The sequence below is a fragment of the Macrobrachium nipponense genome, chromosome 32, assembly GCF_015104395.2.
Source record: "Macrobrachium nipponense isolate FS-2020 chromosome 32, ASM1510439v2, whole genome shotgun sequence".
NCBI lineage: Eukaryota > Metazoa > Arthropoda > Malacostraca > Decapoda > Palaemonidae > Macrobrachium > Macrobrachium nipponense.
The window spans coordinates 16064391-16136479 of record NC_061094.1 but is presented as its reverse complement, the minus strand read 5'-3'; the positions used below and the strand labels follow the sequence as shown (position 1 = coordinate 16136479).

Genomic DNA, 72089 nt, shown 5'->3' with positions numbered 1-72089 from the left:
TGTATAGACTTTTTGACAATTTCCTGTTGCGCGCAATTACCAGGTTGCATGACGATGACTTCGTCTTTCGTTCGGGCAATCGAGTTCGAATGGGAAGTCTTGTGTCCTTTTGCTCAATGTGCTGGGGAAAAGGAACTTTTAAAAACAATCATGAACCATGAACTTGGACAATAGGCAAATGAAACCGAGACTTCATTCTGCTTGGAAAGTAAAACAGATGTTGGAATGTTATACAACAGAGACTACTGGCACCCACATGGTATTTGGTGATGATTACAGCATTAAGAAAATAACATAAAAAGTAAAAAAAAGAAAAGAGAATCTGTTGCAAAAAGCATACAATAAAAATAACACGTAATTGATGAACTGCTATGATAGCGGCATTGAGCAATCGCTGAGAAGTTACCAGATTCGTCCGGATGTAACCCAGTTCAAGGTCCCGACACTGACCTGACCCTTTCAATCAAATAGATCATTAATAGTCGAATGAATAAATGGATGGGGGATGGGGAGGGGGCGGGGGGAAGCTAGAGAAACTGCCTATCTGGCATCTGATTTTCGGTGGGTTTCTCAAGGGAATGGATGACGCCAAATCCGGTTTTTCAACCAAAATTCTTTTGTCGTGCTTGACACAATTTGTGCCTTTCTTCCAGGTTTATCACTGATACTCAACAAAACCCAGATTTCATTTTGTTGCGAAGCCAGGTAACGAGGGAGTACTACCCTATTCTAACGTTTCTAAACGCACACTAACTTCAGACAAACACTTCGGAAGAGTGAGGCTTTGCTAGACTGAAAACAGAGCGATTCCGAAAATAGCCAGCGGTTCAGGTCGAGCCCCCCCCCCCCTTTTTTTTTTTCTTTTCTTTGGCGGTATTTCAGTTTTTCTCATTATTTATAGTTCTGTTATGTCCTACCTGAGTCGAGCCAGTAACGGCGATCAGAAAACAGCTGTCGGGGAAGGAGAGCAAAAATGGAAATGTGGGTCAAAAGGAAGCGGCCTTGGAGAGACCCACAAAGTTCACGAAGGTTCAGAGAATAATAGTCCGTACTCTGCCTGTCTGTCTGTCCGTCTGACTGTTAGCCGTTGCTTAAAGTAGCAGAGAACAAAACCTCCTAGCCAATATGAGGGTAAGGATGCAATAGTAGGGATACGATATGATTAGAAGTTTCTTATCTTTGAGCAGAACTGTATTTTGCCGCGAATAGAATTCATAACGACTGGAAAATGCCTGCGTCGCTTTGATTAACTGCACTGAATCTTAAGTAATAATACATGCTATTCTTAGTCAGCTACCTGGAGAACTGTTGGGTATATTAAAAAACGTTATTTTAAAGTAAAACACTACAGTATATTTAGAAAAGTACTGTTTTCTATCTGTTCCGTCTCTTTGTTTTAGTTTTAGTTTGTGATCCTCCTTCGATTTTGGTTTTAGATTGGACGGACGATTGTTATTTATGCCTTTTTTCTACTGAATTAGTTGTGGTTTAAGTTAGGTTCAGAGTAGTACTCTCTTCAAAATAAGAAAAACCCCCAACTGTCCTTTTACAATTACAGAGTCCATTCAACGGTGAATAAGAGTTTTTGAATAATTAAAAGCGCCCATTCTTTATATGGCCGAATATCTCGGTTTTCCAACTCCATCACCTTACCTTCACTGGAGTTGTATTGCTTCTGTTTACTTTTGTTTCGAGCCGATTGGACAGAGCACCTTTTCCCTTCCTTCTCTAGTCCTCCCTGACGAGGGGGAAAAAGGAAAAGGGGACAGGAAAAGATTACAAGAAATCGTAAATATGAAAACCTAGAGAATTTCACATTCTGGCAGCAAAGGGCAAGACGGACTTCTCTTCCGACGAGCCACTAAGTTCACACAGTGCAAATTTGGGAATCCTTACAGTTAAGAAAACTAACTGCTTGCTCGCTCCAAGGAGCCACAATACGACCCGATAGGCGGGACTATAAGACAAACAAACAACACGAATGGGTCAACAAAAATCCAATAAATACTGGAGGATAGGACCAGTCGTTCCCTAAGTTCAATTATGCTAAAACAGCGTCCCGATCACAGCGTAATTGAGTTACCTTCTCTCTACGCATTTGGTCGTCAGTCTTGTTCTCTTTATTCATTTCTGGAGGCCTTTCTTTCTTGCCTGTCTTTCTTTGTGTTATCTTCTATGTATAAATATTCCTTTCCCTGCCTGTTATTTCTTACTTGTTTTCAATATTTTCTTTAATTTCTTTTCCTGTGGATGACATCATGACTCGTCTCGTATCTCAGTGATTCAGTTGTGTCTCTTTTCCCTTCTCTGCTCAATAGTTTTCACAATCATGTTCTTAACTTTCTTTGTATTTTCCATTTATTTAATCTTATTTACAGTCTTTTGCAACTAATAGCATTGCAGTAGAGTGACCAAAGCCGTTACCTTCTGCAGATGTTATGAGACAGGAAGATTTAAAGTGGAAAAAACTTTCCAACAAAAGAAATGACCTAAGTATCACCACAGTATCGCAGTCAGAGTCAGCCATATGGCGAACGTGCATCATAATAAATTTAATCGCGTTCTCATGAGCACGTCTAACAGAGTTCATCGCGCATAAGAAAAGAAAGCGAATGATTAAATACGAACGCTCAAGCGAGTTCAGGCACACAGAAAAAGTTGACGGAGAGCGTGATTGCATCTACTCTTATTTCCTACTGATAGTTTCACGGGAGGGAAGGGGGGGGGGGGGGGAGAGAGTCCAGTCCGCTGGTGTTGAGCCATTTGCATTTGCTTACTCACGCACGGACTCTTTCACACCCCTCCCGAGGGGTTCTGCCTTCAGGTAATTGTGGGCCAATTACCCAGAGACACTTGGTATTAAGTGTTCAGACTTTTAAGATACATGGAACGGCTTCCGGATGCTCTCGTCCTGTAACGCAAGGGAAAAAAATGGTTTATTACTGTATTTCGACCCCACTAAAAATATTTTTGAATTTATCTGCTATATGTATATTATATATATATATATATATATATATATATATATATAAGTATATATATATATATATATATATAATGTGTTGTGTGTGTATACGTAAGTATGTGTATATATATATATATATATATGGTGTGTGTGTGTGTGTGTGTGTGTGTGTGTGTGTGTGTGTATACGTATGTGTATATATATATATATATAATATATATATATATATATATATATATATATATATATATATTGAGAAGAAGTGCCAAGTATCTGGTTACTACACTTACCCTTCATTAATTGTTAACTCACAACGGCCAGACACCTGAACCTTCATCACAGGTACTAAACGACTGAATACTCTAAAGGCAACAGTGATCCCTTAAACAACTTACCAGTATTGCAGAAAATCAGACTAAGTTCATTAAAACAGGTGTGAGGTAATCTTGTAAGTAATTAAACTAATCAAAGGGCATCACTCCATCAACAACTTTAAAAGTCTAAGTATCTTCCTGATTTCAGAAGTCTAAGTACTTCCCTGGTTCTAACTCACTTCAAGTAAATTGAAGGAAAACAGCTCAATTACCACTCTATATTTCTACCTAAGCAAATCATATAAATATGCTGGTGTAAAAGAAAACACTTATAAAAATTTTAAATACAAAAATTTATTATCAAAGCCAAAATTATAAGTGAAATTCACAATATCAGGGAAAATTACTGTTACTTGAAAACAAGGGAAAGTTTAATTAATTCTTGAATTAATTAAGTAAAATTAAATCAAAATTAATTTATCACAAATCTCAAGAAAATTAATTCAATCAAAATTCAAAAGTATTAGGCAATAATCAAAATTTGGAAATTAATTCACAAGTGCTAAACAACAATAAAACTTGAAAAGAATTCTAAGTAAATGCAAATTAAATCACAAGTGTTAAATTCAATTAAATGTGCAACGATTAATTAATGAAAACAACTAAGTTAATTAAATTGTAAATGCGAATGAAAGCACAGAAAAATGTGGAAAATACCAAAATTGTAAAAAGCACTAATCGTACAGAATATAAAATAAAAAGACACACTTCAATAAGAAAATGGATAATGCACACACAAAATAAACACTTCAATAAGAAATAATGAAACAAACACAAAACACAAAAATTTGCAATGTGTAAAAATTTAAATCGTTTCACTCAAACCATTGTAACTATTAGTTGCAACTAATAAAAATATAACACATTACCTTAGTACCACTTTTCTTTCTGCTGCAGCTTGTTTCACAATTTCACCAATTCACAATATTTCGCAAAAGATAAGGGGCCGTTACACACTTGTACAATGTTTGTTCAGATTCCACAAAAAGCACTAAATAATACTAAATAACTCTAAGAAATCCAAAATCTAAAATTCATGAGTGACCAATGTCTAAGTATAAATCTTTACGTTACTTTAAGATCAAGTATGGCGTGGAGAGAGAGAGAGAGAGAGAGAGAGAGAGAGAGAGAGAGAGAGAGATCTGAACGCTATGAGGATTTAAGTCTGAATGAATCTTCTTACGGAAGCTGTACAGTGGATATCACACAAAACGTTTTGGGCATGTGAAAGATGATGCAATCCTTACTAGAAGCTTCTAATATGACAAAACTTTACAGAAAAATTGTGAAATTTGCACGTGGTGGTTATTGACAAAGACGTACAAGTATGAAACCAGTCATGAACGTATTAGCTCAACAAGGACAAATATTGGATCGAGACAGAAGTCGAGCGAGTAAGTTTGATTAAGATTGACATGTATCCAAAACACAACGGAGATCTCGAGATCTCTAATCAAATGTGTTGACAGGTTTGGAAAACAAAGCAAGGACTTCGTGGTCTCTTAAACTCGAGGCGATGACATATTACGAAAACAATGCTATCTTGGAACGGACAAAGTTAATCTCTGTCTTTCTTTACATTCTACATTATATACTTTTAAATTATGTTATATGACATCTGAACATACATTTTAAGACATCCAATAACTCTAAGCTAGCTAAGGAATCTGAGAAATGTTGCAAAACTCTGTGTATAACACATTTTATTCAGTCAAAGAGAAGATATATACATTAAAAAAGTAGCAGCATATATATAATATATATATATAATATATAATATATATAATATATATATATATATATATATATATATATATATATATCATAGGGAATATGCAAAATGCCCAATTCGATTAGAAACATTTGAACCTCGAGGGCTAGTACTAAACATGGTGAAACAACGAACAACGATTCATCTACACTGTTTCGCCCCATTTAGTATTAAACACGGCGAAAAAAAACAAGTGTAGATGAATCACTGTCACCGTGTTTTAGTACTAGTGGGTATTTCACATATACCTTAGGGATTTCTGGGAAATCCCTGGATTTCACATATTCCTTGTAATATATAATATATATATATCATATATATATATATGATATATAATATATATCTATATATATCTATATATATATATCTCTATATATATCTATATCTATATATATTATATATCTATATATATATATCTATATATATATCATCTATATATATATCTATCTATATATATATCATCTATATATATATATATCTATCTATATATCTATCTATCTATCTATCTATCTATCTATCTATCTATCTATCTATCTATCTATATATATATATATATATATATATATATATATATATATATATATATATATATATATATATATATAGATATATGCCACAGTCGTCTAACTACTGACATCAACAGAGGCACAATGGAATTTTACAGAAAGTTCCTAGTGCATTTTGACTCACTCTTGCATCAAACCTTAGACCGAGAGATTTGAGTCCTAAATACTTTAGCAGTGTTTTGTTAATTTGTGAAATATGGACCAGAGATGGTTCACACTCGCCAAAGTCATGAACGTGACAAACGAGATTGACAAACCAAAAAATGTCAAAGGAGTGACGAGGAACAAGAAATCCCACAAGGAAGAATAAACAGTCAAGGTCTAGGCTTGGTATAAGTGTCAAAGAGATGTGCTCATTATTTGAGAACGCCACTAGGACTCCTCAACAAGACATCAAGCTAAGCGGAATATGTGTATGCAGGTGTTCTGCAGTATTTCCCAATATTGCATTCCCATCAAGTGATCTGATCTAAGTCCAAATAAGGATTCCTCTAAAAATTAATATGTGCTCACTTGGTGCTAAAATGTGTATAGTAGTTAGCGAATTCAGTAGCGAGATCATGGATTTATAGAGGAGATTTTCCCTCCATTTTGCACATGTTGATGTTACTCCTTCAACGATATCAAATACTCTGTTGTCCAAGTCTTTTGAAAATATTGAATGATTTTGCTTATGTAAACACAGATATGGCAAAGAACACATTCTTGGTAGTCAGATAAATCTTTAGTGTGTTCTTGGGGCAGGGGGAAGATCATTGGATCAGATGAGCAACAATGGTTGCAATGGATCTTTCTGGATTATTTCCCAGATATATGTTGTAGATAATCATTCAGAGGTGTTTTCTGGTTGAGCCACGACCACGATGATCTCAAGGAGGCAGTATTGTTTCTTAAAAAAAGAAAGAAAAAAATCAAACAACATAGGGGATCAAGACATAATGTTCAATTCAGTTAAGACATCATCTATGACAAAGATGTTCCATTGTCAGAGATAAAAATAATCAATCTGTCTTAGGAAATATAGGAATTTTTGAGTGCCATTGTGCTATGAATAGTGCCTAGTTCGGTGCCATTTGGGAATCACTTTGGGGGCTGCACTTGGCTTTATCTATCTTTACTGATCACTGAAAGCAGGTAGGTTGCTGGTTGCTCACTGGTTTCGATAAGCAGGATGGTGCGTCAGAAGTGAACTCATTGATATGTGCAGTTTGCTAATGAGGGACTTGCTCTCTCTTTTTATAACTGTCTATATACACAAGAGTTGTAGACTTATGAGGAGATATTAACAAACACATTTGCGTGACACGTATAGATTTAAGAGTCTATGGAATTCCTTTGGAGCTTCATGGTTTCAAGGTCTGTTCCAAGTCATGTGATGTTATAATGACAAAGAAACAGAACAACGACTCATCTTGTAGGGAATGAGGAGACAGGAGTCCCAGAGGTTACAAAATTGTCAGTGGGAGTTTTTTTTTTTTTACTTTTAGGTTTGCAATGCTCCATTTGTTTCACAAATCTAAATTAAAATGCAATCTGTTTACAAGTGCAGCAGGTCTTCATTATTAACTTGACTAACACAATCGCCGCTGCAGCTGTGAGTAACTCTTTGTGACTTCAACAAGGACTGTATCTAATTTTTTTGGCAAAGCAGCAAGATACCAATAGTTATTGGACCAAAGGTAATGGAACAGATAGAACTTTATATATGATAGATTTTTGTACCAGTACGCAAATGAGTTTCAACATTCAGCAATAACGAATACTTAATACAATCAGGTGTATTTGACTAAGTACTTTTCTGCCAATAAGACTCCATTTCTCCATAGTTCCTAGTAAAAATCATGTAAGCTGGGAGTGTGGATTGGCTTCTTCATGCAATTTCCTGCCAAAGAATGTACTATAAGATTTGTTTATCTCTAAGTAGAGTAGATTTTCGTACTATGACACCAGAACGGGATTTATTTTCCTGTGCTCAGGTGACCAACAAACATGTGTATCTCAATAATCTGTTCCTTTTTCCCAACAGGAAGGTTGCAGAAAGCAGAGCATGGCTGCTGCTGATTTGATTGACTAGAGTGCTATTATCTGGTACTGGTCCTACAGAATTATTGGAGAACGTCTCAAGTTTAGTTCTAGCTTGCAAGTGGTGTGTATAGTGCTGAGAAAATGTTCATACTGGTGGCAAAATAATTTGTTTCAGGAATTCACAATTGTGGCGCTGAAAATACTTGGCGCTCTGAAGAAAGATTTTGTTTACTGAGGTATCTGAAACAGATTAGGCTCAAGCACAATTTGTATGTGCCATATTTGGCTCACTTTACCGATATGGTTTCGCGGGCAAAGGCAACAATGACCGCCATCTTATACTGAGGTCCATGAGTCATAAATGGCATGCGATTGTCAGGATCACATGATAAGTTCCAGGATGAATTTAAGAGTCAAATGTTCACTGGGTGTGCGTGATGCATAGGAGGCATACTATTGGCCTTCCTGAGTGCTGTTGAATGACTAGTTGAAACTGAAGTGGGCTGCCAACTGTTTGTGACATTACGTTCGGGAATTCAACATAGATATCCATGCTCTTCCTTAATGGGATCTATACTGCGGGATTGCACAGACTATACATTTAATACAGAATCATAAAAAAATTTGCAATAAGCAACCGAAAGTGATTTCCCGTTCTGCAGTGGTGTGCAATAATGTACTTGCATATTTCTTAAATTGATTATTTAAACACTTCCGATTGAAACAGAAAGCATCCAAGTCTTGAAAAATTTGTTAACGATCAGGCAGATTCCGTCGCGGCATTGCAAGTACTATTACCAGTAACCAATGTCTGAGAAATGTTTCCTTGGCAAGTTGATAGCAATGATGCAAATCTCTTCTGCAATATCAAGACCCATTATCATCTTAAGGGTTGAGCTTTTCAAGCACCAGAACAATTGTGTGTATCTGAATGCATCTGAGATGAGTCGATTGGGAATCATGTTATGAAGGCGAACCAAAAGGCAGTCCACTCAGTGATCTTCCTGTCAATAGCATGAATTGCTAAGACAGGTTGTTTCAATGATAGTAGCCATATTGGAGGTTTATTGTTCACTAGTTCTCTCTAGGCAAGTTCCTGCTCTCAAAAGCAAAATGTCTATGGTACTATCAGCAATGGTGAATTTTTATTTATTCATTTATTTATTTATTTATTTTTTTTTTGCTTTAAAAGGTGATTGGTAACTTTGGCCTATTTATTTTTAGGTTGCACCCAGACCGCAGTAAAACTGTTATAATCACACGTTGGCAACTTACAGACACACCTCACAAACAAGTTAAATACCAGTTAGCGACTCACCGGGCGTTGTCACCAGTGCTTCATACAAACAAGCATTTGCCAAGTGCTCGTTCTACACTGAAGTTTGTTGACCTCTTTTCAACCTGTTTGAAATATATATGAAATAAGTTTCCCATGTGTTTATGACATATATTACTTTGGTGTGGCGCACCCTTTGGAGTCCTAAGTGTGCTGTAGAGACTAGAAATGCAGATGGTGCATCTGCTCTGATATTTTAGACAGACGGAGTAAATGAGAAAGAAGGGGAAGAATGCGTCTATTCTCGAAACGTAGTGATAGACTGATCGATATAGACAGATAGAAAGATCACGAGAGAGAGAGAGAGAGAGAGAGAGAGAGAGAGAGAGAGATGCCGGGGTAAACTGTCTGGAACTTGAGTTGGTGTAAAAAGGCGTATTAATTTATATGAGAAATGATCATCGAGGGTTGTCGAGGTGAAGAGTTTAAAAGAATCATAATAAAATTGAACCAAAGTGGAAAGAAGGCTACAGAAACGTCCGATTACAACCGCATAGCCTAAATTGAGCATTTAGCTGAATTGCATTCAGCGCGGAAAAGACTTGAATAGCAAGAAAGCATCATCTCATGGTTAACTGTACTAAACATGTGAGGGGGAGGGGAGGGGTGGAGCGATGAACAACGGCAAAATGCACCCGCAGTTACTGGCACAGGCAAGTTTCTCGTCGAAAGCAAGTAACAGACTAGAAGGGTAGGCTTTCGTTGGCTCGTTTCTGGTTCAACCAGCCTTGTGCTGGCACGAGCTCTAGCTCATGGGCAGCCCGTAAGGAAAACTTCGTGAACGTAAATTGACAAATTTATTGAGTCCATGCACACAAAGATTTCTAAAGAATCCAAATAAAATTGTGCATACATCCGGACCAGTTGCGACGCCAAGGAACAATAGTGCGGGGCAACAATATTTCTAGGAGAAACTCCAGTAATCAAATGATAAACTGTTCAGTTGATCGCAAATCAAGAATGTAGACAAGACTTTCCTATCATTGACCTGATTTCTATATTTGTATGCCTTGATGTTTTAACACAGAAGTTCGTAATTGTTTTAGTAATAAATTTCCTGAGAAATTTATTACTAAACCGCCCATGACATCAACGCACTACGATCCCGAAAGCACCTCCTGATCTGTCAGTGGCTGGGACTGTTTCAATTACGACTTAGCCCAAGTCAAAGGAAACGCAGAGATTCAGTAGACCTATGATCCAAGTAAAATGGAGGGAAAACCATAAAGGTACCCCAATTCAAGGTAACATTGCTTGATCTGTTGTCTGGGATATTTGATACGATTATATATGTATATGTATATATATATATATATATATATATATATATATATATATATATATATATAAGAGAGAGAGAGAGAGAGAGAGAATGTATATACATATATATATGTGTATATATATATATTATGTGTAATATATATATATATATATATATATATATAATATATAGCGTGACATTTATTTGGCTTGCGAAAGGGGGACAAAAGTATATAGTAAGCCCAAGTGCACTTGCACTTATGTTGAGTCGTTGTAAATTCATCGACTTGCTTATTAAGGCGGATGCATTAGCAAGCTTATGTCTATCGGTCTTCATGTGACGTTCAATATCATATATTTTCAACTATTCGGTATCGAAAAAGATGATATATACACTTTATACATTTGACATCACTTTCACTTTTTCTTTTCTTTATGAAAGGATATTCTTGTTCTAATTCTTTGTTGAAAGTAGCTTTCCTTTTGGTTGGCATGATTACCGTAATATACGTACTACATCGTTTGTCAAGGGCTGGTTACGTATTAGCCAGGGCAATACATTATCAACACAGACTGGACAATTGTAGGATCAGTTGTTCACTGTATCATGCGTCTACAGAACGCACATTAGTTCCCTTCTTCCATTTGTTTGAAGAAAACGAAGCATCATGCGGTGTATGGGTCAGTGTGGGAAACCATGCAAATTTGTTAAAAGAAAACAAAAATCAGCAATTTATATAAACTAAATACATATGCAATGGCAGGGGAGGACAAATGTGGGAGATAAGGCTGAAAGGGGGACATTAGGGCGTCCCCCCAAGAACGCAACTTTTTGGGGGATAAAGAGTCAAAAGGAGGGACTGTCCCCCTCAAAGGGGGACGTATGGTCACCCTAATATATATATATATATATATATATATATATATATATATATATATATATATATATATATATATATATATATAATCATTCAACAAATTACATGTTAATGATTATAATTGTATAATATATATATATATCATATATAATATATATATATATATATATATATATATATAGTATATATATATATATATATATATATATATATATATATATTATATACGAGTATACGATTAGAATGTCATACAGCAAAGTTAGAGCCTAAAAAATTTTCAGTAAGGAGCCCCATAAAGGTTTTTATTTAGCAACTATATCAAATTTCTTTACAAATAAATTTTCAAACTCATGTATACCAAGAATTACGTAGGTTTTGTATGTGTATACACACACACACAAACACGTATATATACACATATATATATAATATATATATATATATATATATATATATATATATATATATATATATATATATACACATATATATATATATATATATATATATATATATATATATATATATATATATATATATATATATATATATATATATATAATGCCATTTCACCCAAACCTTTCGTGACCGCCTGAAAATCGAGCAACTTTTTTTTTTTTTTCTCGAATAGAATTCGTGGTATAATTCAGGCCTTTCAGAGAGTTTTATGCTCGTTTATTTATGAGAACATTAAGGTCATCTGACAACGCGATTTATGGTAAATGAGAAAAGGCCTCGTTTTGTCTTCTGAATGGGAGGAGACCTGCTGTATCCTCAGCGCACGAAACTTATCGCTGTCGTTTCATTGTTGTTATTGTCGCATTTTCGCGAGCATTGTTACTGTAATTCTCTTTGTTGCAAAAATTGTCATTGCATCTCATTACTGCAATATTTTTTATGTAATCCTTATTCTAATCACAAGTGACATTTTTATAAGCCTAGTCATTTAACTCGTCCCGTTTTCTTTTTCGGAAAGTTTCTGTTATGTTGATGATTGCAAGTTGAGAGACTGCGATGGGTGGCATTTACTTTGTAGAATGATTGCTGAATCAAGCTGATAATAAACTGCACGTATACTGGAGACAGTAATAACCAAACAACCAGGTCTTAGCAAGAGCCCACACAGGCAGGGAAAGAGAGTACCGCGGACGCTAAAACGTTACATTTCCACCATGGAGTTGTACTCTGGACGTACCCACATACCACTTGGCTTTGTACCGCCTCGCCTTGTAACTGTTTTCAAGTGATTAACCAAGTGTCCCCGAAGATGCTGCACTTTCTATTCCGAGTTTATTGCCCTTCATCGTCTACGGGATCTATTGATTGCCGGGGAATACGAATTCTTCCAACCGAATAGTCTTTCCTCTGACCCTCACATTTTCAAAGTCGGATCCCAGACAAACAGGAACCTGAAGCCATTACAGCCGTGGGACTTTCTCAGACAGGAAACGATATCAGTATTAAGAGACATGATAGAGATTGGTTTTATGACTGGAAAAACGTCTTGCTTGCAAAAAAAATCGATTACGAGAAATAGAAAGCAGTAGTCGCTCTCACTTACAACACAAACACGCATGGAGAGAGAGGAGAGAGAGAGAGAGAGAGAGAGAGAGAGAGAGAGAGAGAGATACTAACGGTTGCAAAACCCTAAATGAAATTGATTTTCTACCGGAACTTGGCGACGACTGGTCGTCGACAGCGCCACATGAACAGGACGTTTCGGGTCGATATGACGTCAAACAACCCAGTTCCTTGAAGTAGCCCAATTCGAGGACACAACTGAATGGAGGGAGGCGAGAGAGACACAAATGGAGAAAACCTAATGATTTCCAATGTCCTCCTCGCCTCGGATGAGATGGAGATGGTGATGTGCCTCTCTCTACTGGTGCAGAGAGAGAGAGAGAGAGAGAGAAGAGAGAGAGAGAGAGAGAGAGAGAGAATTACTCCGTTAAGTGAGCTTAATGTTTCCCATGAAAACCCTTCTAGAAATGTTTTCGTATTTTTCATTTATATTTTACGTCTTGCTGTTGGAGGGCACAGATGACAATATCGAGAGAGAAATCCACTGTATTCTCTTTAGTATCCCGTCGTACTAAAAACATCCCAAAATTCTGATAACCCGAAGGCGCCAAATTTCTAGCAAAAACAGTTAAATATGCGAATTATACTACAATTTCCTATTGACAAGAAAAGAGAAGCATGGAAGCAAAACCCGTAGTTACCATGGGTCTACAGAAAAACAATTAATAATATATGGTCGAATTAATGTATTGACGTTACTTTAGAAATGAATTATATATTTCAGATATCACGATCAAAGCACTGACCTTGTCGTGAATTTATCTTCCAATAACCAGATTTTCAATCAAAAACAACTCCAAAGATACAGGCAAGTAATTCAATTAGGGCAAACTTAAGACGAAACAGGTGCGTATCTCATGCCCAAGGAAGAGCTGTGAACAAAATATTACCTGCAGAAGAGGAAAAGATCGATCGTTTATAGTTGAGTAATAACAATATTATGGTAATTATATATTATAATATTGAGCCAAGACTGCAAGAATGAAACTGATTTCCTGTTGACGCGCAAAACTTTTGCTATAGAAAAGAGAAAGAGTTACAGTTGAGATAAAATATTATGAAAAAAGTGATAAAAGAACAAAAGAACAACTTTATTATGACAGAAACAGTAGTCCAATACGAAACAAGGACCAATTTACAGGGAGGGGACAAGGTCAGACGTAAGGCCAAAAGTGCTGACAGTGGACCCTGTCGAAAATGATGGGGACTGAGTGACAGCATCAGATGCTGGAGTTCGTAGGAATGGAAAGTCAGGAGAGAGTCAGATAGAAGCAAAGGGCAAATTTTGCTTCACAAAGAAATCCGCACCCGTGGTAGATCGTAAGAGTCCTTTAGTGTCCTCATGAGAAAACAGATTAAAAATATAACGAGGTTTTAAGCCTATACAGATAAGTACCACAAGAATCGGTAAACAATCATAGATCTTTATTTTTTATGATAAAACTGATTAACAATTTTACTGATTCTGCAATAATAGTCTTACCCAATGAATCATCATAACTTGTTGCGCCAGTACTGGATCCATTATTTGGCAGTTTCATTGATGTTCAAGAGGTCTTGATCTGTGTAGGTGGGTCCCAGTTCACATTCACGAAGGATGTGTTGCAATGAATGGTGTTGGGGAAATTCATCCTTGTTTCCTCAATATTTTTCTTATTAAGTTTAGAACAGTAATATTTAGAAGGCTATTCATTCTGTGGCTTTTGCCAGCCAGGAGTTAAATTATTATTATTATTATGAATAGTTATATTTTTTGATTTTCTGATCCTGCAAAGGTGGTGAGGGACTGCAGAGACGCAGACGGAACTTTGGACCTTATGTTCACCAATAACGGCCCCATTTTGCTGCCGAATCTGAGGTTGTCCAAGTACTCAATTTCATAATCGAAGTCCCGAGCGAAACGACGCGACACGATTCTTGGCGATATAATTCCACAAAGAATTTGTGTACTTCCCTCGGCGGCATTGTTGCCAATTGGTGTGTGTTTATCCGGCAAAACTCGAGACAAAACTTTAACGAAACCTTGGAAATAAGTGATTTTCGCGTTCTATTTGCAATATACATAAATATTAGAGCAACTGCATCATTATTGCATTACTATGACAGCTAAAATTCATGGAAACGGTTCGTAGTAAAGCTATCGGCCTGTGTGGAGGGCTCTGCTAAATTGGCAACTATGCTCGGCGGTGCCCCGTAGAATTCATTGCCGATGGCAAGCAACCCAGGGACAACTATCGTAATGACTTGCTCAATGGCGGGAAGTTAGTGGGTGCATTTTGACGCACCCCGATAGCTAATTAGTGAAATGGTTTTGACACTTGCGCTGCTTCCTTTCATGACAGTTGGCTGTTGAAGGAGACGCGTGGTTTGTGTATCTCTTCATCTTCTCATTTGTGGAATAGTTGCTCTGTCCGTCTAGTACAACATAGCGTATCTGGTATGCGCGCCTTCTCTCTCTCTCTCTCTCTCTCAGTCCAAGAAAATTGCGGAATTGGGGTGTGCAGCAAGAGCAATTCCGATACTAGATGCTGATAACAGAAATATAATAATGACAATGATGATGAAGACAATGATGAATAAACGGGAAAAGGGTCGAAGATGTTGAGAATCAACAGAGTTGTATAGGTGAGAGATGTATGGAAATGACCGTACAGTAAAAGTCTTGTACTGTGAGCAGATGAGTGTTGTTCATGCGAAAGAAAATGAGAGATAAAATGAAGAGGGGAAAGAGTGAATGATTCGAAGGTGAGGATAAAGAGGAGACTAGTACAGCTAAAGGGCTGAGTTGGCAGGGGGGGGGGGTATATATATGCTAAAACGAAAAGGGTTTGAAAATCCAGAAAACAGGACATTAACTGCAATATCGGGGCGAAGGTCCCAGTCTATGCAAAGAAAGCTGACATGGTGCTGATGACGTAATACCTCGGCAGGCCTCTGAAACGAAATGTCGGAATCAAGAGGTTCTTAGACATCTTCTTCTTCTTGATTCAACGGCCACGCCTAGTTACTCTCAAGTCGTACCCGCCTTTTATTACGGGTGGTTGCTTCTTTGCCAAATAAGCATCTATTCCAAGTCATTTTCCCCAAAAGTTAATCAGCACGAGAAGGTTACTTAATGAATCATCAAATCCATCTGGTTGTGAAAAATCATGTTAACACAAAACCGAGCGCCTCAGTGGCCTGATCGGTATGGTCTTGGTCTGCCACCTCAATGGCCGCGAGTTCGATTTTCGGGCATTCCATTGAGGTGCGAGAGATGTGTATTTCTGACGATAGAAGTTCACTCTCGACGTGGTTCGGAAGTCACGTAAAGCCGTTGGTCCCGTTGCTGAATAACCACTGGTTCCATGCAACGTAAAAACACCATACAAGCTAACACAAAACCGCAGACACCAAGAACAATAATACCTCTAATCTTTGATCGAAATTATAATAATCATAAACAATTTTGGGGTCAAGTCCACTTATACATGACAGAGTTATTAGACTGTTCGGAGACTGCAAACCTCTGAGGGACGGTAATGGCAAGGATATATCCTAACTATTCTATTCTGAAGCACCGAGTAATATCTGATACCCAGGTGGTGTCGATGAAGGCCTAGGCCATTGACGACTTCCAACGCACCTCTTAGACTAGCTACGAAGAAATTCTGTAAAGCTTGTGCTTTACTTTCTGCGCAGTCCTGGTCATAGATATGAAGGCGAGCGGACAAATTGAACCGCCAACATAACTTTCGTCATTTCATTGGTTTTGGTAACCAGGAGAGCAATCAAAGATCGCAGATTTTTCCAAAATAACTCTTTCATTGGAACTTAGAGACAAAATACGTCCATCTGTTGCAGCTTATCTGAACAATAGAAATTCAGACAAAAAATCCTAAACCGGACCTCTGTAATGAATGCATTGAAGTGCAGAAGCAAAGCAATGTTACACTGTTATTGTTGCATCACGTTTTGCTTACTCTGAATGCTGTGCGAGAGCCGAAGAGCCTGGAGACTCCCAGGATCTTCTCTGGATCCTGGAGACTCCATACAAAAACACAGCCTCATAACCAATTACGCGAGGGAGCGACAAAAAGTGCAAATGATTCACGCCATATTAAGACGAAACGAACTGCTGGCGTTGCCAAGTCAGCTCATGGGTAATCATGAATAACAACACCACTCTTAGACTTTTCCCATGCAGTAATCAATCCCCAATTCTGAAGAGGGAGAAAGAGAGTATCGCTTGATTGTCTCTCACGAATGGTTTCACCCTGATGAGGTGATGATTGGCCTGGAGAGGCCCTTTTAAATATAGTATGCATCTTGAAGAAGCTATCAACTCTCACGTCTGCTTTCTTTTCCTCTCTCTCGATTTCTCTCTTCTCTCTCTCTCTCTCTCTCAACCCTAGATAAAACTAACCATAAACTGGTTACCTAATTCATAGGTAAGATCAACAAGGGCGTGTTGAATTTTGGGAATGATCCCATATCGTCTCTACTCGTCGAACGCTGGTCCAGATGTGAACACACACACACACATGTATATATATATATATATATATATATATATATATATATATATATATATATATATATATATGATATATATATAATATATATATATATATATATATATATATATATATATATATATATATGTTTGTATGTTTGTAGGAAGCGCTTCATGCGAATATTTGTACAATAGTGAATCTATTATTTACATTCTTCCAAATCTCAGTCTATTTGTAAGTGGGATAGTTAATGTCTGTATTTGATTTAAAACTATTATTTTCTATAAGGGACTATATATATATATATATATATATATATATATATAATATATATATATATATATATATTATATATATATATACATATATATAATTTTGAAATATTTACAAATTCATTATACATACGTATATCCGTGAAATATTGTTTCAATGCATCTCCTAATTGTAAATGTCAAGTAATCTGGATCTCTGCATCATTTCCGGAATCATTGTCCTCAAGCTTAAGTCATGTAATACTTTCCCATTATTATAACCTTGCCACTGTCCAGTAATGAGGTCACTTATTAATATTATTGCAGCGGCTCTGTCCTTTCTAGAAATTGGCTGGAAATCAAACTTTATCAGGTTAACAACAAAAAAAATAATCCTACAAACTTGCAATAGTATTTGCTGCAACCAAGCTAACAAGTTGTTCCCTAAAGGACAAAAATAAAATACATGCATCGTATTTTCAGTGTTTCACATCAAGCACATTGTTGATCTCTTGATATGTTTCCATAGCATGCAATCTTTATTTTGTAGAAAGCGCTTCATGCAAATATTTGTACAATAGTGAATCTATTATTTACATTCTTCCAAATCTCAGTTTGATTTCGAGCTAATTTCTAGAAAGGACAGAGCCGCTGCAATAATATTAATAAGTGACCTCATTACTGGACAGTGGCATGGTTATAATAATTAGGAGATGCCTTGAAACAATATTTCACGGATATACGTATGTATAATGAATTTGTAAATATTTCAAAATTATTGTAAATATCTTTCCCCATAAATGTAAATATTTGTAAACATAAAATGTAATTTTTTTTTGGAAAATAAAGTTAAAAAAAAATGTACAAACTGAAAGTGCTTACTACTGTGTTATGACAGAGAGAGAGAGAGAGAGAGAGAGAGAGAGACGAGGGAGAGGAGCGATGAGGAGAGAGAGAGAGAGAGAGAGAGATTGTCTGCTTAATGTCGTGACGACGCATATCATAACAACTTACAATTTGCAAGACGAACAAACTTAACTACATACTTGGTCATAGTCTTGCCGCCTCGGAGCCAAAATCTGACGATCGACCTGACATCGTAATTATTGTAATTATCAACTAAGAGCTGAAGCGAAGATTCAGCGTGTTCCTTTAAGTGATGGTAACTGAAAACAGTCGTTAGTTTATTTGTAAAAATGATGAATAAAAGCCAATGACCTTCCATTTGTGAAGTTAATAAAAGAAAACTGTTCTGTTTGGTATGAATAATAAAGAAATAAAATAAGTTGCTGATACGAGATATTAATGTTTATTGAATTCACTAATGAAATACACTTAATTAAGAAGCAATATTCTGCTTATTCATTATACAGAGTCAACCCCGTTAGTAACTACAGCTTATTTCTGGAGTGAAGAGAGGCCCCCCACCCCACCCTTCAGGCACTCGAGGCTATCGGGAAACCCTCACCGGCTAACTAACTAACTAACTAACTGACTGTGCCTCAGTTTCTACGTCTTGACTTTCTAGTTTAACCAAATACTGTTATTTTAGAATCATGGTTAACAAAGGGAGGGAAGCGGAAGCGGAAGGGTGTAAGGGAGGGAGGGAAGGAGGGACTGGAAAGACACTCGACATCTCTGCTTTGGTGACGTTCAAAATTCCTACGTTTTATCTCTCAGAACTAATTACAGGGACGATGAACACAAGGTTCGTCCCGCTGTGAAAAGCTCCACTTTCATATCAGTTTGCTTTCATTCTTCACCTGTTCTTGGAACAGGGTCGAGTTTTCTTTCTTCCAGAATATTTACGGCAATTTAAGTGTCCCCTTCTCATGACGACTTTCTAAATAACTTCTCGTCATTCACTAAAAAAAAAGTTCACCGAAGCTTCTTGAACTGTTCAAGAAGGACGGACGGGTTGCTATTGTAAAGCTGGTACTTGGATTTGGAGAGAGAATGTTTCTAATTATTAAAGGGTCATCGTTGTTCACCTTTCGTAAAACAATAAACAGTCCCAGGCATTTTTTAAGATGAAGCTTCGATACTCCTTGTTCATGGGTTAGATGAACCTCGTGTCCCTAGGAAGTACTGTCTTTTGGGCATTCACTGAAGAAGGTCTGGCTGAGTTAGGTTCTCATACACAAGGGTTTAGCTTTGAGAGAGAGAGAGAGAGAGAGAGAGAGAGAGAGAGAGAGAGAGAGAGAGAGAGGCTCCGCTCATGGAAACAAGAAAGGTCACCTACAAATTCTTCGAATTAAATTTCTCTTCTGCTCCAGGTAGGCTTAGTCACGCCGTATCTTGGAATCTAATTTTTTCAACCAGATCTCCACATCCTGGTTAATCAGTGATCCATCCTTACGCTATTTTACATTTGGGGGAATTATAGCTAATAGACTTGGTTAGCTTTCATTTCACTAACAATGTGTTTGTTCGATCTTTAGTATCTAGTATTGCCGCGCTTCTCGTGCAACCAAGAACAACTCAATCCAAAATTGATATTTTCTGAACAGCTTTACAGAATGCAGCAACACCACATGATGCAGAGATGCAGTGTAAGCCGTACTCAATCTGTATATATATATATATATATATATATATATATATATATATATATATATATATATATATATATATATATATATATAACCAAAATCTACGATATGAAAGATAAATAGAAACTGTGGTTATTATTATCTTGCAAAATCTAAGTTATTTTAAAGTTATTTTAAAGATGAACGTTAACGTCAAAGTATGTAGTATGTCATTTAGAGTCACATCAACCAACGTCCTATATTCAGTTTATAGTTTTTGCACTCGTTTTTTGACGTTCGTCTTTCGTCCGGCGTTTTAGTTTCCATTGAATGAAAAGCAGTCGCTGAAAAAGTGAAGGTCGCAAGACACGGCGATGACCCCTGACTGTCACGATACGACAATCGGTACACTGACGCCTGGAATAAAGTGCTGAATCTGAGTACGACAGACATTCCTCTCAAAATGGACTGTTCTCCCCGGCCCGTGAGCCTACGACCGATCACATAATGTTGAAACATCTGGGGAAAAAAGGCAGTAAAAAATGGAAGATAACCAGTAGCACTAGTACACTGATCTCGTTATGACGTATCACATAAATTCTTCTCGAATACCTGCGCCAGTTTCTCGCAGACTATGAAGACCCGTTACTTCACTCACTTTTTTTTTTTTTCTTTTTCTTTTACATCCTGGATCGTATAACCAGAGTTATTCTGTTTATCTTTTATATCTTGGCTGTTTACTATATATATATATATATATATATTATATATATATATATATATATATATATATATATATATATACATATAATATATATATATATATATATATATATATATATATATATATATATATAAATGAATGAATAATTACCACAATCAAGCGTTATTCATATAAATTATTCGAGCTATAAATGTCCTTTGATATATAAATCGCTCTGTCTCGGAATTAATATATTTTCATATATGTAAACCGGAACGGAATTTTTTTTTAGTTGATAATAATTTTGTCCTCTCGTGAGCTGTGGTTCGAACCCACCAGAAGAGGAAATTATTATCAACTAAATAAATTCCTCTTCGGTTTACATATATGGAAATATAGTAATTCCAAGGTAGAGCGATGTAGATATTAAAGGACATTTGTAGCTCGAATAATATATATATATAATATATATATAGTATATATATATATATATATTATATATATATACATGTATATATATAAAATAAATAACATATATATAAAATAATATAATATATATATTATATATATATTAGATATAAATATAAATAACATATATTATAGATATCTATATATATATATATATATATCACAGATTCAGTATGGCTTACATTACATCTCTGCAATATGTAGCGTCGCTGCATTCTGTAGAACTGTTTAAAATATATCAATTTAAACCAATCACCTTTTTAAAGGAATATTTTCGTTTACTGGCAATGTCAAAGGAAAACAAACAATAATGAAAAATAGCTAAAACGCCAGAAAAAAAAGAAAGTCTGAACGCCGTAACCGAACCTTCTCGTGACCTGGTTAGACAAATGTATGGTATCCTACCCAGGACCCACTGAGATCCTACCCTTATGGTCAGGACGGGAGGTAGCCGAGAGAAAAGGCGGAATTCCTATGGTAACTGAAGTCTAGCTGTAAGTCGTGGGCTTCCTGTACACTACGTGGTCACGGCGAGATGTTTCAGTAATGACGTAAAAACTATACAAAGGTAAAAACATTCAGAACTGGAGTTCTTAACGAGTCGAATGCGCTGGCATATTCAACCACGTCAACGACTTGTTTGGGAAATTGAATATTGCTAGATGTATTCTGTACAATTCATCATGTTAATATAATGTAAAATCGTTATTGTATTATGTTGATATTAGTTAGAAAACTGTACCTTTACCCAAATATAATTGTGGATAAACCACACTTTACGTTATTCTTACTAATAATACTTAACTTTCTAAACTATTCCCTACCATGGTTAGCTAGCTAATTGCCCTCACTCTTTTTTTCGCCCATCTTACCTATCAGCTAAAAAAAAAAAACATTGCTAGAGTATTCAGATTTATGTTTCTTTATTAATGAAGGTCACCGCTAAACAGGATTCCACGTAGGACGAAAATATGGGTGCTTCCAACCACTCAAGAGTATGACTCTATGGTTCACAGAGGAACAAATAACACCCAAAGGTAGTAGGAGAGAGAGAGAGAGAGAGAGAGAGAGAGAGAGAGAGAGAGAGAGAATCTTTACGAAGAGGCCTATTGAAAGTATTGGGTCGAGAAAAGTCCTAAGAGGAGGAGTGACAGGAGACAGGCACACGAACGAAGGAAAGGAGAGACATATGATGCTTAAAGGCAGTGAATAAAAGTGGAATTACCCAACGGCAAGCCTCAGGCACAACATGACTGTAGGTGTTGTAGCCCCGTAGCTGTAGGAACAGCAAATATCAAGGAATGATGATGTCCTCCAGTTGAACAGATGGAAACAGACGAACGCTGATTCATCAGACGTCTGATGAGGGGATAAAAAAAGATTACTCACCCGACTTTCTCTCTTTTTTTTTTTCCATTCAATATGGGAGTCCTGTATTTCAACACTAAATGCTTCTTACAGTCTTTAAACCACTAAAATATTGAGAACCAAAATATCTAAGAAACTGCTAAAGTTTCTTTAGACCTGAAATGAATATTGTGATCAGGCGTGCAAGTGAAGCATAGTATAGGCTATTTGAACCTAGAAAAAATTAAGTAAGGCGAGAGAGCATTTGAACATTGCGCACCAATACTATACAACAAAATACCGCTTGAAGTGAAGATCATAAAAGAAGAAAGCAGATTTAAAAAGGAACTACAGACTCTCCTATTATGCAAGTGCTACGATATTGACGAGAAAACACTAAACGACAATTACAAAATATAAGAAGCAACTTATTTAGAAAACGTACTACAAGGGCCCGCCAGAGAGGGAATCATCCCGGTGGAGGGCTGTACATAAAACCAAACGAATGAACAAGCACACATACACCTACTGTGTGTGTGTGTGTGTGTGTGTGTGTGTGTGTGTGTGGGCACTTGCGTATCTGCTAGCAAATTTATTTTGAAAAATTTCCGTTTCCCCTAAGTTTGATGGTCTGTGTCACTGCATATGCAACTTTAACTTGCAGTAACTATAACGTTTTTGGCAACGCTCCGAGACCCACAAAGCATTAGAGAGGACGCATACAGTTTTTATATATTAGGAGTTTAATTGATTAGAACTGCTACGTAAGTGCGTGCGCAGAAAAGTTGCAGGTTGCGAATTAATAATAGAAAAGTTTTGAGAATTCTAAAAAAACGGACCATTTTGAACTAACTCATTACCACTTCATAATTCATCATCTCGACAAAGCATAAGCATAACGGTATACAATAAAATAAATAATTATAACATTACTTCTGCATACATATAACATGTATAGATATTTATAATATGCATATGGATAAATCTATATGGATATATAATATATATATATATATAGTATTATGCATATATATGATGCAATACAGTGGTGAAACTGTGACTGAGTGACCAAGGTTTGTAAGGTATTCTGGAAAGAAAGTTCAGAGGGAACGGGCGGAGGGAATTATTGTTCATTTTTAGGAAGGAATATGGTACAGGAGGAAACTGGAAGAATGATAGGGGCAAAAATTGTACTTTTATACCAGAGAAGCGCATGGCACAATTTTCATGGATGTACTCAGATAGAAGACAGAGATATGAACACAGAAAAAGAAAGAATTTTGGAAGTGTAGCTAAATGGCTGTTCGTAGCACACATGCTAGAAATATATCTGAGAGAAGGGTCCGTCATTTCTGCAAGCTGTTTAACGTTTTTGTGAATGGAGAGCTTTGAGAAGTCGGTGAAAAGAACAGTCTCTGTAGGCGCACAGTTGCAGGAAAAAAGTCCGGAATAAAGTATGGAACAGTCGATGTGTGCATACGATTTAGAAATGATAAGTGAATGAAAACTGCAGAAACTAGAGATAAAGAGCATCGAAGTATTTTCAAGATTCGAGAATTGAATGCAAATGCGAGCATGCCTAAGGTTATGGGGCTCAAACGAAACTAAGAAGAACCTATGAACATCAACACAGATGGCGGAAGCTGCTGATTCGTAGAGGTATTTCAGAGTTACTATAAAGGATAAAAGCAGCCCCCTGTGGTAGGGGTGTAAGATTACTACCACCGTAGGTCCTGCATGACGTAAAAGGTGACTAAAAGGACCGCTGTTGCCTTGCAGTCTTACTTTTTAGTAAAAGGCGAGGCCCACCGCCAATAACTGTGGTTGATGACAGCAAGGGTCTGCGGTCTTAAAAGCCCCTTTGCCAAACTACACACCATGTCTGATGTTGTAAGGAAAGGCACATCAGGCAACTGACCCCTTAATGTAGGGATAACGGTGGGAAAGAAGAAGGTAAAGGATGAAAGCAATATGAACAAGATGAGGTGAGCTACTGAAGAAGCGAAGTAAGGAAGGCGGCAGTGTCCGTGGAGGCCAAGGTCGAATGCATGAAAGGATATGGAGCCGACCGCAAGACGAGGTAAATGTTGTCATGATAGCGGATTTGACAACCTGCTGATGAGCCTTCAGAGCAGGCGTGCGAAGTGAGTGACGTGATTCAGCAGTTGAAGTACGAATGCGGAAGTGGCTGTTATGCTGGATTTTCTCCAGAGTCGCTTCTCGCTAGGGGAAACGGCTTCAAGTTAAAAGATAACATCAAAGGTGTTGAGAGAAGCCTAGCACATTAAACTTCCCATTAAGATACATTCTATATTGCAATGATATCTACGATCACTTTAAAAATCTACCTTTACCACAAGAATAAAAGAATTTAAGCATATATCTAATCTGAAATCTATAAATCAGCCTTTAAAAGAAACTATGATTTTTGTCTTCCACCTATCAATTCAGACATCTTCGACGCAACAAGTCCACCCGATGTGATCTGAAGGAGATTCCTTGGAATGGCAGAGGGGCATCGGCTGCTTCAGGACGAAAGCAGCAGCTTTTCAGAGTCCGCAGTGTTCCGTGGGCATTCTTAAAAGAGTGTATAAACAAATGACATACGAACGGAAAATAAACTGAACACATGATACCGTCCTGAAAACTGCTAACAAAACTACGACCTCTAATAACGATAACGATAATATCTTGCTAATTTTAAGATTTAACTTTAAAACATTCATATGAATGTCATTAAGTAGATCACGTGTTTCTTACTCGAAATTACAAACAATAAGCCCTACACGACGAAAGGCGAGAGCATTTAGAAGATGACGCAAGAATTCATTCTCAACATGTCCGGAGAGAGGAGAGAGAGAGAGAGAGAGAGAGAGAGAGAGAGAGAGAGTCACTGACCCTTGCGGGACCTCCCCCTTTTCTTTGATGGGGAATCTCTCTTTCCTTTCTTCTTACCTTCAGATGGACTTGAGCGGAAAGGAGAGGGCGTTGGAGGAGATTATCTGCATGTGCGTCTCTTCCTCTTCATACTCCTATCACCACACCTTCCCCACCCCTCCTTCTCCTCCTCCTTCTCCACCTCCCATTCCAACATTCCCTATACCTATGGCACATATCCAGGAACAGTTAACCCGCATCCAGGTATCAAAAGTCGTCTTCGAGACGAGATCTTCTCGAGATGAAGAAGATGAAGAAGAACCGGCTCCTTCCCTTCTGTCCAAGTTTCAAGTTATGATGCTCAAACTCGGGCAGGTGTCTGGTCCCACGCATTCTTTTCTAACTAGGCAGAATAATCACATGTCTAATAATGGTGCCTTATGCTGTTCATGTAGAACGAATCCATGTAAGTTCTTGAGGTTTGTGCTTGTGGGTGAATAGGACCTCAGTGAATGTAGAGCTGGAGTCATCTGGTGCATTCTGTGGTTCATGTTGGTAATGATCTCTCCTCTATTGGATCCTCGTGTAAGCTGTTGGATAGAAATATTTCAGACAGACATCTTCTCAAAGGTAACTAACGAAAGAGCCATTTGCCCAGTAAAGTGGTGGTCTTTAATAAGTCCCCCAACAGGGAATGTGAGGCGGGTGGCGACATTTGTGAGCATCTTAGGGTCTACTTGGTTGTGCATTTACGTATGGTGTTGCATATATAAAATTCATGTGCATTCGCTCGCGCCTGGCATGCACTTAAGTGCAATGTACGTTTGGATAAATTAGTAGACATTCACACATGAATGGTGCCGATTAGCCTGGCTTCACTTAGAAGCCTTAATCACATAAACTTAATTCATATCAGCATAGCTGACTCGGTTTCTTTGACATCTTCAGTTGAAGAGACTTCTGCCTATTTATATCTCTTGATTTTTTCTTTCACTTTCTCGCAGTTTCTTTCCTATCCGATGCTTAGCTTCTGATCTCTTCTTTACGTTCATTTCGGTGACTGGGTTTTTACTTCTTTTTTTTTTATTTCCTCTCGTTTTCAGTCAGGCTTCTTTTCTTTCCTGAATTCACAAACTTGACCTTTTCATCACTCTTGCATTTATCTTTTAATTTTGTTTATCTTCTATATTTTTCATTTCGATATTCATGTTCACTCAGCAATTTGTTGACCTTTCACTTAATATTATCCCCCTTTCGTTATTTTCAATTCCTTTCTATATACTATTTGTTTACTTTTATATTTTATTCTTATGTGTTGATTTACATCTGATTTCTTGTGTATACTTTCATTACCTATTTTCTTCTTGAAGGGCGTCGATGCGGTCAAATTCAGCCGCGAAAATGGTGGGAACTGACAGTAAAAAGGTTTGAAAGGGCTAAACAGGAGGAAAACCTCAAAGCAGTTGCCCACTATGAATCTTTAAGTAAATAGCGAGGAAGGGGTGGAAAAGTCAGATAAAGAAAAAGAATACGAAAGGAGGCACAGTAAAAGGAACAAAAACGGTTGCAGCTAGGGGCCGAAGGCACGCTGCAAAGAACCTTCAGTAATGCCTACAGTGCACCGCATGAGGTCCACTGACGGCTTTCCAGTCACACTTCTTTCGAATATTTCTCTTTTCCTGCCTTCCTTCTATCCGTCTTTCTTTCGCGCTTTCCTTTATTCTACTCCTTTCTCATTCCAGCCTTTTTTTTCTTTAATTCTTTTCTCATCCAACGATTCTTTTCAAGTTTATTCTAATCTTTCTCCTTCGCTATAGCCATCCCTAACCACTGTCTCTTTTTCTGTCCCTTAACTACACTCTTCTAACTGTAACTCTCACGAGCAGCTGATGTGAAAGGTTACCAAGTTCGTCATTTAGTCGAGATCTCCTCCGCGACCTCACGGTGGATCTGATACAGCCACAACAAGTACGGCGACTCGAGTATAACCCATGTTCAGCTTCGAGAAATCCTGTCTGCTCTTCGACAACAAGTGTTATCGACGTTCAGCGTGATTTTTATTTTACCATTTTTTTTTTTTTCAAGTTTCGGAGTGCCCCCACTTGTTTGAGTAGGAATTGCATCTGAAGAGTAGGACGAATCAATTGAGGGAAGGAGAGGCAGGACACAAAGGCGTTATTTGGTTTTACGGTGATGTTTTTGAGGTGCCCGCTTGGTTGTCAGCTTTGTCAAGAATTTTTCCTCGTAAAGCAGTTTTAGTTTTCTGTGGAAAAAGGGACAAAGATTTGAGGATTGCTTTTGTCTGTTCCGTCCGCAACTTTTTTTCTGACCGCCTCAGTTCTCAAAAAAAAACCGACTAAGTTCTAAGAGGACTGCAAATTTTGGTACCGTTCATTCAATCCACCCCCATCAAGACAAACATACCAAAATTGCAGCCCTCTCATAGCCTCAGTAGTTTCTATTTTATTTCAGGTTGAAGTTACCCATGATCGCGCGTCTGACACCGCAACAGTTTCATACAGCATTATCCGCCGTACAGATAAACTGATTGAGCCGAAGAAACTTCGGTGTTTTTTTTACTTGTTTCCTATGTAGGTGAGTTTACAATCGTCACTAACCCTCGTCTGTGCCTTCTGCAAGGTCCCTTAATATCCAACGTTTACGTAACTACAAGCTATCGTGCGCAAAGCAACGCATTGACTAGTGATTTCTTTGGGGAATTTTGGTCCTACGCAGAAGAACGGAGTTTCCTCGAGAACTTGAAATCTATCTAGATGACTCGATTTCATCTTGTCTTGTCACATTAACGGGGTAGCCAAATGCACGCTAGGACATAATACACATAGTCATACAGACAAGAGTGTAATATATATATATATATATATATATATATATATTATATATATATACAATATATATATACCACACACTATATATATATATATATATATATATATATATATATATATATTGTGTGTATGTAGGTATGTATATATACACACATAAGCACATAGAAACACACACACACTGGGAGACCGAACCCTGATCTGGACAGGTTCCATCAATAACTGGATTAATCTAGAAGGCCAACACTAGGTCATCTTCCCTTTCCTGGACAGGTTCTTTTTGATGTAAGAAACAAAATTTTTGTTTGTTTGTTATGAGATTGATAGGCATATCCTCCTTAGGAGTCCATCACTTTTCTTGTTATGTGTGCCGTTCTAGGATACACTCTTCTGCATGAGTCCTGGAGCTACTTCAGCCTCTAGTTTTTCTAGATTCCTTTTCAGGGATCTTGGGATCGTGCCTAGTGTTCCTATGATTATGGGTACGATTTCCACTGGCATATCCCATTATCCTTCTTATTTCTATTTTCAGATCTTGATACTTATCCACCTTTTTCCCTCTCTTTCTCTTCAACTCTGGTGTCCCATGGTATTGCGACATCAATGAGTGATACTTTCTTCTTGACTTTGTCAATCAACGTCACGTCTGGTCTGTTTGCACGTATCACCCTATCCGTTCTGATACCATAGTCCAGAGGATCTTTGCCTGATCGTTTTCTATCACTCACTCAGGTTGGTGCTCGTACCACTTATTACTACAAGGTAGCTGATGTTTCTTGCATAGGCTCCAGTGGAGGGCTTTTGCCACTGAATCATGCCACTTTTTGTACTGGTTCTGTGCAAGTGCCAGGCATTCGCTTGCTATGTGGTTTATGGTTTCATTTTTCGTATTGCACTTCCTACATATGGGAGAGATGTTATTTCCGTCTATCGTTCTTTGAACATATCTGGTTCTTAGGGCCTGATCTTGGTGCCGCTGTTATCATCCTTCAGTTTCCTTCTTGAGCTCTCCCCTCTGTAGCCATTGCCATGTGTCATCGTTGGCTAGTTCTTTAGTCTGTCTCATGTATTGTCTGTGCATTGGTTTGTTGTGGCCAGTCCTCTGTTCTGTCTGTCATTCTCCTGTCTCTGTATATTTCTGGGTCTTCGTCTACTTTTATTAGTCCTTCTTCCCATTGCACTCTTTAGCCACTCGTCTTCACTGGTTTTCAGATATTGCCCCAGTGCTCTGTTCTCGATGTTGACGCAGTCCTCTTATACTTAGTAGTCCTCTCCCTCCTTCCTTTCGTGTTATGTATAGTCTGTCCGTATTTGCTCTTGGGTGTAGTGCTTGTGTATTGTCATATGTTTCCTGGTTTTCTGATCTATGCTGCGGAGTTCTGCCTTCGTCCATTCCACTATTCCTGCGCTGTATCTGATTACTGGCACTGCCCATGTGTTTATGGCTTTTATCATATTTCCGGCGTTGAGTTTTGACTTGAGTATCGCCTCGAGTCTCTGCATATATTCTTTCCTGATCGTGTCCTTCATCTCTTGGTGTTTTATATCCCCTCCTTCCATTATTCCCAGGTATTTGTATCCTGGCTCATCTGGTAACTTTATCCTTTCAGTTCTCGTTACTTTGCCTTTTTGTATGTTGACTAAGGCGCATTTTTTTTGTGTGTGTGTGTGTGGCGCCGTGGAGGAGTGGGTTAGGTCGTCAATGGACTTAAGTCAAGTTAACAACCACATTGGGGCTGGTCAGTCATTGGATGGGTGACCGCTCTCTCGGCGTTGATTCCTTGGGAAAGGATCTTTACCATAATTTCCTCAGTCTACTCAGCAGTAAATGAGTACCTATCCCTGATGGGTAGGGTCCAGCTATGGGTTAAATAGCAAAACTCAGCAATGATGGAAAGAAATGAAGGAATAAACGACAACGACGTAAATGGAACCTCTGGCAACCAGGTATTCAACCCAATTGAAAGGGGAAGGACGGTCAGGTACTTGGAGGTCGTCATCCAGCAACTGATCACCACAACGACATTAATCAACAGCCTGAGATTGGAGCTACAGAAGCAAAAAGGAAGAAATGGACAAGAGAAGAAAATAAGGAATTATTATTATTATTATTATTATTATTATTATTTATTATTTTTTTTTGTCTATCACAGCACTCCAATTCGACTGGGTGGTATATATAATGTGTGGTTCGGGTTGCATCCTGTCCTTAGGAGTCCATGCACTTTTTCTTGTTTATGTGTTGCGGTTTCTACTAGGATCACCTTTCGCATGAGTCCTGGAGCTACTTCAGCCTTTAGTTTTTCTAGATTCCTTTTCAGGGATCTTGGCATCGTCCCCAGTGTTCCTATGATTATGGGTACAATTTCCACTGGCATATCCCATATCCTTCTATTTCTATTTCAGTCTTGATACTTATCCATTTTTTCCCTCTCTTTCTCTTCAAACTCTGGTGTCCTATGGTATTATTATTATTATTATTATTATTATTATTATTATTATCAATCAACCAAAAGGCTCAAAAGGACTATTCCTTTTCTGTGGATGCTTTAGAGAACAGGGTGCCCATACGTAAGAAAAGAAGAAAGGAGCACAAATGAATATGAATATAGATTAAGCAGCAACAACACAAGAGCTAATCGTGAAAGACCAAAAATAACTGGACCTTACCCTTCTTATTTAGTTATTAAAACAATAACAGTAACTAATGAGATGTACGAGTAGTAACACGGAAAAAGTTACCACATCCCTTTCGTCACACCTCAGAATTAATGAAGTCGGCCCCCGGGACTGGTTCGCTGGAACTAAACACTCCGGCCGCTCGCTGGTGCTGGCCTAAATTCATCCATCATTCGCCCTTGTCCAACTTAAGCACTCGAGTCGCCTAGAATTAAAGTAACAGCATGCTTAAGTAGTTCGTCAACACTCCGCTGAATTTTATTTTGGTGCCTCCTGTTGTAGCATATGCTGCTATTATTGCTCATTTCAACCCTTTGAATGCTTAGTGCTCTGGAGGGAGGGAGACTCACAGTGTTCAGACTGAAATTATCCGTAATTTTGGGTAATTCAACCGAAGCCTGCCTCACCATCTTCCCCGCTTTTAACTTGGAGTATTTACCTAGTTTATACTTGACTTTTGCCTTCTCTCTCTCTCTCTCTCTCTCTCTCTCTCTTTAAGCGTTGGACGAATTTCTTGAGGAATCTTCCGCTGGATTTCTCATTTTTCGATCGTCATAATGTCGACTTCAAGTAAAATTGAGTCTGTATGCTAACTATACTATGTATGTATACATTATATATATATATATATATATATATATATATATATATATATAATATATATATATACATATATATATATACTATATATATATATATATATAATCAATATAATATATGTATGATATATATATATATATATATATATATATATATATATATATATATATATAATTATAAGCAAACAGACAAAAACGAAGATCATAAAACTGGTTTATATCCCTGACTGATATGTAAATCACCTGTCAAAAATATTCACATGAATGTATGTAAATGCTTAGCATAAATTTATCCACGTATTTTCTCCCCCATGAGCCTATACCTCTTTCTTGATATTTCCCAAATCTTTTAAAAACTTGAACCGATCTGGGTACCCCACACAACATAGTTCCCGTAATATTTTTCCAGACGTCCTCTGTTGACGACAAAATCGTATACACATTGCCATCCATCCTGACACGGACTAGAGGAGGTACAGGGGTTGTCGTAGGGTTGAGGGACCGATGTGAGGCGGAGGGAGTCCCACAGGGCGGAATGATTGTCACAGGGTGGAGTCATTGCCACTGGGTGGAGTTTACGATCCGATGATTGGCGTGAGACCTTTCATTTTGTGGGTATAAGGTCCACGACTTTATTTAATCTTGAATCTATTTGCATGTGTGACTTCTGATTCAGTACTGGGTTCGCTCCGTTCTCAGAAGAAGAAGAAGAAGAAGAAGAAGAAAAAGAAGAAGAAAGCTGTTAACATTGATTTAGGAGCTAACTGACGCTGTGTTTTGACTCTGAATGCACCAAGTTTTCCTCGTTTCGTCTTTCTCAAACGACAAGTGTTGGGTTCCTTTTAGAGTGAAGCATCTGTATTTTCTACAATGACCTCTTGATGCGTAGTCAGTGACCAGCTTTAATCTCCAGGGAAAATCTTGGCACTTCATTCCCAAGGGTTTATTTGCCGTGTGTAACTGCTTTCGTAGCAACAGTTTTTAATTCAAGAAGAAAATTCTCATTTAATATTTTTTCCAGCTCAAAATTTTGTATTTCTTAGTTCTGTTGTTACTTTTGTATCTTGAATATAAAGATGTCTTACTTTCGAAGTTTCGATGCTCTTCAGTCAAAATGAGCCCTATACATAATGTTACTGTCGGCAACAATACATCTAATATAAATATGTTTTTCCAGAACGAGAATATGATTCAAGATCATATCTACGTACGACTGTGCTTGGCCAAGGCAGTGATGCACATTCTTCATACGTAGCTATCTTGCTACAGCCTAAGATACAAAGCTTATTCTGTTATTCGTTAAACCTTATGCTAAGATTTCGTGGTTTCAGTCTTTTGCACGAGAAGTTTCTCACTCTGAAACTACGTTTCTTTAAATGGATATAAAGACATACGAGTACTAGACGACCCTGGAAACCGTCCATTTAGAGCTAGAGCACATTAGACAAAGTTAATGCATTCAAAATGTTAATTTGCCGCCTGCCTATGTTCTGAGCCTTGCGTTTATGTAGCAACATTTTCCTCAAACCCTGCGTTTTTAAAACTGTATACAGTAAGCACCTACAGTATACGTATGTATTACGTGGCCCTAGTTCTTTTTGCCTTAGTCTGAAAACATAACTAACTATTTCTTCATTTACACTCATTTTGCTTAGAAACAGATCAGTAGGAATTTTCGATCCCTAGCATGATGACACTACAAAGACCGTTATTTCAGCCTGGATATCATTAGCGGTCCTCATCCTCACTTTCTCATTTTATGTTTCCCTACAAATCATCCTGAAGTCATTCAGTCATGTCATGGCATTACAAGCAATCTCGTATCATGTTCGCTTTCAGGAATCATCCACAAAACATCGACTTGCTTCTTGAATGCTTTCTGTTCCCAGTATCACTTTCTGTAGCCCTGTAGCCATATGTTTTCGTGAACCAATTCCTTATGATTACAGGTATCAATTCCTTTTCCTGTTTTTCCCCAACATTTCTTTCGGTTGTTATTCAAATGATAAGTTTCATTTACAGGTAGCCCGTCACTTTACACACCATAAATTCCTTCCGACAGCGTGGGAGTGGCCTTTTTTCAACGTAATTATGTAATCACTTCAACCTACTTGCATTTGAAACTGTCTACTTTGTTATCCAAATGTACTGCCTTCATCCATTCGTACAGTATAGGGTGTCGTGTAATTCTCATTATTTTGTCTCTCTTGCTCTCTGTCAACTCAAACATTCCATGAAAAACAAAGTCATCTTTATTTGAGATGTAACGGGTAATTATAAAAACAAGTTAGGCCTACATCTAAAAAGAATGAGAGAGAGAGAGAGAGAGAGAGAGAGAGAGAGAGAGAGAGAGAGAGAGAGAGAGAGAGAGAGAGAGAGAGAGAGAGAAGAAAATGCTCCAAACAAAATTTGACCACAAATGAGACGGAAAACCACAATAGTCACTGACAAGTACGTGACGTCATCGGGGAAGATGGCACGACCTATAATCAGGGATGATTCCAGTGGAAAATTTAAGCTATGATCACTTGTTTGCACCAGAATATCTCGCTAAGGCAGCTTCAATTTACGGAAGTAACTGCTCTGGATGTTTCTGAATAATTCTTGCGGGGTCAGGGACGTCGAGTGAGGCACCGCTCATTTGATTTTGCATTAATATCCAAACAAAATATCACTTTTTCTCAGCATTTGGAGGGAAATTTTTTGGAATCTCTGTCCTAATATGCCGATTTTTTTTTATCAGTATGTTCATTGTGGAGGCTTTCAGATATTATCTGTGACCTTGAGTACAATTTTCTCAAATATGTCACTCAGCAATGAATAAATGGAGTAAAAAAATAAATGGTAACACTACTGCTGCTTATTTTAGTTAGGAATCTTACGCAGCTACTTTATACTGTCCAGATATTGGCAAAGTTTGCGAAGAAAAACTGGTGATGTGATCTGCTTCTAAGGTTTTTTTTTTTCTTGACAGAAATCCGCATAAATCCCCCAAAAAGCTGAGAAACATTGGAACAGAAGCAATATTTAGCACCAGTGCCAAACAAAGATTGAAAACTATAAGTAAATATCTTTAAAGAGACAAAAATATGTCAGGGTTAATTCTTTTTCGTTACACATATACATTAATTTATATTTTATATATTTTATATATCTTATATATCTTGTATTATATATTATATTTTGAATATTTTTATATTATGAAATATGCATTTTGCGTATTATGTATATTATATATATATATATATATATATATATATATATATATATATATATATATTATATGATATATACTATATATATACATATATATAGATATTATATATATATATATATATATCTAATATATTATACATATTAATGTTCATAGTGAATTAGTCCTTCATTACAAGTAAAAAAAGCAAAATGCAAATTGATTTATCATCTTGTCCGCCTTGGGCCACGGAAATACCAATGCTGGATATACTCGCAAGGAAACTGTGTCACTGACTCACAAAATTACTTTTGCTGTTATTTCCAATTAAGTCTCTTCGTCCACAGCCAACCGCTGACCAACATTCTTAGGAGTTCTTTCGTTGAACCGTAAGTCCCACATAATGGAGGAGGAGGAGGAGGAGGAGGAGGGGAACAGTGGGACGAAGAGGACGGAGGGGAGAGGGTGAAGGGAGCCCCCTGCCCCAGTCTCATCCCCCTCCCACCCTTAATTCTGTTGGCCTAGTGAGAGGCAGTTCCGGGTCTGCTGGCGGATATCTTGCCAACAGTTGGATATGATCCAAACTATTGAAAAAGGGGCGTATGGACGCTAATGCTAAAACCCAGTGAGGAGTCAGTTGTGCATTTTGTTTCCCTCCTATACCCGGGCATTTCAGTGGTGTCCTAAATGGGACGCCAATCTGCTTGTTCGCGAAGGAGCAACGGTGGACATTCCAGTAAGGGATGACGGGTCTGGGATGCCAGAGAAAAAGTGGTACTACTGGAATGAAGGTGCGGAAGGGAGCCGAACCGAGGGCAAGCGGTGGGAGGGGGGAGGGGGACCCAGAAATGTCGAATTACGCTGGCAATGCTCCCCGCGTCCTACAGACAAACCGGGAGTCATCCTAAAAGGCAAAGGCAGTTGAAATACATTTCCCTCAGCTTCATTCTCTACTGCAACGCTTAACATGACTTGGCATTTCAAACCAATCCGAGCCCAAGAGACTTCGTCTTCACCCAAGGGTCAAATGCGCAGTCTACCACTCCCAGGTATCTACTTGGATCCCTCACGGGAGTAAGGGGGGGGGGGGGGGGGTGCGGGGTGGAGGGGTGGGGCGCCTGTGATTGGTGCATGCTGAGGTTGATACTGAGGTTGTGGAGGGAAGAGGTTGCAGAAGAGTAGGTCAACCGGCGTAGAGTCGGAGGTATAGTGGGTCACACTTCTCCGAGGAGGTTTCAGTAGTACATCGAACACCGTTCTGCGAATATCACACGTCCTGAGCAAGTGAGTTCCTCCAACGAGTCCTTGCGGATTCTTAGTCGTAATGTTGAGTTTTATTTGGTATCTGTAGCATTCATAGTGCGAGTGGCTGTAAACATGTCTTGTTAGGATCATACACAGACTGTATTAATAACCAATGTGTATGTGAAACACACACACAACACACACACACATATATATATATATATATATATATATAGTGTGTGTGTGTCTGTCTGTGTGTGTGTATGTGTGCGTGTACTTGAGTGTATTTATTTCCACCATATGCCTTCTTTCCTTGGGAGTGTTTGATGCTAAATTGTAAATTAATGTATATATATATTATATATATATATAATATTATATAATATATATATATATATATATTTAATTTAGTATTATAAATATATTACACTACCATTTATACATATTGTGGTGTGTCTGTACTTGAATAATACATTTGCCCACCAACTATACCTTCTTTCCTTGGGAGTGTTTGATGCTAAATTGTAAATTAATGTATAGAGATGATCGTATGAATGCGTAGGTAATTTCAGACATGCAAGGCTTAACATTTTTACCGAATGTTCTCATTAAAGGGACTTTCGTCAATACAACAGTGAACTGTATAAAAAAATCACAAATAGCAACACTAACAATAAAGGGAAGACGCCCTTTGGCCTAAGGTCGAATCACACCTTGGTTTCTTGGAGGGACTTTTTAGCAACCTCATATGAGGACACCTACTATTACTTCCACGTCTTCGCATCTGAGTTGATGTTCCCTGCATAGATGTTCTTATATCAACTATTTGTCTTTATATTTAGCTTTTATTTATTTATTTTTTGTACATTGGTTATTTTCATCAATTTTCTGTGAAACGTGCTGATGATAAACCAGCATTTTATCCGTCAGGATATGCGTTAAGGTGAATAGGGATATGCATGTGTGTAAGTATGTATATATATAATATATATATAATATATATATGTATATGTATGTATACGTCTGTGTGCGTGTATGTATATTCATTTATATGTATATAACCTGTACAATGATCTTTTATGTTACCAATGGAATCTATCACACTACGAAAGAGTCGTCGTCTAGAATCAGCCAGCCTTGAGCTGGCACGGCCTCTTGCTTCACAGCAGCCCGGAAAGAAAGTCGATGAATACGCAAGTCAACGAATGTTTTTGTGTGTGATTACCAGTTACAAATCACTGTTGTTCCATTGGATTCGAAATATGCGAGCTCTTTTTGAAAGAACATTTCACGCTCAAATACACAGACGAAGAAAAAAATCCAACCCTGAATGTTTGCACTGTATTTACTCTATAACAAACAAGTATGGTTTGACATTCTCTAAAAATTACTTTCCTTTTAGAACAGATTTTTGTCATCGTCTTCCTGCCACTTGTCACGGCACCGAAGAGCATGACAAAACCTTTCGGTGCGTTGATTAGGATTTTGCTATTTCATTTTTTATTTTTTAATGGGTAAAACTGAAACATTTGGCCGGATGAGCCCTGACCTTGCAAAAGGTTACAGCGTTTGTATCAGAGCCCAAACGAAAACAAACTCAAACGGACGCACTCACGTAGATGTTCGTGTATTATAGTATTTCAATTTCCAGGCCTGAATTGAGAAATACGATCGATGTCCAGATGCTGTATGCATTAACAGGCAGTGCTGAAATTTGAGACCAAGCGCTGTGGAATGAAACAAAACTTCGAGGACTCAACAAAAGACTGAGCAGAAAGATAATCAATTTAATGAAGAGCTAAAAGATGATCTGGCCTTCCAATGTACACGTATCCATCAGTAATGGACAGTCCCTGAGCATAACACCAGCTCATTCTTTGCCCTTAACTGAACAACGGAAAGCATGGGCATCCAATATTGGCTATTATCTAATAAGCATTAGAATAAATACAGCATAAGCATTATGTTTCTTCCGACTCAAAACTACTCGATTGTCTTTTGGGCCGCTAATCAAGTTTTGGTGATAAAGTGTCATTCGTAATTTATAGAAATATATTGATGCATCTCTTTTTAAAGGGCGGTGACGTCTTTCACTCGGGACAAGAGCAAATGGACGCTGACCAAAGTGTGGACAGCAAAAAAAAAAAAAAAAAAAAAAAAAAAAAAATCTTGTTGTGACCTTTGCAATATAGTTTAAAACTGCAAACGTAGCTTGCATTTACATGAACTTACGTACCCACGCAAAACTCATTTTCCCCTGTAGAGGATTTGTAATCTGTGTAAATGCTAGAAACTTGCAAATGAAGTGAAATAATTTACGACAAATCGGGGTTTCTTGACTGATAGGAGCTCGTGACGTAGAGCGGTACCAAAACAAAAGGTTCTAGACAATTCGTATTTTTCAACACTAAATTATTTAAGAGATTATTCTTGGCATTCAATAACGACATGAAGGACTTTTTATGACTATCGAAGATGCCAGCATCTGTTGATGTGGTGTTGAACAACCGTCCGCTGCCATCCCTTCCCCACCACCCACAAACAAAAAATAATAATAAAAAGGTAAGGAGTTGTAGTACAAGAACTACTATTGGAACCCTCTGCACTACATTAGTGCCCTTTACAGAGTAAATAATGACGTATTGCAAATTAATATCAATGCTTTTTGCCGATTTTCAGTAAATAATTAACATTTTTCATACCATAGTTATTATTATTTCTCTTATACAGTACAGTGCTGAGCCTACGCGCGCAGTCATTGGGGGACTTCAATGCGTCCCTTAATCCAAGTAATGATCTGTCTTTATGACGATAGCGTCGTTAAAAAAATATATGTATATATTGTCATATGCGCTACTATTCCCGTTTATGGCCTAGATTAACAGGAGGCAGTTGCAGTACAGAGGAGCCTAAATCTTCATGGATACTGAGGATCTAGAAGCGAGAAAGAGATGTCATTGTATTGTGTATTTGTCATTTGATATCAGTGTCTTGAATAGAAAATTTGAAAGATAAGATACTCAGATAAGAAGAGGATGATTCAGGCATTTTCTTGCTATCACCCTCGTTCCCCCCCCCCCCCCCCCCCCCCCCCCCCACCCCCACCCCCCCCCCCCCCCCCCCCCCCGCTCTTGTTGCATTAGATAATGAGATCTGGACCTGCGCGTTAGTCGACAGCAGTGGGTCACAGTCAGGGCGGAGGAGGGCGTAGGGTTAGCGACCTTGTCCTAAAGTAATTACAGAGATCAGGAAAGCTACAACCTATTGGAGAGACCCCCGTAAAGAAACACACACATATATATATATATATAGTATATATATATATATATATATATATATATATATATATATATATATATATATATATATATATATATATATATATATATATATGAACACACGCACACACACACACACACACACACACACACGCAAGAGTGCGTGCTACTACTGTTAATGAAAAACTACGAGATCAACTGATCTTAACATTTGAAGAACGCAATTGATAGTCATCAACCACAACCGGTTGCCGAGAGTGAAGTCAGGCGCTCTCTAACAAGCTTAATAACAGCTGCCAAATCGGCCATCTTTGTCAATCACGTCTTACAGGTTACCAGAGCAGATCGATCAGAAGCTATTATGCCATCTCATACCCGCAATAAGCACTTCAATAATAATAATAACAAAAATATCAGGACTGGGTCACACCAGGGCACATGTACACAAATGCTATAGATCTCTCTATGTATGTCAGTTTGTTGACTAAACCATTTCTTCGTGTTCCAAAATAATTTCTTTTAAAATACAGAAACATGATGGAGAGCTTCCGAAGACTCCAAGCTTCCAGTTTCAATATCAAGCTACGACGACTGAGGGAACACGATGTTCGTCCCTTAACAAACTGTGGCTCACTGATGACCTTTGTTCGTTTGTTTTTGTTTGTGTGATGTTTTTACGTTGCATGGAACCAGTGGTTATTCATCAACGGGACCAACGGCTTTACGTGACTTCCGAACCACGTCGAAAGTGAACTTCCATCACCAAATATATACATCTCTCACACCTCAATGGAATGCCCGAGAATCGAACTCGCGGCCACCGAGGTGGCAGGCAAAGACCATACCAACCACGCCCACTGAGGCACTTGATGACCTTTGTGGTTTCAGTCCTCGAGAGGAGAATTTTATTCCAACGGTGATCAGCTTCTCTCTAGAGGAATAAGTCTTCATTATTGTGATAAAAAAAATGGTTGCGTCGGAGGTGAGCATTTGCACGAGACCAGAATGATGATATTCATATCTGACAGCGAAAAAGCAAAACTCAACTTTAACATGAATGACTGCGAAGCAAAATCATTTTGCACAATTAGAATTTCTTGATAAAGTTCACAATGCAGCTTTCTCCCCGGTGCTGCCGCCTGAGAAAACCTAGTGCAGATGGCCGATGCTAATCTAAGTTGAACTAGTGATACTGTTACCCATCTTAATGAAGTCATTAACAGTCACTACCAGTGACGATGACTCGGTTGAAGAAAAGTGTAATTGAAAAGAGATGAAAGTACATTCAATCCTTAATAGAAATCAGCGGCTAAATGATAATTTGACAATGATGACTGTTCAGAATTTCATTGTTATACTCAGAGAAGAAATAGTATTATAATCCAGTGGTCTCCTCCTCGTCATAGAGGCAAAACGGTGGTGAGGAGGGAGTTGAAGATCTGGCTTTCAGAATCTGTCCTCTGTAAAGGCGATTTTCCTCATTGAACTGCGGAGTTGATGTCAACATTATCAAAATCACTCCGGAAATGCTAAAAATAATTCACTTATCGATAAGTAGCTAACTGGATATAAATAATGGTTAGTTACTGAATATAATTGAGCGTTAGTTACTGGCGATTCGAAATAAATCTGGTTCACCGCCAATGAAGACAAAACAAAGGTCATATGTTCGTTGCTAGCGATCCCATTATTAAACATTATTGCTAGTAATTATTACAATGAATTCAGTATTAACTTATAAATCTATATCTATTGATTTAACATGATAGGGGTCATTTGGTGGTTTTTTAACGTAAAAACCGGCTATTTTGGATGATCTGTCACCCAAACGCTTCTCTGAAATCTCTACCCAAAAAACAATTTTTTTTCAGCTGAGAGCTGAAGACACCAGTTCATTGACCTTAATGTATTTACCTGCACACAAAAAATCGTGATTATTTGATAACGATATTAATTTGAGTACTCAGAATACTAACTCCAGAAGCAATAATAATATAATAATAAAAAAGTGTTTTGAAGGGAAGAGAAATACTTTATAAGAGTGAGCTAAGCCGAACTCCGTTTTCAAAATATCCAGCGTTGTAAAAGCGTCGGAAGACGTCGTAACTCAGATGAAACGGGCCTAGACTAATAACAGAGCAAAGCCCCTTACGCCATCGCTTCAACTTGTCAGGCCGCAGGCGATTCATACCAAAACGTCAAATCGTTTTCTTACAAAACCACAACAAAAACCTGACTAACTTCTGGTCCGAAGAGAAAACCAATGCATTTTGTAACGATATCTACTGTCTACATCTTACGCGAGTCATAAAAAACTCCTTGGGTCAACACCACTGTATCCTATTAGCATTGTACTAGGCCTTCAGAATCTCATTCTCTCAGCGAAGAGAGCTTTTCCTAAGAACATCATAAAAACTAGGTTAAATTTTAATTTTAACCGATGACTAACTTGTATCCGACATTTTTAAGTAAAAAAATTTAGTACCTGATTTCAAACGACGGTAAAACTTAGACTTCATTTGCAAACGCCATGGATAGGAGCTATTTCCTCGAGGAAGCCCACTCCAAAATCAAGGATTCATTTTTGTTCCCTACCTTGTTATTTCTCTAAGAAGGGATCTGCAGTTAGCATGGCAGCTTGGAATTAACTTTCACTGCATTACAACCTGTAACGAATTGGGAGTTTAAGTATCTAAGGAAGACGTTCACGTGACTCCATATTAATGGATTAAGTGGAATCATAACGACAGCCATCCGGAGTAGGGTAAGCGATCTCATACATTAATAATTATATAATTAATCTGTTTAGCATTGGGAAAATCCACAATCTTGATCGTAAACACTCTCAGCAAGCCTTAATCAGTCACGTTCATATCAGAGAAAAATAAATGCAGACGTATCTGCTGTGAATTTTTGGCGATAAAGGAAACGCAGTTTTAAATTTTTCTATTTTTTAGAGTTTTCAATTTTTTCTATCTTTTAAAGTTACAAATAAATTACACCCCAACAATCGACCTACATTCACACAGCCGCCAATCGAGACGGTCCCATAAGCATAGCTCGGGGCGTTGGATGTGATTACCTTTATAGTTTCTCTCCTGAACAAAAAATCCTGCATAACACAGGCGCCACAAAATGCTCTCTTCCGCACCGGTACTCGTCACGTAACGCCTGTTATTCTGGATTTCTCCGTCTATTGTGGGAAAGCTTGGGATGTCTCGTGGCTTTTCCAGAGGCAAATAAAATAAAAGTGAGTGTTAAGTAGCCTTACCTAAAAAAAACTAATAGAAAGTCCATGAAAAAAAATTATTCCCTTTTTATTACAGAAAATGCGCCAAGAAAATACGTACGTGATCGTTAAGTGACAGCATTATCTTTACGCCTCGAATAGTATTGGTTTACCAGAATGAGACAAATCCTGAATGAGTTGTAAACAGAGCCCCAAACTCAAATTCACCAAATATTAAACTATTGCAAAGAAAAAAGTAAGAGGATGTTTAACTGTAAACATTTCCTGTTTTACGAATCTTATATCTTCAGCGTATCAGCTGACAGTCAAGTGAACATAACGTTACATCTAGGATCCGTACGTCTCCAATTAAAACGCTCTCATATATGATCTCCACAATAAGAGAGTGATGTGTACAGTGCTCGAAACACATAATTTACAATCCATAAACATCTGGTTGGTATCGGAGAATAAATTAAAAAAAGAAAGTTAATTACGTACAGAACTTGTTGCTCGGTATCTTTACACCCGTAAACATGTCAGTAGACATGAATGGTGGAGAGAGAGAGAGAAAAAAAAACAACGCCATCTAGTTAATTACACCTACGACTTACAACTGCCGATTCCGGATCTACTCATTCGTGATTGCTACCGGCAGACGGGACCAGAAATGAAAGCCTTGACACTTAACTGCACATGGACAAACGCGCACAAACACACCACTCCCAGCACGATGCATTTTGCTAAACGGAAATAGTTCATCCAACGCTTGCCCCGTCCGGGCATGATTGCACCGTGGGTGATGGTGACTGGGTGGGGGGGGGGGGGGGGGGGGGACAGACAAGAATGCAAACTTTTTCTGTAATCCTTTGGTAAGAATATAAAGTTCTCTCTCTCTCTCTCTCTCTCTCTCTCTCTCTCTCTCTCTCTCATTAGAGGAAACCAGGCAGTATTTTTGACTACGCTAATGAGACCACAACGGCAGCAAATAAAAAAACGCAACCGCAATAGTGTTATAGTGCTATGCATTTTTTTTTCCTTACGCTAACAAGTAACAGTATCCGAAGTACGTTTAGTTCCTGTGGAATGCAGCTTCCTGTTGACACACACTTCAGTAGAGCATTGTTTAATACAGTTCGTGCTATCTCTCAGTTCGTGATATCTCTATCTACCGGAGAAATCGCTGCAATTTCATAACTGTTTAGCTTGTACCGAACGGCGCGTACAATCGAATGTCAAGAGATGGAAATATATTTGTTTAAAAATTATGCTAAGGAAACCCGAGGTGGGACCAGCTCTTTAAGGAAATTCTAGAATCGCCTCTCAATGGAGTGAATGTTATAATACGAAATTGGTTAAAGAGTTTAGGTTTTAGAAGTTTAACGGGACGGGGAAAGTGACATCTTACAGCAATTTCCAAATTTAACAGGGGCACTGATTCATCAACCCACCGTACCTACCGATCAACTTGGACTTTTTAGCGGTACAACAATAAAACATGGATCGTAGCCTGCAATGAAAATCCAACTATATTTCAAGGCTAGTTGGAATACAAATAAATACTATTCCGCTCGATCCCTGCTTAGCTGCGATAAGAGTCAACTTGTTTCTGTTTACCTTTAATGGAAACAGTCATCGGAAAAACATTCGTTCGTGCGACAACCAGAGTTGCATGACGACTGAGAAATGGGTAATACAAACGTAAAGAACCATCGTCAATATTGTATGTACATTCTTACAATAATAATAATAATAAAAGATATAAAAGTAGGTGATGTTTTCGATGGGGATATCACAAACGACTGAAAAGGACAGGCTGACACCAGCAAATAATCACTTAAACCAGAATTAGAAATAGTTCAACATATTAAAGTAACGAAAAGTAGAGATGCAAACGATAGGAAGAATACAGGTAATACTACCAATACTTTTACTACTTACCATAACAATGAGACGACCTCCTCAAGACATTCCTGTTCCCGGAAATGGCCGCACTTCAAGAAACCGCATTTTTTAAGAAATTGACAACAGCATCTAGCATCTCAATGTATAGGGTTACGAGACGACGCATCCTGTGCCCCTTCTGACGTCACTACGTTTGGCTGGGCATCAGAACCAGTCCCGTAGGATTACAGTTAACCCTTCGGCCTCAACCGCCAGCGCTCTCGAATGATGCCATGTGAAAGTTTCTAATGTTGCTGATACAACAACAATGGCTGGTGGGGCTGCCTCGCGTTCGCCACAACCTGTTTCAAAGTTTTTCAAAGTCACCGCAAGCGATGGATCGAGTATCATGGATTGATTTGTATTTCGCTCGTTTACATCTTGCTCTTTGTATCATTACAGTAATTATCATACCGGTTGTTGAGTAAAACTTGCATCAGTACTGGTACCACAAATGTACAATCAACAAGTTTTAATCACTGTTAACAACACTTCTACCATCCTTTTTTGTTAACTGGTCGAGTGTTACAGACGTGAACGAACGTTAATTACACTTATTAAGACAAAAGTGAAACTGTGTCATTAGGCGTGAGCAATCCACGAGTTTCTTCTCGAAGATGATTCCTGCCGTCTTTTCATTTCGATACCGGTTCTGCCGAAGACTTGTCATTACAGTTCTTGAATCTTTTATTTTTCTGTTCAACTTAATACTACGTCTTACACCGTTACTAACTTTCTCCAACAGTCACTACAGTAGTAATTAACAAAAAAAAGTCGTCTGAGCCATTATTACTTTGAAAAACTCTTCCCATTAAGTCATCCAGCGACCCACAAACACTATACTTCCATAACGAACTGGAACAGAAAGGGGCGGAAGAAAAAAGAATATTCAAAACCGGTAGGTTTTACTGCCGACGTAGTCGCAGAGCCGTGACTCATAAAAAAGGAATAAAACCCAAATGAAAGAAAACTTTGGCATTTGACTTGAAATGACGCCAGTACAAAAATCCAACCAATTAAAGACAGGCACTAAATGTTTACTATTGCCACTATTCATTTTCTGTAATGTGAAACAACAGCACTAATCCCTTAAAGCGGTAAATCTAAAGAATAAACGCAGCTCGGGGAAACTTTAGCACACTGAAAACAGAAACCAAAAAGACGGGCAAGTAAACAAACGAAATTCCCAGGCGAAGCATCAAACCGCAAACCTGCTTCAATATGATCTCTGTCAACGTTCCTCTCTGACCGACTCTGGCAAGGACTCTAGAAACAAGGTCGGGAAGTAGGTCAGTGGTGCTCCAACGTAACGGTTTGGGAGCGTCACTGGGCCACACAAGGAAAGGAATCCCTTCGGGGGAAATGGTTGGATCGGCTGCTCAGGGAGCGACAGGCATACACAATTACGACTCCCGTTTTGGGGGGGATCTTGCTATTATTCCTCCAAAGGGGGAGATGGATGGCCATGTCAGCTTGGGAATTCAATTAGAGAGAGAAATTAGGCAAATGTCACCCGACCCTTTTACTAAACACTTAATTTTCATTTATATTCCGACTTCTGATGAAAAATTATGTTGCTATTATTTTGTAAATCAAACGGCAGGTAATAATGCTAAGAAGCTTAATTGACAACAGTTAAGGGTCAGCTTTCCCAAGGAGAACAAAACTTGATCAGAAATGTTTTCGTAAAAGCATATTTGTAGAATTCTTTATGAGAACGACAATCAAGGCATCACTATTATTATTAATCGAGAAAACGTCCAAGTAATCCAAAAGTGTTAATGAGCCAATCGAGCGGGAGGCTCGGCTCCAGAAAGAGAGCAATTCGAGCAGCGAGCCTTTCTCTTCCTGCAAGGCAGAGAGAAGAAGAAGAAGAAGAAGAAGAAGCGGCAGCAGCAAGGCGACGAGTGTTCCGCGTTCTTTGGACTCGTTTTTAGGTCAGGTTACTTCTCACCAAGTTTAGGACACTGACCCCTTCGAACAGGTGCGTCGTCGCCTTCTTCCCCACCCCTCCGGATACCTGACTTGGGACCTCGCGCAGAGAGCCCCCGGGTGGGTGGGTTGGTCTAGTACGAGCCTCCGTCATTGATAACAACGGCCACTTCGTAGGCGCGGCACATCCCGAAATGGGCCTCGACTCTTTGACTTCTTCCATTGACACGCCTTTCCTAAGACTCCTGAAGCGGAATCAGCGCGTAAAACTTAAGACATTTACCTTGAATTGTATAATTACTTCTTAATTTTAACCCAATCACCAAAATTAATTGCAGTATAACAAAGAAGCATTGCAAATATAATGAAGATCTGAAAGAATGGGAGCTTGGTGGGACAACGGGTTAATGGGTCCCAATATGACGACCCCACTGACTAGTATTCATAGTCGTTCATTTCCACTCATTGGATTATAATGCTGCCTGTACTTCTAAGATTACCCTAGGGATATATAATTATATATATATATATATATACATATATATATATATATATATATATATATATATATATATGTGTGTGTGTGTGTGTGTGTACATAAGCGAATACCACAGGAAAATGATAGTAAGAAATCCAAGCACTTTCGTCTTTACTAAGACATGTCAAGGAACGTCTCACTAAACAGGAAAGCGCTTGGATTGCTGACTATCATTTTCCTGTGGTATTCGCTTATTTAATGAAGTCACGTGCATCTACTGCGATTTTTTAAGCATATATATATATATATATATATATATATATATATATATATATATATATATAATATATATATATATATACACACATATATGTATGTGTGTGTGTGTGCAGATCAGCCGAATAAACAAACTGTTCGATAAGCAGGAAAACAGAAGACAGACACCAAAGCGACCTCTGAAATGAGGCAGAAGGCAGAATCTCTCACCGAGTGATAATAACCCTCAGTTTTTTCTTCTTTGCAGAATGAGGAACTTCCTGTGGGTCCTATTGTTGGGACTCTCCGCGCTGGCGGCTGCGCAGGATGCTAATCGTGAGTAATTCCATTTCACTAATCTACTCATTAAGACTTGTATATAACGTGTACATACATACATACGAAATTAGCAGATACTAATTTGTATATATTTTATGCATAGCTGTATCTAATGTGTATATATTTCTGATTGGCAGATTGTACGTACTTGCGAGATGTACTAATATATATAAATTATTTATATACATATATATATATATATATATATATATATATATATATATATATATATATATATATATATATATTGAGCATATGTATATTGATGTGTACAATATATATATATATATATATATATATATATATATATATATATATATATATATATATATATATATATATATATATATATATATATACTATATAAACCTCACGCACAGTACGTTGCCTATGTAATGCGGTAATGGTGTCTGAGGTCTCTTCTATTCCTTCTTGTTGCTTGCTACTGAAGATGAGCAACGAAGCTGAATTCCTAGATACTCCAGAAAACTCTGAAAAAGGAATGCCTAGTCCCTTCTAGATTATTCTAAAATAGCAGCTTGCTCCTGCACATTCGTTCTTGTTTTTGTCTGTCATATTGTTGGCCCGGGTTTTACTCTGCTGCACTCTCTCTCTCTCTCTCTCTCTCTCTCTCTCTCAGTCTCTGTTTATCTCTCTTTCTCTCTTTGAAACCTATTAAGTCTGATGCAGAATCGTTTCGTCACTCGACAACTAACTAATTTGCTGGTATCTTTGTCAGAGCACTAACAAAATCCATTAAGCCAATGTATCTGCAATGAGTATACCCCTAGTGATAAAAGTTTTATTTTTTTATTTTCATTTCAATAACATATTAACCAGGACTAATTTTTATAGACGACGTGACTCATAACCAAACCTTATTTTAATAGAGGAATTTTCTACTCTCAAGTTAGATGAGAAATACTCTTCAAACACTTCTATGGATTTACATTATACGAATTAGAGGTTACTCAGTTTTTAAGCCATAATCAAGAGAAGTTCTGCGTTATGGCACTTTGATTCAGATATATATATATATATATATATATATATATATATATATATATATATATATATATAGTGTGCATTTGTGTGTGTGTGAATTTTTGTCACCTAGACGCTCGTAACGTCTTTATTTTTGCAAACGTAAAGACACAAATATCTTTTAATATCGAATTCACTCTACGTCGGGAATAATTTTGGCCAAAATGGAAGTATATAATCGATAAGGAAGTGATTTCTACTCAATGATAAATATACCTTCGCCTTCGTATTTTCACAATTGAATCGCTGGTGTTAACCATATCTTTTAAACTGCCATACACCCTAGATGTTTGTGCGAGTCTATGTAAATAGATCAAATTCAATATTCCGCGCAAGGGCATACATAATCTGCAGCGATGAGTCTGAGCACGATTAACATGTCCCGCAGTGTTTTGCAATTCAATAAGCAAAGCGTTCAGTATTAAGGTATTTTTAATAACGGTTCCTCAAAGGACGGAATCCGCTCGCCGGGTGTGCGTCTGACGTTGAATTGTGACCCCGTAAAATTCCAGGGAAACAAAGGCATACGCGCCACACTGAAATATACTTTTCTGGCTTGTTCGTATGAGTGTTTCGTCGGAGTTCTCGCCCGCTATACTATATCTCCTGCACTGCAGCATATTTCAGGTGCTTTTCTTGGGAGTAAGCATCAGATAGCAAGCGAAAAGCTTTTAGTTAACAGTCTTAATGAACTATAGAGCAAAGGCCCGTGGTACGCTCGTAGAAAGAGCGATTACTGTTGTAAAATACAATTATATATATATATATATATATATATATATATATATATATATATATCTATATATATATATATATATATATATTCGTCTATTGAATGACGAATGAAACGCTAAAATGTTTCTTACTTTCTTGTTTCCTTTTGGTTGAAGATTTCCCAACAACATACTCTTGAGCTCTCCATGAAAACTGGGCCTTCAAATGGATCTTCACAGCATGCTATCGAGTCTCAGACTTGCCGTAGCTTTGATCAACCGGGCTGTTCTATATCTAACATTAGCTTTTTATCTGGATAAGTCGCTATTGCAATGTTCGAATAACCAAACGTGTAGGTGATAAGGTCTACGGTTTTATAACAGCCAACTTAAATTTGCGCCTCTAGAGGTTTTATAAAACGACCTTTCATTAAACAGACCTAAACACAAATAAAACCTCCAGCTTGTAGAAAAACCTTGAGGTATTTAGCAAAGATTTGATAAAGGCCCAACGTAAATACGGACAAGTTTCCTACAACCTGCCATGTTAGTATCACAGGCGTCTCGGTAGCACATAATTTCAGATTTCATTAGTGACTCAAATTAGACTTAAAATATCATAAGAATCTTTCTGTAAATTTTAACCTAAACTTATTAAAAATACGGAAAATCTTCAACAATAAACAAACAAGAAATAGCAGCAATATGAACATTGTTGACCGATAAACTTCATTATTACTGAGAGAGAAAATTATAGATGCAAACTTGTCCTGTATAAACACGAAGAAGAGTCACAGGTACTAGAAAGGACTTGTCCAGTGAATGGAAAGTAAGCAAATTGATTCGACAGAATCCAGAAAAAACATATCCGTGCCAATCCCATGGCATATTCACGAACATACAAGCGCAATCATTCAGCTGAATCATCATTATTTCCCGTCATGAACAACGATCCCAAATTTATTTTGGAAGTAGGGGAAGAGGTAGGAAACAAGACGTCGTAGTACTAGCAGAAGCAGGAACAGTAGTAAATGCAAGAGAAAGAGGACGAACAGGAGAGATACTGGCTGTAGTAATCACCAGGTGAATGTTTGCCGAGGCACTTCATAGGCTCCATCGAAGCTTATCAGTCGAAACTTTTAATTGCGAACAGAGCGAAAGATAAAGAGAGTGATGGTACTTACGACGACAGAGATACGAAGTGTGTGTGTAAGTGTGCTTTTCAGAGAGAGAGAGAGAGAGAGAGAGAGAGAGAGAGAGAGAGAGAGAGAGAGAGCATAAAACTCATTTCATGTTCACACACACACGTTTGAAGTAGATGATTAATCAAATGACGACACAGACACCTTACCGCCCGAAGGAAAGACTGAAAACAATAAGTTCAGAACAGCGTCTCAAAGAGAAAAGGCGAATTTCAATTCGAACTGATCCAACGAGAGGCGGACCTCGTCAGTTCCCTCTGAAAGCAATACTAGACTTGAGACTGACTCGACCGACCTACACCGACTTGAGGACGGGTTGGCACTCTGCTCTTCAAATCTTTCTAAGAGTCTAACGCTTTCTTCCCCATGTATATAGTGTACATATAATATACAGAAATCACTGTAGGTGATTTCTCCATGACTCTTCCGAGTGCGGATATGAAGGTGAGTTGGTGTGATGCTGTTGTAAGAAATAAGTTAGTTTTCACTTTTATCTGAACCACAAATGAAATGAACATATCCTCATCATTAAGTTAATGTTGTTGTTGTTGAATATATACAATAGAAGGCACTTTGTAATGAAATCCCATTCTCGCGCGCTTGCGTTTGCCCGTAGAACAACTCGCTATCACGAAGCGCTCACTTGAGCTTTGACGCGCAATCATTAAGCGAATTCTGCCGTTGCGCTGACAGCCTGCAGCTTCTTGCAAACACAAACAGTAAACAGCAAACCAAACAGACAGAGCCTTAAAGCATTTAAGAGGCCTGAGAACAATTCTGTGCTTGAGTAGTCTTGCAACCAAATTAGCGGCTGGCTATGACAGCAGTTACTATACTGGTTATTATGAATAATATTGCTTTGCCTTGAAAGTTAACAGGGAAGCATAGTCCGTGCATGTCTTCAAAACACAAATGGCCCCACCTTAATTATCCAGTACATTCTAAATCTAACCAATATTACCAAACACATGAACGGCATTGTATAGGTGAAGGGCACAATCTTGATATTCAAGAAATTAGGCAAAAATCTGCTAATTGAAGAGAATCATTTTAAAGGGTCGACCTGAAGTTAAGAAACCAGCAACAAGCGTGACAATTCATTCAATGAAACCTGTTTTACTGATACTTTTGCCTTAACGAAGCACAGGCCTCAGTTCATGCTTATTTCTACAAGCTAAAAGCACTAGCGAATAACTTACAAGCGCCATTTATTATACGTCTTAACACAAACACTGCTGCCTGATTTACTCTCAGAAGGCAGAAGCTTCAAATAACCTTCAAGCCTACTCACAAGCTTACACGCAAAAACACTTGTGTGTGTGTGTTTGTACACACACACACACACACACACACACACATATATATATACACATACATACCTACATTTTTCAGTAAATCGTAACCTAGATATCTGAACGACTGAAAGGTTCTGTCGGCTTCATGTGATCGAAGGTCTGTTATGAAATAAGTTCGCCACTAATCTGTGATCAAACAAAGGTGAAAGACAGAGGAAAATCATAAAAATGAAAGTTAGTTACCATATTTAAAGAAAAGATGCAAAATTCCTTAAATTGCCTTCGTTTTGGAGATATGGACTTCACTCATTTTATTTCTTGGTGTCTGTATCAGACGAAGAGTGTATTATGGAATCAGATGTATTTTCTATATTGTATTATTTCTTTTAGCTTTAACGGTGATGCTGCTATTTTTTAACTCCCTGCAAAATTTTCATTATTATTAAGAATAATATAATTATGCGATTGATATAGAAACTGAGACAATGCCGGACACGATACTTTGATGAAAGTCAATTGTTCGACAACATACTTAGACACTCGGCCCCTCTCTCACTCTCTCTCCACATATAGGCTGTTTACAAGTTTTTCATATACACCACAGCTTTTAAAAGGCGAGATGCACCATTTTTTTTCTTTGCACACTATCTAGCATAACTTCACTGAATTATTTCCTATCGAGATTTCCGTTTTAAATTCCCGAGACGTTTACTAGTATTGCACCTGCCCCGTCTAAGTTAGGTTAGGTTAGGTTGGGTTAGTTCAAAGAAGTATCCAGATGGAAATTTGAGTTTGTGAAACACGACGAGATTATTTTCAAGAAGATCCTATGGTTAGTTTTCAAGATATGGGGCGTCCCGCTTTTTTCAGGGAAGGTCCTGGTTACCTACACTTTGGGAATATGCCTCCGGGACATTAGGAGATAGATAGTGGGGATGAGGCAATACACAGTTAATTTTACGGGGAAAGACACTTCAGCAAACATGAGAATGGCAAGGTACTTAAATTCATATTTGCACTGCATAGATGTTGATTATTTTTCTAAGCGTCATTGATACTCTGAATATACCATATATATATAAGGTTACCAACACATAAAACTGGTCTCATTATGATTTGCTGTAGCTTACAGTAGGGTAATGTTTCGTACATTGTTAATAGTCACTAACAAGTCATAGTAAAATATCAGAACTAATAACAAAATCACTCTATCGTAATACTTCCGCAAATAGTCAGCAGATATTGGCGAGCAGGATTTTGAAATGCAAACACTACTTCCCAAAACCCAGCGGCCAAATGCATGCACAAAGAGCTTAGTCTGTTGAACTGAAAGAGGGTGTACGTCATTGCAGCTTACTGTAGGCTAGCAGCGTAATGTATTCAGTAACTAATCATCTCCTAGCATGGCTCAGCAGTATCTGGTTTGGGTTTTACTAAAACTTATTGATTTACAGGGAAGACCTCGACCTCCACAGTTATACACTTGATAACTCAGCCTTACAACCGAGTGAAGCATCGTGGAGCGGAACAAGAGTATCTTGGTAAGGTGTCCCTCCCTTCTTGCATGTTGACTCTTTCAGCCACCCACCCCCCCCCCTACCCCCCACCCAGACTCCTTCCCTCTAAACATATCACGTTATCAGGTTTTTCTTCACTGCTTGGTTACTGAGCCTTCACCTCACTGGCTTCAGGAAGATCGTTTTTGTGGGTATGCTAAGCCGTGAATAAGTACAGAAGCTAAGAGCTGGTGCTTCAGTAACTCCGTTGAAATGAAGTAAAGCATTTTGCAGTCCTATAACACTCCTGTACCTGTATTGTATGGCCATTAGTATATCCACAGAAATGCTAATGCACGAATGATTGACCTTTTTTAAATACAGTCTTCTGCTGCAGAAAACGAACGGAAAGCATCCTAGTGAACACCGTAAAACAGTAAGCCCTTTCCATAGAGTAGCTATGGACCATTGCCAAATAATCTACCTTTCGTAATTCCTCTGTTCACAGATAGTATAAAAGATCCTAGTAGCTACACTTAAATGTTACCGGTGTTCGATGTAGTTCATGAAATGTGTTGACATTGCCTTTCCACAGAGTCCAGGTCTGTCTTCCTATGTGTTGTGTTGTGTTTGTCTACAAGTCTCTAACATGTGTTTGTCCTACAGTGAATTGTGTACTTGCATGTACAGGAAGCAGTTATGCTTTCTTTCCAGCTCTCATCATCATCATCATCATCCAGAGTAGTAGTAGACGGACAAGCCACCAAATCGATTATTCACACGTTAACCTGGGTAGTTGGAGAATTCGAAACACCTACCTCTGTGTGATTTTCATTAACCCATAACTAATCCAAATTAACATAACACTGTGAAACTGCACAATTAGAAAACTTAAAAACACTAAGACACTTTGGTCGAATTGCATTGAAGCAACAGAGCTTCTTCTCTAACAACTGTGTTTTACTTTTATTAACCACCTGAAAAAAAATGTATGCTTTTTTTCATATCTGTTGCGTTGTTGCTATTTTGAGGGATAAGCTTTCTGTAAAGTTACGTGTGGTTATACATTTTCTGGAAAAAACTTACCAGCATTTTGCATACCACCCCCTTTCTTTATCTTTTTTACATTAAATATATTACTTATAGATCCACTAGTAAAGTAATAGTCGTGAATTTCAAGCTACAAGATTACTGGATCAGAGTAATGCAACTTTGAAAGCTACTTGAACGATAAAATGAAACAAGTGTATATACATATATATATATATTTACAACTCACATAACTAAATTCGTAATGAGAACTTGAATATTAATGAAGTTCACAACTTTTAACTCTTGTCCTTCCATTCCCTCAGCTGCCATTGCCCAACTGGCTGAGGTCTCCCCTGAAGCCCAGAGTGAACCGGAACAGTCTCCAGTGGAAGACAAAGCTGCACAGGGAATCCTTGAAGCTGTATCTGCTGTGGTAGGATCCTTCAGGCCCAGTTTTCCTGTTAGTAATCTCACCAAAATAAAACCTTTGTTTTACTTCTACACATGCAACTTCGAGGCGCATTCAAATCTACATAAAGTGTTCACATAATTTTTCTTTATTTATATTATTTTTCGAGCAAAATGCCAGTATAATAGTGATGCACCACAAACTCCAAAGAAGATAGTCTATGCAATGAACCTACAGTAGGCAAAAAAGTTGTCGATAAAAGATGGATATTTCTAATATTACTAGAACCCATGTCTTTAGGTTTCCGCAGATCAAAGCCAGACAATCGCACTGTGTTAACATTTCCTCTTTTGTTTAGTCTTTCAATTCAGCGGATGAAGCACCACCAACTGAAACGAGCGAGGCTGTTTCAACCGACGACTCTGCTGCCGTTGAGGCGGGTGAGGCGGCAGAAGCAAATGTAACAGAGGCCACTGTTCCTGTGACCACAGTAGTCGAAGAAGTCACAGGTAAATTTACCGAGCGAAATGCGATCGGGGAATTAGAAGCAGTTTGAAGGGAATGCATTATGTCCGTTCTGCAGAATCCGTTTTCTAAGCAATGCATGAAGTTAGTGGGCCATAAATATTTTCAAATCAAATACTTGTGAAAACACACAAAGTTAGCAATTAACTCTAGAATATTGGCTTTTGGCAGAAGCTAATAAATTTAGTATTAAAGTATGGAAGGTTCAGTTTTTGTGAAAGCAAACGAAGTTAGCGGCCAGGAGTTTATGTTGTATCATTTAGAGGCTTGTGGATTTAAAGGCTGGGTAATGTCCATTTTCCAGGTCACTCTGAGTTTCATAGAAATTTTCTTACATCTACAGTTTCAGAAAGTACAATCTAATTTTTGTGAACCGAATGGAAGACTGAAACAGAGAAATATCGGGAGATTTTCAGAAATGCAACCCCTACAAACCGTCTTTAAAATGAACGCATAATATTCAGTAGCCCTGTTTTTGTCATGACAGACACAAAACAATGTCTAACTGAAAAATATATATATAAAAAAAAACTCTTGAAGAAAATCGGAGTTAATTTGAGGTGAAATTTACCCTCGACTGATGTTTTGCAGAAGTGGTGTTATCCAAGAAGGAGCAGAAGGCTGTCAATAAGTACAATGAAGCCACAGACAAACTTCTCGTTGTCCTGGCGAAGAAGATGCAAACCATTGACTCTTTCCCCATCCAGGTGGATGAAGCGTAAGTTACCTTCTTTAAGAACTTTGCACGTAGAGATAGACACGAAAGACACACTTACAGATATGGGCAAAAAGATCAAGGCTTCAAAATGATTTTTGTTACTTGTTATTATTATTATTACATCACTATTACCACTACTATCAAATTGGAAGTTAATTATAATATGGTGCGTGCATGTCCATCTTTATTTCGAGCAAACGACATCAAATGAAAGAGCTGGTTCTCTGTACACTTTTTTCTTTCATAGTGTTCCCATTCTCTAAAACCTTCAGATTAAAATCCGAGTCGTTGTCTTGCTGCTACATTGTATCAAAATACTTAGGTGGAGAGAGAGAGAGAGAGAGAGAGAGAGAGAGAGAGAGAGAGAGAGAGAGAGAGAGAGAGAGAGAGAGATTTTGACTTTCGTTCTGATTCTTGCAGTGCCCTCCTAGCCCTCGACCAAGCGAGTACCGTTGAAACCGACGAAACTCAACAGCAAGGAGGCAACACCAGAAACAACAACAAAAACGGGAACAAAAACAAAAGAAAGAACAAGAAGAACAAGAAGAACAAGAAGAGGAACAACAAGAGGAAAAATCGTGACGGTTTGCAGCTCCGAGAGGAAGACGAGGAGGAGGTGGAGGAGGAGGAGGAGGAGGGCAGAGGCAAGAATAAGAACTCCAACGAGAACTCTGCCGGGAAGAAGAACAAGAAGAACAAAGACAGATCCAACGAGAATGGAAACAACGATTCGAATGAAAAGAAGAAGAAGAAGAACAAGAAGGGGAACAAGAACAAGGGAAACAGGAATAATAAGAAGAACAAGAAGAACGCATCTAGGCGTAACAGACAGCCAAAGGCTATGGACGATGACGAGGTAACACAACGTAACCCTCCCTGCCTTTCAACTCACACCCAATGACTAACAAGCACATATAAGTATACAAACATTCCTTACACATGCATACGTCTGTAAACACGAAATTTTATTAGTCAGTGGAATTTCTGTCTGAGCAGATAAACGAGCTGGATGGTGACCAGCGAGGAGGGATCCTCCCCGGGGCCTTGTGTATGGGGTAGCAACCACATCCTCGGCAGCAAGCAGATTAGTAGCACCTTAAAGAACCCACTGAAGTAACTGAGGTGACTGACCCTAACCCCTTTCTCGACCCCAGCTGACGCTTGTACCCAGTCACAACTTGATCCATACATATATGCGTGCACGCACGAATTGGATCACATCATCGTGATTCACATACACGCAATAAGCTACTAATGTCCTTTAATATCCAATCCGCTCTATCTTGGAATGAATCTATTTTCATATATGTTAACAGAAGGGGATTTTTTTAGTCGATAAGAAATTCGTGGGTAAAGAGCGTAACTTGCATGCATACATACATACATACATACATACATACATACATACATACATACATACATACATATATATGTATATATATACTTGAATTATATTTATATCATATATATATATATACTTAAAATTACAGTAGCTGAACGTGATTTTAGTATACTGGCTTATATATATATATATATATATATATATATATATATATATATATATATATATATATATATATATATATACACATACCTACATACATACATATACATCTGAATACAAACAAATGAAATAAAGGTATGATACAGACTTGTTTAGTCCATTCTACATTATCTTCAAGATGATGATATCAATTAGAGTTTCAGAGTTACACCTTTTGTTTCACCTCTGTGATATTTTGCATGCTTTGCATTCATACATACATACATACTACTATATATATATATATATATATATATATATATATATATATATATATATATGAGCTACGCTACGCTGGAACCCGGTGCTGCCCATCATGTCTCCCCTATCCTCCCAATCCCTTACCTACCCCGCCCCCACATGGGAAAGATCCACTCCGATTTTAATAGTATCTAAATTATACAAATATAATATATTAGCAAGTGAATATGCAAATAGAAATCGAATGAAAATGTCCTTAGCTCTGCTTCTCCCGTTGGAATGGTTGAATCTTTAGCCTCCAAATTTTGACTCCTCCTCAATTTCCCTTCCACGTCTTTGTCCTTTCCATCAGACCCGAGACATATAAGAGAGTCATGTTGTCTAAACGAAGCTGCTTTCTCTTCAAGTCAAATACTCGCTCAAAGTACCACCAATTTCCAATCGGAGCGCTGTCCCTTAAAAGAAGAAAGGTGTGTCTGTACACACCTTTCTTCTTTACTGAAATAACTACTCCATTAAAGTCTAGATTTGATCCCCATTGCCATTCAAACTTTTGCGTTCACTGGCGTCAAGGATTAAGTCTCCTTCGACGTCCAGAGTTTGAGGATCTCAGAACTGAGTGTCTAACCTCCATTTCCCTCCTTCGTGACCAGGATGATGCCCTCGTCTTGATGGGAAGGAGGAAGGGCGGACAGCCTATTAACTTGAGGAAGAAGAATAACAATATGCACAACAACAAGCAAAACCAGAGGCAAGGCAACAGAGGCAAGAACAAGAACAAGAACAAGAACAAGAACAAGAACAGGAAGAACAAGAACAAAGGTCGCAGCGAGGCCGAGGCTAGAGAAGAGTGAGTTGATTTTAAACTTGTTTCCAGAACTAATGTTGGTCATGCCGTATTCAGCTCAAGAAACAAAATGGCATATCAAGTCAGAGAAAAGATTAGGTTCAATAGGGTCACATTTTTTCTGGAAAATAACTTTTTAGATTATTGTAAATGAGAATTTTCTTCCATGGCCAACACTTGAGGCCATCAAGACGAAGTTTCTGTGGGGCACATAATTCGCAAGGAAACGTTTGAGGTTAAAAGAATGATAACACTATTTTTTATGCTTAATTTTCTTATAAAAAAAATTACAAATATCATGAATGGTTAACCGTAAGTTAATTAGATGTGACCATAATAAAAGATAATTTCACTACTTAATCACCATTGAATAACGTCCTTAATACGTTGTCAAACGTAACAACATCGCTCACTTATAATGATATCAAGGTCATACACAAAATTGAAAATGAACAAATTGTGGTCAGAGGGCTTAAAAACAAAAGGAATAAAGGAGCACAAGTAATGCAGTGAAAGAATACTTAAAAGGTTATTTAAAGTAAAACAAAGCAATCAAGATAACATAAATAAGGTCATCATCTGCTTGCAATCATGAAAAGGGTCAGTATAGCAACCGAAAAGATGTGTTTGTTTATTTATGTACGTACCTTTTTTGACAGTGTGGGTCCAGTCCTGCCAACCAACGAGGAGCGCAGTTCCAGCAACGGCCGCCTGACCGGTCTCAGCAATCTGGTCAGGGATGGTGACGTCACTGTGGATCTTGATGGCAAGAAGCACAAGGTCAGTTAGTTGCTTTTTTTTCAGTTTTCGTCGACACTTACTAGATAACTTCAGAACCAATGGTACCTACACATGTACATGCAGAGCATTGATATAACGACCAAGTACATTAAAGAAAAAAAAGGAACTTTTTATTCATGGTTATTCATCGACTGAGATTCAGCTCGTGCTTAAGTCTCACCGCTACTGACTGATTCACATGAATTTGCATAAGCAAAGGATCACAAAAAAAATAAGCAAACAAGAGAACATTCAGCTTTATACTCATTATATACACGTACTTCCAAAGCTGAATTTCCTTGTATAATAAAATTGCTTCTTAAAACGTATATATAAGTATACTTACTCCTTTCGACGTAGTTGGTCTAGCTATCGGGTATTGTGTGGAAATCATGAACTCAAGAGTTAAATGTCGTGATATTGTTTTCATTCCCACTGGAGTATATTGCCTGAGGTGACTTTGTTACATTTTACTTTTATTTTGTCATTTTATCTCACTCGACTCAAGAAGTACATCTGTTGCTATGTGCTTCCATTAACATTGCAGAACTTTGTTTGAATCTGTTCCCTTCAAGCCACTGACACATATACAAAAGCACTTATCTGGTACACCGGTAACCTCCCTCAACTTCTTTATTCTTCCTTAATCCAGATCTACGCTCATGTGACCGTGGGACCTTTGAAGGTCAACCTCAAAGACAAGAGTCGAACACTGAAACGAGCCGAAGTCACCACGAACCTCGATGCTGTCATCAAGCTGAAGGTTAAGACTGTAAGTATCAAAGCAAAAATTCGTGAGCTTGAGAAAGTTCCTTGTCTGTCTTGTTTTGATGGGCTTCTCAGATGATATGCGAAGTAGACAGACAATTGTTGGCCGTCTGGATGCAGCATGAAGCATTCGATCTGATCACTTTTCTTTCCATCTTTGCTTATCAGTGTCTGACTCGCTTGCTTTCGCAGCAGATGATTAGCTATCATTAGAGGCTTGACTAAAAAAAAAAAACTTGATCTCCTTTTTCCGGTACAGGTCGCCCGACGATCCAAAATCAGCGTAGGCGATGTTCAGGTCACGGAACTCACCCCAGAGGAGGTCGTTGTGATTCGCAGTGACCTTGATCTGCAGCCTGATGTCATCACTTCAGCTCAGGAGAAGGTGAGGAGACAATTAACAAAATTGTCAAATGAAGCATTTCCAAACATTTTATACCAATGAACTTGAGGCATGTAATTAAAATGAATGCTACGACATTCTGATTTTCACTCTATACCTGCAAAGGAAATCTGCAAATCTTTCCTCTCCTTCTGTCAATAAAATGTGGTCTTTTCTCTGTCAGATCATCAGTGCCATCGACACAGAAAGGCTCGGCCGTGTTCTCAAGGCGCAGCTCGAAGAAATCCTGGACCAGGACGACATCCTAGAGAACTTGGAGAACCACCCTCTCCTCATAAATTAAGCCGGAAGGAAGAAAGGATAAAGAAATGGGACAGAAAATAGTACCTGGCAACTTTGGCACCAAAGGCTAAGACGCACGTGGTTATTCTGCAGCCACTCTCTTGGTCATGACGTCATTTCCATCTGCCCTCTTGAAAACAAAGGTTCTTATTGTGTACCATTAGAAAGAAGTCCAAAAAGTAAGATATAAAATGCAAATTCTGTTTGAAGAGGACTTCATCCATAAGAATCTATGTTTTCGCGGAAACTGATTTACGTAATTGGTTAGATGATTATCTATATATCAGGACGCAGCCCACAATAATAATAGAACGATAACCACTGAGGTTATTCATTGTATATCAGGTTTTAGTTTAAGTCCCTGGCTTTTCTGAGCCGTTATCAACGCTTTTGGTTTTATCATATCTGTAAATAAGGCGTTCACATGATAAGTTCAGAAAGGGCCAGACTAAGAGCTATCATGAGTGGGCATGACACAATGACTGACTGACTGACAAGTGACATTTTTTTTTTTTTTTAGCAAACGCACTCATAAGCAAATACTATGCAGAGATGCAGATACCAAAAATATAGAAACCACCTAACCAGCCCACAAGGTCTGGCCCAGCTGAACTCGCTACAGATATGGATTCGTTCTGTTAGGCTAGATTAGAGCTCAATTCACGTTCTCATTAGTTCTTAAATACCATTTCCCTCATAAACGAAGTCAGCATTCCGTTTTTCACCCGCCAGGATCTAGAATGTCTTTTCTACAGGCAAAATTTTGGGAGTGCATAATGTTTTCTCCAAGCATGGGAATTCATATCGAATCCTGCTACACAAGGTGCACAATCCCTCTTCCTTTCACAGTGGGAGCATTCTCCTACAACTATAGGATTTGTCATGCACCCAGTCACAATAGGCGCAGGTGATACAGATTCTGTATTCTGTAACCATTGGAATGCATAAACCTCCTACTGCTTTACGAATCCTCCATCATCACCTGCTTTCACCATTAATCCTCAGCATATCATTATTTATAACGTCATCACATCACCTCTCTTTCCATCATTATCCTTTACTTATCCGTTTAAATTATTATTCATTTTGATGTGCACACTGAAACAGTATTCCTGTTTCTTGCCAACGTGCGTTAGTTATTGTTAATTATTGTTTTCTTAATTTATTTCAATACTACTAAGTTTGTTCACGTTTGTACGATGACAATAAAATCTAAAAATATGCTTTGTTTTTTCCTCTATCCTTTCGCTTATTATTACTATTTCCTGGAAGAAGTCCTTCATTAATACAGGTTTTATTGAAAATAATGTCTGGGTTTAAAGACGAAGCATTGCAAGAAGAGAGAGAGAGAGAGAGAGAGAGAGAGAGAGAGAGAGAGAGAGAGAGAGAGAGAGAGAGAGAGAGTGCCCCTGAGCAAGAGTAATCCAGAATGAGTCATTTAGTATCTTTGGTCAATTAGGCTTAAGATCCGATTTGTACTGCATTTTGTATAATATATTCAATTTCAGAAATACCCCGTTTTTGTCATATGCAATGATCATTGGATACATATCAACAATTAAAATTAGGTCGATAACGAGTGACAGGCAGTTGGATGCGAAAACAGCGACAGTTATTTTCAGACATTCTGAGAAGGGGAAGTGCGGTGAGACACTTAATATTATTGAGGAACTTGAATATTACAGCTTTTTATAATTGTGATTTCTTTTACAGATGGATTCGGTTTGGCACTACCGAAAAATGAATTCTCTATGGACATTTATTTGAGAAAGACTGATGGGTTTGTTTGACAGTGAGGACAGTGTGGGACAATTTAATAATGGCGACTTAATGATTTTTGAGGGATTTTAGAATAATTTCCTTTAACTTTCATGTTATCTATTTTGGGGAAATAAAGGCTTTAATTTGTATCTCAAGAGTTTCAATTAGAACCTAGATTCAATGACTGATTTCAGCTAAGCAGAGAGGATATGTAATGGAAGCATCGAAGGTAGGTCACACGTTACCAGTTAGGAATTCTCTCCTTTAGTTAAACAGGGTCATTTGACATTGTAACAGTTTGGTGGCATTCGGGAAAGGCAATCAGGCCAATGGATTACGTTTCTGGAGAGACTGGGGATTACATAGGAGTTAGGGGATCATGTAGAGACGCCAGTTAGGTATTTTTGGCAACTCTCCCTCTATTGCTGACGAAAGCGTTTAAGTTGAAGTCAGCGGAATTCGGGTGGTTGATTGGTTTGGTTTGGTTTGTATGGTGTTTTTACGTTGCATGGAACCGGAAGTTATTCAGCAACGGGACCAACGGCTTTACGTGACTTCCGAACCACGTCGAGAGTGAACTTCTATCACCAGAAATACACATCTCTAACACCTCAATGGAATGCCCGAGAATCGAACTCGCGGCCACCGAGGTGGAAGGTCAAGACCGATCACGCCACTGAAGAGCTTTCAGGTGGTTGAAAAGTCAGCCTCCTAAGATAATAGCGTTGTACAGTGTGTGTGAACATGACGTGTTTTATATATGTGGTGGGGGTATTTTACAGTGATTATCATGGGTTGCATGCGTCATTAAAAATATATACACACTAATGCGGGGAGTAGATGACTTTGTGTCTAACGTGCCATTCCTTAATGACAACGTAAGTGTTCAATATTTACTCTTATTTTTTATGTTAATTTTCTCACTGGTGTATTAAATTTTTCTGCCGGATTAAAGGAACAGTTTAGTGGTTTGCTCTTAATTGCCATGTATAGGAATATACGGCCCGACGAGTTTCATTTTTTGTATATGAGAGTGCTTGAGAGGTAGGCAGAGAGTACTGGCCAGGTGACTGCACATCAGCAAATACCAAGTTAGAGACGAGAAGCGAAGGCTTGTCTCCCATTCTCTTTCCCTCCCTCTTCTTCCCATTTTCTGTTAGGTGTAATGACACAGATTTGATCAGCTTTTGAACTTGTAACAGAATTTGAACAGTTGATGACCTTGACCGGGAAACAATCGTGGGGATATTCTCCTGCAGACTTGAAAAACATTTACTTGGAAAATATTCATGTGTTGGGGACTGGTATACGTATTCTTCTCTCTTTTTGGTGGTGATTGATACATTATTCATTTTGTGTTGGTGATTTGTGGGGGAAACTGGATAAACATTATTGATGTTATTGAGGTCGGGGCAAATCCTAAATACTAAGGGAGACAAAATGGTGGACGCAAATAATGGCGGTCAAACTTTGTTGCATAAGGTCCCGAATGTGACAGCTGGGGTTCGTCCTTTTCAGGGCATTGTGGATGGCGTTCTGTCCCAGCCAGTGCAGATTTTTATGGAGGGAGTAAATAACTCTTTAAACACCAAGGGAATTAAAAGTGATACAGGGGCATCCACAGAGGCTAAAGCCTTGTTGGATTTCCAAAGGGGAGATTTGGCTCATTGCTGCCGTAGTTTCCAATACACAAAATGCCGATTGTGGACCGAATCACAAGCGTCTCTGAGGGCAGTCTATGGAACAAAGGAACACGGGGATAGATATAGTGAGAGACCTAAGAGGTTTCTACAAGATTAGGAAAGGTCAGATGACCATGGTTGAGCTTAGCTCTCAGCTTTTTGACTCAGCGGGAGAATGGATATAGAAACTGAAAAATTCCACATGGGTAAATGGTAACAATATATCCCTTATTAATCTACAAAAATGGCTGCATTTTTCCCAGCTTCTACACAACGTCCAGGACGCCATTGTAGGTAGCTTTGATGAACAGATACAACCTATATCAGATGAGGAACTTATTTATTCCCAAATTCCAAAACACATGTCCAAATGTCCAATGGTGGATAGCACATTTTTTAATGGGACTGGTCCAAGAAATGCAATACAAAGGGAGTTAGATTTTCCTTCTCCCTGTTTGTGTGTGAAAGTGAAATATAAGAGAGGATCTATGGATCAAGGGCAACAGTTGCATTGTTTTAATTGTAATAAACCAGAGTACACACAGAAAGTATGTAGAGCCAAATATTGTCGAACATGCAAAAGTGCAGATCACTTTTGGCAGTCTTGTCCGTCTCAGAAACAGAGGGATGCAAGACCCACACCTCAGAAATCTGGGAGTAATAATATGAAAACTTCCCAAGCAGGTTACTCAAAGGGGCAAAGAGATCGGTGAAATTTTTGGAAAGCCGATCAACAAAAAGGGTACAGATGATTTGTACATGCCATTGCGGTCTTATGGGGGATGCCCCGAGCCCAGGCCAATAGTATATGGATTAGTGGGAAAAATGAAGATCCCAATTTTTATTGATACGGGAGCCTCAGTAAACCTAATGGATGATAATTTGTATTGGTCCATGTTCTCCCAATACACTTTGAAACCCTTAACGGAAACGGTGTGTGATGTGCAAGCCCATAGATTAAATGCATTAGGTTTTACAAGAGTGCAGTTCGCTCTGGGTGATAGAGTGTTGATAGAACCATTTTTGGCGATAAAAGGGGTTGCGTTGGGCAACAGACTTTTGCTGGGCCACCCTGCATGTAGGAGACACAGAATATTGGTCCATATTGGTTAGGATACCGGGTATTTTTATTCCATTTGTGGATATATGTGGAACTGAGGAAAATGGGGACTCTGAGGTTAATTGGGGGACATTGGTGGTAATGATATTTGTGATCACGGCAATGATAATGGTCGTTATAATGAGGATACTGATGATAATTTTGGTGGCATTATTAATGGTGGTATGGGCAATAACAGTGATATTGATAACAGTGGTGATACTGATACTAACATTGGGATTATGGTGGATGGAAGGGAGAATAAGGGTGATCTGTGGATATGGAACATGAGGGTACTATGTGTAACAACCACAAATATAAAGGTGTTTTATCTGAGGATGTCATTTTAAATCCTGGTACAAGGAATATGGTAAGAGTCAAGCTGAGGGAAGTGAAAATGCCCAAAAAGGTATGTATAATTGAGAGTAGCGAGAAATTAAAAGGTGTCATTACAACTGTATCGGTGAACAAGGTAAAAAATACAGGGGAATTTTGGATAGAAGTGTTAAATTGTTTATGATACAGTTAGGAAATATCATAAGAATACATTGGTAGACCTCCAAGATTGGAGTAGTGATAGTGGTTCAGTGGCTATTTTAAAGGGAGAAACTGAGTTCTCAGAGGCAGAAATGCAAATAAGGAAGAAAATCTTTAGGGAACATTTAGCTAATACAGACTACAAGGAGCATATAGAGGCTGTAAGTGAGGTTTTGGTTGAATTTGGGGATATCATGGCTTTAAAAAGGGATAAATTAGGGCTGACTAAGGCATTAGAACATAAGGTGAATCTAGAAGAGGGGACCAAACCCATCTTCATTCCTGCATACCCTACAAAATCAGAGAAAAAGTAGAGAAAGAGGTTAATAAATGGGAAGAGGAAGGAATTATTAAACCCAGTATGTCACCGGGTATGTGTATCAGACCTTTTTGTAGAAATTGGGAGACGTAGAATATATTTGTCAATAGACCTTATGCAGGGATTTTTGCAGGTTCCTCTTATTGAAGAGAGCCGTGAACTAACAACGTTCTCATTCCCCAAGGGACATTTAGAGTTTATGTGGATGCCTTTTGGTTTATCAGGTAGTCCTATGATTTTTACGAGGTTGTTGAACACAGTTTTGCACGGGCTATTAAACAAAATTTTGGGGTAGAAAAGATATATAAAGAGGTGCGTAATAAGTATATTTGGAAGAATATGTGGACAGATGTGGAAAATTTTGTGAAAAAGTGTACAGAGTGCAACGCTGGCAAACCCGCAAGGGTAACTTCTTGCAAATTAGGGTCATATCCGATACCAAGTAGGCCTTTTCAGAAGGTACATATGGATATCTTGGGAAATTTTTGTGAATCAGGGTATGGCCACAAGTATTTATTAGTAGTAATAGATGAACAGACTAGTAATAGATTGGAAAATTTTCCAATTAGACATAAGACAGCCGAGGAAATGGCTGTGGCATTTTTCAATGGAGTCATCTGCAGTTATGGCTTGCCTGAATTTTTATTGACTGATAATGGTAGGGAATTTGTAAACAGGATCTTAAGAGTGTCTGGCAGAAGTTATGGGGATACAGAAAGTAATAATTATTCCATACAGACCTGAAGCTAATGGGTTATGCGAACGAGAAAGCAGGAAAGTGCTCGAAGCTCTCAGGAAGACTAAAGGAGGAAACGATAGAAACTGGGATAGATATATAGATACAGTTAGACATGACATTAACACTATGGTCAGCGATTGTATTAAAATGTCTCCATTCGAAGCATTATTTGGTTGCCAGGCACGAGGCACATTTGATTTGTTGCCTATACCTTAACAGGGAGAGGATATAATCAAGGCATTAATCTTTACGGTAAAGGAGAGACATGCTTGTCTCAGCCGCAATCTCGAGGCTACGACTCCAGAAATGGTTGAAAAAAGCAACGGGAAATCATTAGATGTTAAGTTGCTATTGGGGATAATGTGTCCTTGAAAATTAATGTGAGAAATGAATTAAATTATAAGTTAGGTCCAAAGTTTGAGATAATACATATATCAAAGGTCAAGACGACGGAAAAATGATAAAAAGGTGACATTGTGCAATTGCATTTTTTTCTCTATATTTTCAGGCTTATTTAAAAAATTTTAATCTTCTTTTACTATTTTCTTATTATGCGCAACTGCAGCGATTTGGCATAATTATCTGGGGTAATTGTTGTAATAATGTAATAATTTGGGTGAAATATGTGGGGAAATACTGTGGAGTTGGCAAATATCATAAGGGATTTTTGTTGATGACTTTTGGTGGCGATTTCTGGTGTTGATGCTTTTTGATGACTTTTGGTGGTGATTTTTGATGGTGATCTGTGGTTTTATGAGCCAGTTGGGTGGTGATTGCAGGTCTTTGTGGCATCATGGCTCTTTGTGGTGGTACTGGTCCAGTGTGGTTATACGGTTTTCTGGTGAGGCAATGCATTCTATGAGGTTATATTCACCAGTGCTATTTTGGCAATTTATGGTTGATATTTTCTGGTGAAGCGGTGTATGTATGAGGTTATATTCACCCAAGTGGTCTCTGAGATTATATCCCGCCGGGGTAGTTTCTTTGGTGTGATATATATTTGACGGTATGACAAGTGGTTTCCTTTGATGTACATTTGGCGGTGTTTAAATGGGACAGGATTTAGCCTGTGGCGGTATATTTCCTATTGGTAGTCATATAATGGAGGTGGAATTTTCGAGTACCAGTGATTTCCTTGAGGACTTTTGAGGATTAATGAGGTTCTGTGGTATCAGTAAGGATTTCTTGAGGATTTTTGAGGATTAATGTGGTTCTGTGTTGTCGTGTAATTTGTGTGTGATCCAAGCTACATTTGGTAACGTGAGGAAAGAGTTGAATTACTACTTTTTATTGGGGGAAATCTATAACGGGGATCAACTGTTGTGTGTGCATTTTTTTTACATAAGGTTTTCTTCTGGATGACATGTTATTGTAGAGAGGGGGTAGAATTTATCTTGAGATGCATTACACAGAAATAAGAGTCAAACATTATATTTTGCTGGAGATTAGTTGCACAAACATGACAGGGCTTTGCTGGTGTACTTGGGAGTTAAAGGATTAATTATGAGTGGTCAGTTATGGATAAAAGGTTTTCCCAGTAATTTAAAGGGGTCATTGGATGAAGACTATGCTAATTTTAGTAAGGAATTTCAGTCTTTAGTAACTGATTATAAGGTTGGGCATGTTAGTTCATGACAGATTCGTGTGTTAAAGGAGGTATTTCTTTCTAGTAATAAAGGAACTTGTCAGGGTGTCAGTTAGATGACAAGAGAATTCCCAAGCCCATACCTAGTGGTGACAAACAAAAAAAAAAAAACTTAGGATCTACTGCGCCAGATGTTTGGTCTTCACCATGGGCGACAAGGTCATGGATCGCTACTACTACAAGGACCGAAAATCTTTGATGGCTCGAGTGGAGTCGTCTCAGGATAACTTCTGGGGCAAACCAGGGATCTACGATACTTCTACATGGCAGGTGCAGGAAGCTCTTTCATGGGAGTCATAGAATATTTCAAGTTCAGCAACACAGGAGCAGTTATGGTTCCTCCAATGGAAGATGACAGATATACAGTTTATAAATAAGGGTGTTTCGGCTACACCTACAGGTGTACCACGAGGCGGTAAAAGTTCTGCCTACACTGGAGACAATTGTGGTTTTTCAACTAGAGGATAATGGAGAGGACCACTTTTTTCTTCACAGAACGCTACACAGTTCCAGTGATCGCCGTTATGGTGGCAATAATGATGGTCACAATAAGCATTGCAGGGGCCATCAAACTTTGATGCAGCCGACGGGGCAGGAGGACCCCAGCAGTAGAAGTGGCCCTAAATCATGTACTGGGTTAAGATAAAAGACATTATAAACTATTACCAGTAGTCAAGTCTAGTATGCTTCAGGGGTGCATACAGGTGGTGGCCGAGCCATGTAATGGGCACTGGATACATATTAACAATTAAAATTAGGTCGATAACGAGTGACAGGCAGTTGGATGCGAAAACAGTGACAGTTATTTTCAGACGTTCTGAGAAGGGGAAGTGCAGTGCGACACCTAATATTATTGAGGAACTTTAATATTACAGTTTTTGATAATTGTGATTTCTTTTACAGATGGATTCGGTTTGTCACTACCAGAAAATTAATTCTCGATGGTCATTTATTTGAGATAGACTCATGGGTTTATTTGACAGTGAGGATAGTGTGGAACAATTTAATAATGGCGACTTAATGATTTTTGGGGGGATTTTAGATTCATTTCCTTTAACTTTCATGTTGGCTATTTTGGGGGCATCGAAGGTAGGCCACGTTACCAGTTAGGAATTCTCTCCTTTTGTTAAACAGGGTCATTTGATACTAGTAACACATGAATCCTCCATTTGGCATTTTAATAGCCAACCTGACTACAGAAGAAAAGTCAGTAATAAGAAGAAACTTCTATAAAAATAGCCATTATTATTATTATTATTATTATTATTATTATTATTATTATTATTATTATTATTATTATTATTATTATTATTATTATTATTATTATTATTATTATATTATTATTATTATTATTATTATTATTATCAATGCACACTTTATAATGTGATACGACACCTGCATCTACATACTGAAAGAATTGCTGAACTACTACCTATCATCAGCTTCTCCTGTTTTCCTTTGTTTTGTAGATGTGAGAAAAGCATTTGACAGAGTAAACTACCTGAAGCTCTTCCTGAAGCTGCATAAAAGGGGCACACCCCTGTATCTAATTGGCATTTTACATTGCTGGTTCTCCACACAGCAATTCTGTGTCAAATGGGGTAACGTATTATCTTACACCTTCAGCTCCCTAAACGGGCTTCGGCAAGGGGGCATTCTCTCTCCATACCTGTTTAATACGTACACAGATGCCTTGAATGTCAAACTGAACTCGCTCCCAATCGGATGCACTGTCAATGAAACAACTATAAACAACCTCTGTTACGCCGACGATATGGTTCTGATTTCCCCATCAGTGCAAGGTCTCAACGACTCATCGACACTTGCCGCCGATATGCAGGGGAATTTGAAATAATCTACAACGAAACCAAGACCCAGTGCATGTCGCTGCTCCCAAGATCGCTTAAGCATATTGCAGAACCTCAAATTTTCCTCGGAAACCATCGGCTGGAATTTGTGCACGAATTTCCGTATTTGGGTCACATTATCACCGACGACCTAAAAGATACGGCAGACATTGAACAGAGGCGTCGTAAACTATGTGCAGCTGGCAACATGATTGCAAGGAGGTTTGCCTTCTGTCACCGAGACGTGAAACTGCTGCTCTTCCGCTCGTACTGCTACAGTATCTATGGGTGTTCCCTCTGGACGAACTATACCCGAGAGACCATGAGACGCATCACTGTTGTGCACAATGACATTCTGAGACGCCTCACAAACACTCCCCGCTACCACTCCACCACACAGATGTTCATAGAAAACCACCTGGACAATTTAAAAATCATTGTTAGGCGAACAATGTCCAGTCTGGTAACCTGAGTGAGAAACAGCAGCAACTCGCTCATACAAAGCATCCTAAGGAGTGAAGCAAGAAGAAAATCTAAATTGTGGGAAAGATGGGAAAATGAGGCCTTTGTCCCATAAAGAACTTAATCTCTGTATTGGCAAGATGTCATCTGCAGTTTTTGTCATTATTACATTTATTGCTGATATTCTAATTTTTGATTATTACTGTGATTACTATCAAGTTAAAGTTTTATTTACATTTAATTTATGCATTTAGCCCTCTGGACCTGACTACTGTAACCACCTAAGGTCTCTAGTTGAAATTTAAGTTATATAATATGTGCACTAACTGTTATTAATCTCAATGCATTTTTTTCTCTCACCAACACTATTACTGTTATTACCAGTATGATGATTGCTGGCTTTTGTGCTACCTCAGCTATTTTGTGGATAAGTGCCGATTATTCATTTTCTTTTTCTATTTTATCATGTCTCATGTATCTAGATTGTGTATGTTACTGTCTGTATTTTGTATACTCAATGAATATGGCCCTGAGCTGAAATAAAGCATATTATTATTATTATTATTAGCCCACTGAATTGCTTGGGGAAATTTCCTCAGAATAGGGTTTTTTTTTGTGAAAAAAGGACAAATGGTTGAAGAAAGAGCTACAGTAATATGAAGATAAAAAGAACAATGACAGATAAACAAATACCAAACCATTGCGGGGATAGACAGAAAAATGGAACTGAGGCCCTCTGAAGCAGCCTTGCAGCTTCACCCAGACACTCTGGCAGACTGTTCTACTGTTGGATGGTTAGAGAACAGAATGATCTCTGAAAACGAAGGTGACAAAGTGGCACAAGAACAAAATATATCTCAGCGAAAAGAGGAACTTAAAAATAATTCTGGGGGCGCAGGTAGTGAAGGTTCCCTGATGAAGTAAATTAAATTCCTATGACGTCAAATAAAGTCATTGTATTCCCAACCCTTAAGATTTCGAGAACAACCTAGGCAAAAATTTTGGCAACTTTAACGTAACATTTCGACTTTTTTATTTAGTTGTTTTCCATTTTTAGCATACAATATATAAATATAGCCTCTTCTTACTTATACATCAGCTAAACGCATCTGACTTAATCAAAAGAAAGGCCTGGATGAGGTTTAGTTCGATCAGAATTTACAACTTAGGGCCAACATTAGATTTCAAGGGTAAATGTAAGAGAAACTCTAAGGATCAAATTTAAAGGAAATACATTTACAAGTTAATTACTTGACATATTCATGGGCGTCATAGGGATGCTAGGACTTTCAAG

General features: G+C 38.1%; 1 protein-coding gene across 1 annotated transcript; it reads left to right on the top strand.

The window, feature by feature from the left end:
• The first annotated feature begins 35962 nt into the window (after positions 1–35962).
• Positions 35963–61927, top strand: LOC135207239 (myb-like protein X). Its single transcript, XM_064238871.1, has 12 exons — positions 35963–36030; positions 47376–47443; positions 53155–53241; positions 54552–54661; positions 54996–55146; positions 55754–55880; positions 56301–56736; positions 58278–58474; positions 59131–59251; positions 59904–60023; positions 60279–60404; positions 60586–61927. The coding sequence occupies exons 2-12, from the start codon at positions 47377–47379 to the stop codon at positions 60703–60705; spliced, it is 1662 nt and encodes a 553-aa protein (XP_064094941.1). The 5' UTR covers positions 35963–36030; position 47376; the 3' UTR covers positions 60706–61927.
• Positions 61928–72089: the final 10162 nt, after the last annotated feature.

Bases quoted from the DNA above. Each gene is read 5' to 3' on its own strand.
- LOC135207239 (XM_064238871.1), top strand. From the start codon at position 47,377: ATGAGGAACTTCCTGTGGGTCCTATTGTTGGGACTCTCCGCGCTGGCG. The intron at 54,662-54,995 runs GTAGGATCCTTC...TCTTTTGTTTAG, and splicing joins TTGAAGCTGTATCTGCTGTG to TCTTTCAATTCAGCGGATGA. The intron at 55,147-55,753 runs GTAAATTTACCG...GATGTTTTGCAG, and splicing joins AGTAGTCGAAGAAGTCACAG to AAGTGGTGTTATCCAAGAAG.